Raw genomic sequence first — 72,089 nt, forward strand, 5'->3', positions numbered from 1 at the left:
GGTGAAATGGACAGTAGCCATGTAATTTTGAAACGGATAATTATAACCCATGTTTATTTTCTCTTCCCAAAAGTGCTTCTGTACGACGCATCTCTTCCTTCTCCATTATCATCTCTGCTATATCTTCAATAAACACCATTAACAACATCATATTCTCCACTATCTTTCTCCACAATCACAAACATTAACACCACCATTATCGACACCATCAACTTATCGCTCTCCACCATCACCAGCCACACAAACACTACCACCACCATCGTCAAAACTACTACCATCATCAACAGCATCAAACTCCTCCATTATCTTCCTCATCAACCAACAACGACACCATCGTCACCATCACAATAATCGACAATTTTTGTTCTCTTCAAATGCCCTAATAATTAAATTAAGATTTCTTTAATTGATTGAATTCCTATACCTATATGCCTCTGTATACATTCCGGTTTACAAAATTGATTGAATTCCTATACCTAGATGCACTTGTTTGGACTAAAGAGAAGAAAAAATTATATTTTATTAAAAAGGCAGCAAACAAAGAGTTGAAAAATCATTGTACAGTTGCGCCTTTGAAGATGAAGAAAAATTAAGGAAGAAAATGTGCGTGAAAAGGGTAAACATCTATGTGAGAATGTGCAGGATGAAACCAGATACATCTCAATGGAAAACATATTTTTTTCCTAATATACAGGATGAAACTGGTTTCGTTCAGTTTTAGGCTGTGATGTACCTAGATTTTCTTTTAAATTTGCAGGATGAAACTAGTTTCATCCGGTTTTAACTGTAATGTGCCTGGATTATCGCCAGAATATGCATAATGAAACTGGTTTCATTCAGTTTTAGATAGTGATGTATCTAGATTTTCCTTAAAATTTGCAGTTTTAATGTGACGTGTCTGGATTTTTGTCAGAATATGTAGAATGAAATTAGTTTTATTCAGTTTTAGACTGTGATGTACCTAAATTTTTCTTAAAAGTGTGCATGATGAAACCAGATTCATCTAATTTGAATTGTGATATATCTGAATTTTCCTCAAAATATGCAGGATGAAAATTGTTTCATCCAGTTTTAGACTGTGATGTACCTGAATTTATCCAATATGTATGATGGAAACAGATACATCCTGAGAAAAACATATTTAGTTGTCAAAATATGCAAGATGAAACCAGATACATCTTGACGAAAATATTTGTTATGAAGAGTGTCTTCTACTGTGTTCTTCTTCTTTATATAGCTTTTAAATTTCTGCAAACTCACGTTTGACAACAATCCTTACTTCTTGAAACCAATCAAATGTACCCTAAAATCAACCATCAATCACACAATTCATTACCCACAACATAGCTCCTCGGCAAGCAACTTCACCCAAAACTCATTAAAATCGAATCCATCCAAAACCCAAATTCCAAACGCATTGAAACTATTAATTACGTCATTACTCTCAACCAACCATCATCAATTTCCACCGGCAACAACTTCTTTCAATTGTTATATTCATCATCATCAGTTATTGCACATTTGCACTTAAATCTTGTCAATCCAATTCGTTTTTTACAAGTTGAGCATCCATTGGCTGAGCTCCTGGTGGTGGCGATGAAGGTGATTGTTCTTCCGATGGTGATCCAAAATTGTATCGGCGACGGTACCAATAGTAGTTGTTGTATCAGCTGATGGGGGGAGAAAATCCATTGATGATGATGAAGTAACATCCGATGATTTGTCGACGACTATTCTGACAAATGGTTGAAATTTATCTTTCAATCAAAGGTCTCTGTAGCATTTTAAATTCTTAATAAAACAATTAAAGAAGATGAGGGCATATAGGTCAGTCTTGTTAAAATATGAGGCAAAATTCTGGGTGGAATAACCAAACATGATATTTGAACAATGTCTTTTTGATTCCTGTCCATATAAATAGTATCAAAACTTACGAATCTGTTTCACCCAGGAATTATGGATTTTGGTATTTTTAACCAATTTTATGAAATGAAATTTGGTTCTTTTAGAGGATATTAGAAATTTTGATATAAGGCGAATTGATGTTGAAGCATTAATTTTTGTAGTTATATCATATGTTTTCCAAATATAGTTATGACCGTATCATATCATCGACAAATAAAATTTTGTCACGTGAAAGTCCGTCCAGTGATGAACCATATGTCCACGAAGTACGAACAAGAATTTAAAGGAGGATCGAATAACTACAAAAGAACTTAAGTAGGTGCCGACGATGAAGCGTGTGTTGAACAGTATAAAAATTAAATGTGGTCCAAAACAATTATGTTACGGGAAAACAGTACAATTAGGATCTAGATAAGGGCAATATGGGAAGCAAATGGTTACAAAAGATGGATGCTCTTGTCAATGAATTTTTCAAACGTGTGGTCCTAACTATTTAAAGGATGGACCCTTTGTGTTCATGTTTTATATAGGCTCGTAGAATTTTGTATGGAAGAAATAGCATCGTTAAAGATAAAAGATTTGGATTTATATGTTCAGTATCATGAGTTGTTCCGTTCGTTCTTGGGTAGGACGAACGGGCGGCACCAAGAATCATGGTGCCAAAATCTATTTGGGAGTGAAAAAAACAAAAATAGCTTGTATATAGAAAAAAAAAACTGTAGTTAGGTTTTGGAGCCTGCTGGTCTGGGTGTGCATTTGCATTGGGCTGGCTCTGCCCATGGTAGGACATCAAGAGCCCAATCAGAATCCTGGATTTGTTAAAAATGATGAAAATGGGTGTTGGATACAACTCAGTTACTCAGGTTGTGAAATTACCGACTCGTTTTTTGTCCCATCCATGTGCACCTTCCTTAACCCGGGGTGCACATTCCTCCCCTTGTTATTGGATATTCTTTTAACTCTAATTAATAAACTTTGAATTTAATTGTACATTGGAAATGGGTGAAAGAGACTTTGCATAAGATCAGAGAAATACCCGTCTGATTTTTTAATCTCACCAACTAAAAATTACCAGACCTCTGTGTTTAAGATTATCAAGATTCAAGACCTTTGGTAGCGATCAAATCAAGTCTTTCCATATTTCTCTGACAACATTCAATTTCTGATTAAGACCTATGATTAAGTTTCAATCATATCATTTGTTCTTTTCCACCTCCACATAGGATATGGAGATACTAACTGCTCCGAACATCAGAAATCTAACAGGGGTTTTCAATCCATACCATCTTTTATATTTACCCTTTCTGATTATTAACCAATCAATTCAAACATTAGAATACCGATCTAACCAGTCTCAAGGATACTAAAAAAAGTTGAATCAATTTCAGATGAATTTAAGAATTCCATCAGATCAAAAACCTTATAAATTCAGTTGTTTAATCAATTTTAGAGAGAAAAGGGTGAGAACTTGGACTGTATGGGAGGAAAATCAGTGATAAGAATTAAGAAGAAGAAGTTTGGGAAAATTAATCAGTTGTTTATTTTATTACACACTTGACAAAACTTAAAAACACCCATGGAATCATCAGAAAAAGTGAAAAAACACCATCCCAAAATTCTTTTTGCCTCTAACAAAATCGTTTATGATTTATTTCGTTAAAGCTCTTGAGTTTTTGTACAGATGAGGAAGAGGGGAATCGATATAAAAGTTTTTTTTTTTTTTTGATTTAGTCCCTAACTTTTGGTTACGAGTTCCAATGTTTTTGTTTCAAGAAAGGAATCAGGGTTAACTATACAACCACTAACAAGGGGAGGAATGTGCATCCCGGGTTAAGAGGGAGTGCACATAGATGGACTCGCGAATCATAGATTCATGATCATCTTTTACAAAAATATTTATTAAAATAAATGTCTATATATATAAGTGACATCCTGTTCATACAATATCCATTATATCCCACCTAAATCAAGTACAAATCGTAATAAGTTCATTAATGTTTTCATGAATCGCCGTGGGACAATGGCAGTGGTTAAGAGTCTGGCATACGACGTGCAAGGTACAAGTTCGAAGCGTAATCTTGTTAATCGTCGCATTTTTGTTTGTATTTGATTTCCATAAATCGCGGGTCAAACTCGGTCCAAAATTTTGGTTGAACTTAGAATTGAATCGAGACTTAGCCAATAATAACCTTAGGCACAAAGCACAACATAGTCAATCTCGACTGAGATCTCGTCGGTAATGCCGGTTTCGACACTCAAGTGAGACCATATATAAGATATTGCCGAAACAGAAGTTTGCCGAAAATTTTGTTTGTCTCGGCTAAGATCAGCTGGAACAAGAAGGCCGAGATGAGGGTAGTTAGTAAACTTAAGTGAAGGGTTAAATCCCTGATTTTTGGTGCCACCATGACAACCAGCAGCAACACCACTATCACGCATTTCTTCTTTTACCACTACTTTTTCTTGTTTTTTAATTTGATCATTAACTCATCACCACCATAGACTCACGACAAAATTTAATTACAAGACTAACAATCGATATCACCACGACAGAATTTATTTCTCTTCCATGTTTATTAAGAGTTGCGTGATGTTAATCAAAGTAAGATCAATTAAGTATGTAAATGTAGATAATGCTTATATTATATTCCCTCCGTCCCAGTTTAGATGAAGATTTGTAGGTTTTCTACAAGTCCCATATTACTTGAAGGTTTTCCTATTTTTTCCAATGATTTTCTGATTTGTTCCTGCATTGGAATCATATATAAAACTTAAAATATAATGTAAACTTAACTTCCTAAATAAAGTTTTTAAATAATGCATTTGTTGATGGTGGGTTTTTGACAAAGGCGTTTGTAGTAAATTTTCCTTGACCTAATTGTAGAAATATAACGAAAATTCCTGACCCGACATCAGGATTATTTAATCTGTAACAATACAATTTGTATTCCGCAAGTGAATCAATAAAACGTATTCAATTAACGGACTCAGTAGTCCTAAAGCTATTCTAAATGTGTATCTGCATGTTAAATTTCAAGGCTTTCCACAGCAGAAACCTCGTTATTTCATGTGCGTCAATACACATACCTTTTATGCCATATACATGGCGTCATTCATATTCAGAATAGGATTGGACGTCATTCTTGAATTAACACGCTTCTGAGAATATTATATTTAGTATATTCCCGTATCAGTATCGTCTCAAGTCGCAAACTCCTACGGCCGAGTTCCTTGAACATGCTATAGTGGCACTAATGTATTCAAATTCATATTATAATAGCATTAAAACCTCAAATCTAGCCCTGGCATATAGCCCGAAATTCAAACCCTAAATTATAGCTATATGATGATCACATCATAAGTGTTGCGGCATATTGGCTAGGCACAACAAAGCCTATGGCATATACTGCATATCCCATAAAATCCCAGACAGCTATGGCTAAGGCCACAATATGGCTATTATAGTTCACGGTGATTTGACTAAGATAAGAATGGACTAATGCATCGGATGAAATCATCTCAAAATAATTTGCTAAGTCCATGGCATGACGAAACACAATATGGCGAAGTATGGCGTGTGACATACCCACTACCACGCTATAGCATAAGTTGCGCATTATTTCCTGCCTTGGCAGATTTGTCCAAGGCCATGGCGAGGTCCCGCACATCATTCTCGTCCTGGGCAGCCATTGACAAGGCCCCGGAAATCCCCACACACCATTTTCGGCCTTGGCCCTATGACCAAGGCCACAACATGATCTCGCGTATGGTTCACGACCTTGGAAGCTATGGCCAAGGCCATTGAAATATCCCGTGCGCCATGCTCGGTGTCAACTATAGTCAAGGCCATGGAAAACCCTGTGCGCTATCCCCAGTCTTGGCACTATGGCTAAGGACATGGAATAGTCCGCGCGCCATTCATGGCCTTTGGCAGTCCCGGCCAAGGCTATCTATGCCATAACATGCCACACACCTCCTCTAGTGTAAAGTGCGCCACTATAGCTCCCATGGAATGTATGTTAACTTAGTTGTCTCATGGATAAGCAGTGGACCGACAATCTCTCTCTTATTGGCCGTGGCTATGGAAAATATGCCAAGCTGCTATAAAACCGCAGCTTACCGAGCCAGGCGCCAATGCGCGCTATTTGAGGCCACACTACGTAAACCCTAATATGGCATTAAACTTTCATTCCATCTCACACTAATAGCTCGAATACTGGTTGTGGCATTGAGGCCAAAAATTATTTGAGTCATCTTTTGGATCTTAGCTCATTAGGCCAAACATAACACCACCGTGGGCCATGACAGCGAAATTTTAGGCCACTATGCCACTTATTATTTTATCCCTATAAAATAGGCCATTCAAAGGCCACGTTGTAATTTAGCACTCCAGTATTTCGCATGTAATTTATGGCCTGGAATATTTCTCTCCATTCTGACCGTGGTATAAAACACGCGCGCTTTATGCCATTTTTATGCCACGATAAATTATAGTGCATTAACTAGCCGCTAACACGCTAAGTTATCCTGGTATACCTCAATATGGCATATGCATGCCCTAATCTGACGGATGGCTTTGGTTAAGTTGTGTTCACAACAACTCTAATTTAGCACGCCTAACAAAGGCATATGACATATCAACGTCAATGATTTGGCATAAATAAGATGAGGTCCATAACTCATCCAAAACACCTAAGAAACATCAAAATACGTCACATAGGGGATTCTTCATGGGGTATTGGTCTGGTGGTCTACGACAACATGCGGGAAACACCCCATGTAAAAATTTAGAGTAGTGGCATGGTTACAGCAGTTAGGAGAGATAATGGGAGAATTACAAAAGGGGTTTCCATAAACTTCCGTAAATTATCTCGCACTATCCCATCATCTCCATCTCTCCATTACCCACGACCTCCACAACTTATGAGATTGGTATTGCGTATTCAAAACTATTATAAATAGGTTACTTAGCCTATCCAGAAAACAGAACAAGCTCCATCACCCAAAAGCTATGTTATTCTTCATAGTATTCAATACCCAACTCACACAATTCAATACCATTGTCATTTTCTCAAAAACGTTTCGGCTTCCCTCCCCTAAGATAAACCCATCTTCCTCTCCTCGTGGCCGAAGCAGGACGGAACGGCTACTATCGTTGTTTAAACTTGTCATGTTCGATTTTGGTTTTCGAACCTAAAAAAAAAGTACCACAACGGTGTATTTGTTTTTCCTACAATTGATGACCACAGACGGAGATCAGCCTCTCGGTCACAAAATCAGATTCTTCATCCAGTTGAAAATCAGTTTTTCAGTCTTTTGAAAACATGGTAGAGCTTAGATCCGGTGCAAGGGTTGATCCCAGTTCCATTAACGTCAATGGTATAAATTCTGAGAACCCTTCTCAATATCACCCTGGAAAACAACACTAGTCCTCTCACCAACGGCGCAAAAGATATGTCAATACTGAAGGTGTCAGAGACGTAGAGGCACCTCCGAGCATAGTGGACCTAATGCAGAGACAAAATGACTTAGCCAAGACACGGGCAGAAATGGAGACTACCCAGACGGAAGTACTCACCTGCCTCAAAACCTTGGCGCCGCAGCTGAGTCCAGAACAATGCCAAGTGTGACTACTCGTTTTCCCGTAATCTACGTAATGTATACAGCTCTGAGGATCTAATATTAAGCAGTATTGATACCTCTGTTGAACTGATAATCCTAAGTGATAAATGATATCTAAGATCGCAATAATAACGAAGAACACAAATATAATGTAAAAGCTTCTAAGTTATCATGAGACACAAGAGATTACGTGGTTCGACATTTGTCTACGTCCATGGGATAATGAGTGATTGTTTATATTAAGTTTGAGGTGGTTACAAAGATCTTAAATGCTTCCCAAAGTAATATAGAGAGAACTTAAGTAGAAGTAAATACTTAAGTTCTAAACATTAAAGAGGTATAAGCTTAAGACTAGATCTTCTCTCCTAGATATTGAATGCCTCTAGTTTGTTGGTGAGGCTTGGTATTTATATCCCCTCTTGATCCAGGTATATCTTTGCTGCCTCTGGGTCCATCGTATGCTGATATACCTTTCGTACCAATGGTACCTTCGTCCACCGCGTATCTTCTCCAGTTGTGTTTCGCCACCTCAGCTGGCCCACGTTCCTTCAGGAACTACCCAACCTTAGTACAGGTTGTACCTTCGTTCACCGCCAGCTTCCGCCAATCGGGTTCTGCCACTCCTTCTCTCTCCACGTGCCTTGATTCATGTGTGTAAATAAGAGATTTGAGCATTTAATGCTGATTAGATGCGTCATCTACCTCTGTCCCCTCGCCAGCTGCCTCTTTGTAGACTAGGCTTTTACCATTCTTATCTTGATCGTTTAGGCCTTGTTTCTTGGGATGAGATAAAGTAGATCTACGGAGGTATCCTTTGCTACTTAGGTTTCTCTGTTCAGCGAAGGCTACACAGTTGAATATATGTGCGGCCACTAAGATCGTGACACGTGCTTCAAAAAATATTGGTATTCACAGTTTGCCCCTTTTCTTTCATATTCTACCATTTGGTAGAAGTGGAAGAAAATTTCCGTTACGCCGCCATTTTTGCACGTACCGATTGGGTGGTCTCACATGTCCTTTCATGCAATAACTTCCCCTTGAATTTCGGGACACCCAAATTTTTGGATTCTCCAGCCGCCTATAAGAAGAGAACAAAGAGAAGGAATTTTTATTTATTCCCTTTCTCTTTCTTCTTCGGACTGTCGCTCTATATCTCTTTTATTGAGATTCTTCTCTGCTGCTAACTGCTCCTTCTTTCCTTCGATTCTCCGCGTGCTTTGGCTCCACAGTCGATCGTACAAGTAACTGATACTCGTTTTTGGTTTTGATCTTCCCCATGTTTGCTCCTATTGTCTTCTTTTTTGAGTAAGGAATTACTGATATTAATGTTATACTTGCACGTGAGATCTTTTGTTTTTTTTTACTTGTTTGCACCGTATGGGAACTTGGGTTTTGTTCCAATTTGTCCGTTGATGGTGATTTCACTATGACATTTCTTCGCCTGCAAACTTTGTTTTTCGTGATTAATGGTTCTTGATTTTTCCCCACGATATGTTTAGACTATCCCCTTTGGTTGGTTAAGTGAAACCCATTCCCAAAGTTCGTCAGTTTTTCGCCCCCAATTCACTTTTGAATGAATTGCAATCTTCTTCTGCCATTGTTGACGGAGATGTTCTTCCTGCCGGTGTTAGGCATTATGAGGCTTCCAAAGAAACGTACGCGTAAGGGTCCAAAGATGTCTTCGTCGACTGATCCTCCTCCGCGAATGGATCATCCTGATGCTACGCCATCTCCTCCTCCTGAGGACTCTGAGGTGCCTGCTGGTACTGAGGTGGCTACGGTCGCTGAGGAGGAATTTTTTATCGAGGATCTTCCACCTCCTCCTCCTCGCTATGAGCTTCAGAGGCTCCAACTGCGTGACAAGGACAATTTTGCTCATTTGTCTATCGATGAGATTACCAAGTCTTTTCGCTTTCATAAATTCGAGATTTCCTTCGTCAATGGCCCTGATGTTCTCACTGAGCCTCTCATTCGGGATTTCCCTTATGATGAGAATAATCTTTTGATTAGCGTTGGACAATTGGCCGCAGGTATGCTTCTTCCTTAGTATAGTAGAAAGGATCATTTCTATTATGACGTCGTGTCCACTAGGGATGACCTGGAAAACAATACTCAGGTCCGAGGAATTTACCAGTTTACTGGTAATTACTGGCGTCCCCTTCGCGAAAGCTGGTATCGTAGCAAGGGAAAGACTACTTTGAAGTCTTATGACCCCTTTGCAGAAGGGAGATCTAAGCAGGAGGACTATACCCCTGTCAACTTCAATGCTACGTATGCTGATGCTATTCAGAAAAGCAACCTTCTTCCTTAGAGTGTTAGTCCTCGTCGTATTCATGTTACTTCTAGGCAGATTAGGGAGGGTAATAGCCTTCGCTTGCTGGAAGAGATTGATAAGACTGGTTTGACTACCATCCCTTATTCTTCTAGGCTGCCTTTGCCAAAGTCTGACCGCATTCGTCTTAATCATGATGATCGCTGGGCTCGTACTCCTCTTCTTGTGGTTGGTCCTTGGGCTTATGCTTTCACCACTGCGGACCCCTCAGTCCCTAGTTCAGCTCGTTCTTTGCTTGAGAAGTATGATGGATATCAGCCTTGGATTTTTAATCCTGATGCTTCTCACGAGGTACCTTTGCTGTTAATATCTTCGTCTGCTTAGATATCTTTATCTGCTTTGATGTCTTTGTCAACTTTGATATCTTTGTCTACTTTGATATCTTCGTTCTGATGGTTTTCTTTTGCAGTCCGCCCCTGCTTCTTCTGCTGGGACTGCTCCAGGCTCTGCTGATAATTCTGTGGCCACAAGTACTAGGAAGAGAAAGGCTTTGGTTGAAACGCCTGCGAAGGTAAAGATCATTATCATACCTTTGTGCTTGTAAGTTCCTTAGTACCTTTCCCCTGATTCTTCTTCATAGTCTTCCCAGATGAAGGGTAAGTTGAAGACCGTGATTGATCTTGATGCTCTGGATGATGATCCTAAGGCTGCTGGTGAGGGACCCGGTGACGAAGACATGGAGGATATCGAGGATACTGGCCTTAGTCCTCATTTGGATGATATTGAGGAGGATTTTGCCAAAGATAATCCTAGTCTCGTCCGAGCTTCTTCAATTGAGGGTGAGAACCTTCTTGTTGGTACTGGTGCTCAACTGGTAGAGCCTGTTAGCGTTCAAGCCCCTGCACCTACGCTGTCATTGAAGATGCCTTCGTTTTCTGCTCCTAGCAAAGCTTTGCCCGCTATTCCTGCTGCTGCTGGAGATGTTGTTGTGGCTTCTAAGAGTCTCCCTTCGTCTCCTGCTACCTCCCTTCAATCAAGTGGTTCGTTTGCTAAGGTTGTTACCCCCACGATGAGGGATGGTAGCTCAAATTCTCAGCAGAAGAAGAAGGTTGTGATTTCACTAGCCAGCTTCTCCTTCAATGCTGATCCTGCTTCACTAGGGAGTGTTCAGTCTGTCTCTACTTCCCCCGTTAGCAAAGTTGTTGGACCCCCACCTTCGTCACCAGATTGGACCGGACTGGGTAGTCTTCCTTCTGCCGGTGACATGGATTTGGGAGGCTCTCAAGCTCCTCTTTCTGTTCCTAGCTCTTCCACCATGCCATCTCTTCGTCGTGGTGAGGGTTCCGCAGTCATGCCCCTTGTTTGTGTTCAAACAAACGAGGGAGTTGCCGCTGAATCTAACCAAGGTAGGTTGCCGGAGAGCTTGACCTTGGGTAGTTCTGATGACGCTATTCTTGAGGCCATCCTGCTGGATTCCAAGGGTCCCTTTTCTGTTGGATTTGATCATCATCATATCGGTAGTTCTTTCGAGATAGCTTCACAGCTGGACGTGTTATCTGCCCAGTGTCGTGCTGCCAAAGACTTGTTCTTTGACCCTGATTGTCTTCGCTCCATTCAGAGCTTTGGTGAGATCCGTAGGGGTAGCATCCAAGATATGGAGGCTTTCATGGATACCGACGATAACTTCCTCCATCGTCTTTCAGCGTTCTCAGTAAGTGATTCTTACCTTATCGTTTTTCTTCTTAATTTGATCATTCGTCCGTCCTTATACTCCTTTGTTTGCAGCTTTGCAAGCAGATCGATGTTGGTTATACCTTATTCAAGGTTTATAGGGATAAGTGCACCCATTTGAGTGCCCTGTTGGAACGTGCTAGCCAAGAGTATGCTCTTGCTGTTGCTCAGCAGCCTTCGTCGAGTGATGCTACTTTTGCTGCTAAGATATCTTCGTTGGAGGATGATCTGAGGAAAACCCAGAGGTCTCTGGAAGCTTTTTTATTGGCTCTTGAGAGAGCTAATAATGCTTCTAAGGTTGCCGAGGAGGGTCGCAAAGCCGCTGATACTGCCTTGGCTGCTGAGTCCTCTAAAGCCATAGGTTTGTTTCTTCTTCTCTTTAGCTTTTTTCTTTGCTTTCTGGTTGCTTAGTCCTAACACAACCTTCGTCTGACAGCCGGTAGCTCTAGTGAACTTAGATGTATCCAAGATCAAGTGGCCAAGCTAACCTCCAATGGTTGGTATTATCAAAAGAAGTCTGATAGGCTGATGAACGTAATTGTTCATAATGAGGCCCAACTTTCCCTTGAGTTTGCCCATAATGCAGACTTAGTGAAGCAGATGGCTTTGCTTCGTAAGGAGTGTGACGAAGCCCTTATATGGAAGGAGAGTCTCATTTTAAAGCAAAAGGAGGATATTTCCTTAGTCGAGAAACGTCTCTTAGCCCAAGAAATAATTCGTAAGAAATATCATTCCGATTTTGAAGATGTTTGTGCTTCCTTAGCTAAGGTTACTGCGGAGCGTAATGTATTAACTTCTGAGGTATGTTCTCTTAAAGAACAAACTTGTTGATGCCAGCTCCGTGCCTTCTTCCATGGCTCATGCATCCTTAGTAAAACGGTTTGAAGAGTTATAGAATGTGTACCAAGCTTTATCCTCTGAGAATGCTTCGCTCCGAATAGATGTTGATAATCTTCGGATGGAAAGGGATACCCTTGTGGAAGACCTTGATTCGGCTGAGGTGGATCTTGCTGAGGCTCAACATAGTTTAGAAGAGTCCCTTAGCCATGCCGGAGGTAGCTTAGGATTATTTTTTCCGTAACATCCTTTGTATCTTTAGCTGTTTTTTCTCGTTGATGATACCCTTCGTATCCGCAAGTCTCCAAGAGCAGTTGGTGGGTGCAAACTCCAAGATTAGCCGTCTTGAGGGTCAGATATCTGAGTTGGAAATATCTCGTCAGTTTGATGCTGCTGCCAAGTGGTAGGTTTCTAAAAGACCTACAAATTATAACCGCAAGTGCACGGTGTCGATTGTAGTATGTGTGTGCAAATACGGGTCATTCCACAGGGACTAGGGTGTGTGTTGAAATCTTCCTAAGCTAAAGTTATCTAAACAAGTAACTAAGTGGCAGTGAGATAGTGAACCAAGGAATAACTGTGAAACAATGGCATGGAGCCAAAGGCAGTGAAGTAAAGAGCCAAAGAAACAAAGTAAAACAGTTGTGGTAACACTACTAGAGTCTTGAATCCACCTTCTTAATCCTATGCTAAGGCAATATTTATTCAAATTATGTTCTTGTTCCTTTCCAAAGAAAACTCCAAAGAATGATTTATCAGTTAATCTTCCTAACTCACCCCTAGCATAGGCTGTCTTCTTACAGCACAACCTATCACAGGCTAATTTGGTTCAATTAGCTAACTCTCATTCTTTTCTCAATTAAGCACAGTTCTTATTCTATGGTGGGATCTCAAATGGATAACTTATCAACCAACTTCACTAATTCCCCCCTAGCATAAACTGTCTTCTTACAGTACAACTTATCACAGGTTCATTTGATCAATGTAGCTAACTAGCATCTCTAAATCCATGAAGCATTATAAGAACAATAATATGAACTTGAATTATCTTAACATGTGATTAAGGGTTTCATCCAAACCCTAGCAGATTAATTTAGAACATGAACTAAAATTAAATTCTACAACTTGGTGCACCGGCTACTCCGGGCATAGTTAAAATTACACCCCAAGCACTCAATTTATACATGCAAGCATAATCCCCAAAATTCCCAAAAATTAGGGTTTCACCAAAAGTGAAATTAAAACTCACCAACTCTCTGAAAATTGATTTTGACTTCGACCCATTCTTCCCCTTGGTCCTTTGCTCCATTCCCATGTGTCAATTGCTACTCTAGACTCGCCTAATCGATTGATTTTTCTTCTAGGGTTTCAGAGAAAGGTGAGAAGAAATATCAATCAAATAGGGGGCTAGAAAGAGGGGGTGATGATGTTCGAGCAGGTGGAGTTGGTGGTTTGGTTGATTTGAGAGGAGATGGTGGTGGTTGAGGTGGTGGTTATGGTGATGGCGGACATGGGTTTTCTCTGCAGCGGAGTGGAGGAGAAGATGGATTCGATGGAGAATAGGAGAAGGGGTTGTTTGGTGCGGGGTATAGGGTTAGGTTGTTCAAGTGTGAGGCGGTCTCATCAGATTTCGATGTTAGGCGAGTGATAGGCGTTTGATCGATACATCTGAAATGCATCCAACGATAAGATGGAACATAGCCTTCAGCGACCGTCGGATGAAGAGATACAACGAAACTAACGGCGTGAGATGGAGTTAGGTGCTGTAGTGTTGGTCAGGAATTTCAGACTTTGATGCACGAAGAGGAGGCGACCGTTGGATGATGATATGGATCCAATCTGACGGCTACATGAGAAGTGGGTTATGGATTTGGGTTTTGGTTTGGGAGACAAGTTGGGCTTGGGATAATTCTGAGCCCATTTCTTCTTTAAGAACAATTTCTTCCTCTTCAAGCCCACTTCTAGCCTTTTGGTCTTGTGCACAACATTCTTCGCGGCTTCCTTGTGTAATTCCTCCTGGCTTTTCACCACTTTTCTGCTCCGCAACTCATCTAGTCTTTATTTACAACCTAGAAATACAAAATTAATTAATAAAAATATTTATTCTTGAAAACAATGAAAATACAGAATATGGGATAAAATGTAGAATTAATGCACAAAAGATGAGTTAAATGCCAAGAAAAATATATAGAAATATGCACTTTTTAGCATTCATCACCAAGCTTAAAGCTGAGGCACTTCAGCAAGCTAATGACCAGCTTAGTGCTCAAATCAGGGAGCTCTATCAGAAATTGGCTTCGGACCTAGAGGCACAAGCTTCTCAAATGAAGGTGCAGTTCGAGCGTTTTGCCATTGATTACATCAATGATGCTTTCGCGGAGGCTGAGCTCCAAGCTGAGGGTGTTGTTTTCCCTCGTCTTCCTTACCCATGATCATGTTATGCTTTCAACTGAACTCATTTATTGTATTATGCCCCCAGCTGAGGGGCCTTTGTTGTCTCCTTTCCTTGAAACAATGTCTCGTTACTTTCTGAACCTTCATCATCTGCAACTTTTGAGATGTGTTAGTTTTATTTTGGTAGTACTATTATGGTACCTTGTTTTTATATATAGACGTCTTGTGTCTAATTATTTGCACATTCGAGTCATCACAAGGTGCTAAGGTGTTTTTAACCTTTGGTGGAACATTCATCATCCTACCCAAGTATCCTTTGGCCAGAAGGTACCGTGGTGGCGAGGGTTCCTACGTGGGTAATAATTTTCCTGTAACCCTACGCGTTCAACGCGATGGCTGCTTTACTTCGACAAGGTATCTCTCTTTGTGGGATATATTGCTTATTATTTGCCTTTTAGTGGGATTCATTTTCCCTTAAGATCTGAGATTGACATATGCGCAGTTATGTCGTGCCTTACCTCATCGTCAATTCTGACGGAGGGTGTCTATTCTAACCCAATTTGTATTTAATCAACATGTACGCTTTCTTAGCAAAAAGTTTCTTTCATTGATTAGTTAGGTTTATAATACCTTTGATCAGGGATAGAACATGGTGGTCCACTGCCCTTCCCTTCTTCTCCTGTAATAACCATTCTCTTACGGGTAGTACTTCTTTAGGTACATTGCATTCCAAGGGTGTTGCAATACTTGTCCTTTGAGATTCATTAGGTAGTATGAACCCTTTCCAGCAATATCGTGTATGATGTAGGGTCCGTCCCATGTAGGAGCTAGCTTCCCCATTCTTTTTTCCTTTGATATGATGGTATTTGACGTAGTACGTATTCTTCAACCACAAAGTTTCTAGGAATTACCCGTTTGTTGTATTCACGAGCCAGCCTTTGTTGTTAATTCACCATTCTTTGTAAAGATACTTCCCGCCTTTCTTCAAGGTCGTCAAGCTTTTCCAGCATAAAATCTGTTTTCAGGTTCTTTTCCCATGCCTCTGTCTTTGTCGTTGGCAGTATTATCTCCCACTACACCATTTTAAGGATATAGCAACCCAGAGTAGCAACAACGCTAGTGCCGTTGCGAAATTTCCGTTGCTAATTTCGGTTGCTATATTTTCGCAATGACATATGACTGTTGCTAATTTAGCGACAACAGAATTTCGGTTGCGAATAGCAACGGCGAGGTGTTCATGCATGCGAAGCACGCGTGTGGTTGGAAACACGTTGACATTTTTTTTCGCCCAAGTCAAAGTTTGGTCAGTCTTCTGCTTTATTTTTCCACCCCTTCAGCCTTATCTACCTATACTTGGAATTTTCATAGCCATTTTTATTTTTCCTCACTTTCTTTTTTTCTTTTCTGCTCCCGCATGATATTTTCTCCCCTTGAAGATTCAGTTGCAGCTCGATCTTAAGTGTTAATCTTAGAGATTTGGTTGCTCGTGTTCGATCTGGTAAGTGTTTATCATTATTAGTTTTTCGATTTCAGTTTATGGATTCTAGGGTTTCACGATTTTAGGGCATTTGATTTCAGGTTCCATCTGTGAATCTGCTTTTTTTTTTTTTTTCTCATTTTAGTTTACTGATTTTAGGGTTCATCTCTGAATATTTTTTCGATTTTAAAGATTTTGATTTTAGTTTTTCAATTTCAGTTTCTCGATTTTAGGGTTTCATCCGTGAATCTGTTGTTTCCGAGTTTTTTGATTTCTTCTTTCTCTTTCGATTTAAAGGGTTTTATTTGTGAATCTAACACGATTTTATTTTTTCTATTTTAGGGTTTGTCAAGGTTGAAGAGCTGGACTACTTTGAAGAAAGAACTCTGAAGAACTGAAGAACATGGAAGGTATAAGTTTAATTTATTGTTTTATGTTAAGCTGTTTTAGGGGTTTTGATCAATTTTCAGTTTTGGGTTTAATTTCTATTTTAGGGTTTCAAAATATGAACTGATTTAATGATTTGTTATTGTTATATGATTACAGTTTTCTCATCAGAGTTTGGACATAGAAGAACTGGTCAGAGTTGAATTTGGAAGAACTAAGAAGGTATATGTTTCTATGAACTAGTAGTGAAGTTGTTTTGATTGTACTTTAATATTTTTTTTGTAAAGTTGTTTTGATTTTGGATGATAATAGCATGTCTGAGATTTGTATGTTTACTGAACATGATAAATAGTCCTAGTGGTGATTCTGAAAAGCTACTTGTTGCTCATTCTCTCTTCACTGAGAGGATGTTTCTGTCGTTAACCTAAGGGCTTCGGAAACCCTACCACTAGAACTAGTTTGTTTAAATTATGAACTTAGGAAGTTTTGAAAGTTTGTGTGAACTGAACTTAGGAAGTTTTGAAAGTTTGTATGAACTGAGTTCCTTAGGAAGTTTTTTAAGTAATTTGTATGATCTTGTAAAGTACTTTGTTTGATCTTGTAAAGTTTATTTTGAGAGTAATATATCATCTGATGAGAACAAGAAATGGATGAAGTGGATATGTCAAAATAGAATTGGTTAGCAGTTTATCGTGATTCAGTTCATAGATACAGGTTAGACTTCAAGTGGGATGGAAACTGTTGGAGTTTATACACTTGAATTCTAACATGTAGCTTTAAAGTTCTGAGTGAAAAGAAATCACGATAACTTCATGACTTAGCTCTATTATTTTGTTGTATTCATTTCACTGATCAAAAATACTGCTGGTTTTGATTTGATGTTGAGTACATATACGATCTGGATTAACAAAATCTAGGCTCTCTGTTTGGATTTGCTTAGGATTTTTTAAATTAGTAGAATCATTGTTGGTAAATCTGTCAACCAAAACCCATTACTTTAATAGGCTTAGTTTTTGTGTTTAGCTTGTGAAATTAGTGTAGACTTACAAATTGGGATAGGTTTGATTTTCCTATTTGGCGTCAGAGGTTTGCAATTAGTGTGGAATTGGGTTTTAGTTACTGATTGCTTTGGTGTGATTAAATGTAGTTGGAGATTTGCATGGTGATATGGCACAAACTGCATGGACCAGTGGAGAGACGATAACGAATGGTCCTTGCTTGTATTATGTCTGTTTGTTGATTGGTTAATTTACTGAGAGACAAGAAATATGATTCTTGTTTATTGAATAATTACAAGTAGGATATGTGTTCTGCGTAATGCGTGTAGGTATTGGTTCAACTAGGAGATATACTTGACTGGAACCGATTGTACTCCGGACAGACCAGTGACATAGATGATTATCAAGCATGCCAGGCAAGTAACTTTGGTTTTTGCTGTTACATATATCCTTTATCTTCCTAAACTTAATGTATTATCTTAAATCAGATATACGCGATTATGCAAGAGACGTTGCAAGCATTAGGTGGTAAAGAAATGGTGGTGGGACATACTCCTCAAACTGAAGGCATAAACTGGTATTTCCTTATTCTTGCTTATGGAACTTTTGGTCGGACAAGCTCAAATATAATATTCTATATGCTAATTTCCGAAAGTATGTTTTGTCTCTTGAACTGCAGTAAATACGGTTGTTGTATATGGCGTGTGGATGTTGCAATGTCCAGCGGAGTCCTTAATTCAATACCGGAGGTAAAGTATTTGTTTCTGCACCCTTTCATATGTAATATAAACGCCCTTATTAAGCTTGGTGCATACATGGCCCGCTTTACTTCGATTCTGACATATATATGCCTAAACTTTGAACTTTCTGTTGATTAGGTTCTAGAAATAATAGACAATGAATCAAGGGAAATAAGGAGCGGAACAAATATGTTTAGCGAATTTCAGGTTGTTGACTACAGATGGATATTCCTACATCCGATAAGGCGATTATTAGAATTGCTAGATATATTTCAACTCTATTCAATTAATTCTTCATTTGGAAACCTGGAAGTTGGCTTACTGGGTATACCAATTGATGCGGTGGTGGAGATTTGCAGCTAAAATTTGTGTTGAAGTTCATCCCGTTGCGATACTGCTGGTCAAGGGAAATTTGGGGGCCTTAGAGATGGATATTAGTAAGATTTTTCTTTCATCTTTCCCTTTTTTTTCTTTGACTTAGGGTTACACATGGTACAATATTTGGCATGTTCATGGTGATACTATCTTGGATTTTTCAAGCCTTTTTTTCCCCTCTTCGTATTACAAACTATCTTAATTACACTTGGGCTAGTATTTAAGAAACTACCTCTGCAAGATATTGTGATTGTGATTCTTAGAGTTTGGAAATTATGGAGTAAAGTTATTGCTGGACCTTACTGTTGGCAGGAGACTTTTATTGAGGATTGGGGTTGCTTGCAATCGCAGGAAAAAATTAATCGTGTGGTTGAAATGCTCATTACAAGAAGCTGAGGTTCTGTAAGCAAGCCAAGCATTATTGGACTTTCAAGTGAGAGTACTTTGACCTACATTGCTTATCATTAAGTGCCATACTACTTCGGTATTGCAGAGACCTTAATTTGTATCATAATTGAGTTTGAGTGGTAGTAACTGGTTTAGTCAATTGAATTTCGTATGTTGATTTAATTTCTTTTTGTCTTGTTTGCTCGAAATATGGCATTCTTTGCTTTCCAACCCATTTAAGCTTGGACCTGTAACATACCAACTGATTTCTACCCCTTCATTTTTGCAAGAGAAAGGACTTAGGGATGAAGTTCAGGAGCTTAACTCTCGATTGCTAAATCAAGATGCGTACATTGAAGAACGCTGAATGGTGAATAAAAAGCTGGAATCCTGCACTCCAAAGTATCACACTGGCTCCCTCCGTTCAAAGAAACAAAGGTATAAATGTCAAGACAATTTTTTTTATCACTTCCTTCTTCATTTAATGTGTAGGAAGAGTAAACTTGATATGGATTAATCAAGAGTAATCTAGAGTAATATGGGTTCAAACGAGATATGTCGGTAGTATAAGAAGCATCTAGAGTGCTTAGCTAGTAAGTAAGAGGGTGGTCGATTTGTCTAGAGTGTTAGTGAATTTTGTTGTAAAAGATTGTTGGAAAGCCGGTCACTAGATTATTCTAGAGTAGTCGTATACTAGATAGTAAAAGAAAGTTCTTGAACTTCAAGAGGTCGGTTAACTAAAGCTATAAATAGGCTTGAGTGGGTTAAGTTATAACTTGTAAAATTGTAATTGAGTGGAAACTCGAAGTTGGTAGTAAGGTTTGTACTCGAGTGAAATCATGAGTGGTAAGGTGTTAGGAAAAAAAATAAAGAGAACATTCTGTAAAGAAAATTAAGGTCTGTAAGACCAAGTTTTAAAAAAGAAATAAAAGTTTTTTTTTCTTAAGTGACCCGTGAGTTCTTTGAGTGAGTCTAAACACATTTTCAATACCTATTATCCTTTAACCTTAAATTCTAGGCTCTCTGTTTTGATTTTAGGACTGTATTATTGTTCTCTCATTCTCACACTTGTCTCTCTGTTTGGATTTGCTTTTACATTCTCCATTTAGTTCACTTATAGCAGAGTTAATTTCTTGATATTTGCTTTTCATGGTTTTGACTTGTCTCTGCATATTATACAAAATCTAGGCTTTAGTCTTTAGTTTGTAACCTTAGTACTGAAACATCAAGTTGGTTATTATGCAGGTATTTGGGCTTAAGTCAAAAAGCAGTACTTGGTGATATTTTAGCAGCAGCTGCATCTACGTATGATTTGCTGAGGAAGTTTGTTAAGCAAGCGGAGTCTCGTGATACATTCTGGTGATATTTTAGTCCTCCTTTCCCTGTTTTTCAATGCCTCTGTCAGTTGACACAAATTAACTAGGTTACCCATTCATTTATAAACATCAACACAGAACGAAAGTTGTATGTCAGTCACAAAATTTTGGGTTATGTAACTTGTGTACATTTCTATCAATTGAAGAATCCTTTCTTCTATAATATTATCTAGTGGTGATTCTCAGTAAGATTCTCCACAATACAGTTTTGTATCACCATTGTAGTTTGTACATCTGTGTGGATGTTGAATATGGGGAACTGGGTAATTGCAGGGGAGGAAATGTGGGGGTAATGAATTTTGACTAGGTCAATAAACATAGACCTGACCTTTTTTTTGTGGTTGCAAAAAATTAGCAACCTCAAGCCTCTGTTGCAAAATTAGACCCAGAACCAATAAATTAGAACTGGAACCAACAATATCTAGTTCCGAGTAAGGGTATTCCTGTAATTATAAACAGATTAGCAACAACAGGCTGTTGTTGCGAATAAAAAATGTAGCAACGGCAACCGCCGTTGCGAATTGCCGTTGCTGACCGAGATTCGCAACAAAGCATATGCCATTGCTAAAAATTGCGACACCGTGTTTAGCAACAGCGAAAGCCTGTTGCGACCCTGTTTATGGTGTAGTGTCCGTTGGGATGACTGCTTCGGCTCCGTAGGTTAGTAAGAACGGAGTTTCTCCCGTGGCTGCCCTTCTTGTAGTGCGGTAGGCCCATAAGACATTGTGTAGCTGCTCGCACCATCTTTCCTTGTATGCCCCCATCTTCTTTTTTAAGTTCATTGCTATCGTCTTGTTAGTGGCCTCCTCTTGTCCATTGCTCTTAGGATATATTGGAGTAGACTTGTTTTTCTGAATGTTGAAGGCTTTATAGAGCATGTTTATGTTCTTTCCTTCCAATTGTTTGCCATTGTCAGAGACTATGGCAGCTGGTATCCCGAACCTGCAGATGATTTGCTCGAACAAAAATTTAAATACATCCGTGTCCCTAATTCTTTCCAAAGCCCTTGCTTCCACCCATTTGGTGAAATAATCCGTAGCTACGATAAGGTATCTTCTTTTTGATGTCCCCTCTATCAAGGGTCCAACAATTTCAACTCCCCATTTGGCGAATGGCCATGGGCTGATGACCGAGTTAAGCTCCGTTGCTGGTGCTTTAATCTTTCTGGCATAACGTTGGCATCTTTCACAACGCCTTGCTACGTTCTTTGCATCTTCATCCATGCTTAGCCAATAATATCCTTGCATTTTGGCTTTGATTGCCAATGACCTTCTTCCGCTATGATTTCCATCTTCTCCGCTATGTATATCATGCAGTATTCTTCTACCTTCGGTTTGTGAGAGGCACCGCATCAAAGGTCCAAGAAATGACCTTCTATACAGTATTATGTCTCGTAGGTTGTACATTGCTGCCTTTGACTCGAGTTTTCGAGCTTTTTTGACATCTACGGGTAAGGTACCTTTGTCAAGGTACTGGTGAATTGGAATTCTCCAATCGTCCTCAGCTTCTTCCTCGTTGCTTCCTGTGAGTGGGGAAAAACGATTTGCTGGTTTTTACGGAATTGAAGAGTCGACCGTGTGGAGACTCTTTGAACCGAGCGAAATGTTGAACCTCACACAGATGCACTGAAAGAAGGGAGTGCTTTAAGTTCGAGAGATCAATCTGTAAGACCCCGGCCTAAACCAAGAACAATGGTCGTTTCAGAGTCAATTCGGTCACAAGAGAGGATGGGTTGATCTGTAGGAGGGAAGCTGAGAAATGCGTGAGATCAATGGTGATCTGAGATTGTAGGTGTGTTGTGATTTCAGCGTGAAAATGCTCTGAATGATTGAATTTTGCTCAATTGAGAGTAATTTCTGTGAGTTCGTGTAGACGAAAGATTGTTTGTATGAACTTTGATGAGAAATTGCTCGTTTTGGCGAATGTTGTTCGATTGTTCGAAAAACCTCTGTCTTTTCAATCAGGATTCAGAGACATTTTATAATGCCGTAGTTGAAAACACCATGATCCCATGAAGTGTGACAGTTGCTGGAATCAGAGAGTGGGAAATGGGGAAATCGTGTTAAAACCAATTACTCATCGTGCAGAGACTTGGTTAACTTTCCACCCACTACTTTGTTGACTCTTCCAACTGATTGCACGACTTGCTCACATTCTCATCGTGGGTGAACACACGTGCCGTAGACCGCCAGACCAAAACCCTAGTTAGTATCCCCCCATGTGACACGATTGAAATCTCGTGATTGTGGAGTCAGTTGCTGACTTTATGGGACGATGATTCCATGTATTGCTGAGTTGAACATGATTAGCAAATGTTTCGAAACTCATGAATTTAATGTGTCTGCTGAGACGAGGTATCATCATAACCTAAGACGAGCAAAACTGTGTTGCTAAATTGTTGAATATTGATAGTTGAACCAATATTCTATGATTTGAGCAAATATTGCTAGTCTGAGCGAATATTGCTAATTGAGTAAATATTGCCGGTTCGAGCGAATATTGCTAGTTTGAACAAAAATTGTTCTTTTGATGAATTGTTGGTAGCTAGACCAAATAAAATATTAATTTAAGTTACTGACTGCTGACTCGAGCAAAATAAATACGAATGTTAATCATGGAATTAACATAAAATTATCAGAGTGTTCGAATCTGCTCAGAATTACGTTTCTGCAGAGCTCTGGATTCAAAACCTTAATTTTACCGAGATAATGATTTATTGAAAATCACATAAGACCGGATATATGGGATGACAGGTTCACCATATAACGCCCAGATGCTCGAATGAGCAAAAATACCAAAGTTTCTTGAGGACCAGTTGGTGAAAGAATGATTAAATGTTGGTTTAATCATTTACTGAAATAATGCTCGTGTGAGCGACAAATCATAAAACCTGGTTTTATGGAAAATATGAGGGACCGTCCAAGAGGTCATGGGACCGGCTCTTGATGGTCGTGGGACCAATAGATGGTCATTTGAGCAAACTTCCAATTGTTTGGAAAGAGTTTGAACCTAATATGAGCAACTGGGCAAATTAGGTTAAAATCATCAAAGCACGCGGGACCAGCTGTTTGCAAGCCTCGGGGTAACCCTTGGTCGGTCAAGGAGATGTGCCCGTGTCACCATGATGTCCGTGCTTCAGTCCTGAGAATTTTGATATTTTCTGGTGCACGTTTGAGCAACATTTGGAGAAAATATGAAAAATCCATGGTTTTGCTGAAACTGGGAAAAATACATGAGATGATGAAAATAATAAATAAACAAGGAATCACAAGGTGTGGGACCGGCCACGGCTAGGGTATGGTCGGCCGGCTGACACGCGGTCGCACATGCTTTTTCCAGTTTTATGTGATTTTATGTATTTTTCTCTAATTTAAGGGAAATTCCATGAAATTGGAGAGTTTGGCGAAATTAGGGAACTTCCATGAGATGAGAGACATAAATTAAAATATAAAATAGGGAATGGGAGTGTGGGACCGGCAATGGCCGTGGCATGCCGGCCGACCAATGGGCGCGGGGCCCAAGGCACTTTCCCCAATTTTATGTAATTTTGATGATTTTAGATAATTTTTCATAAAATCAAAGGGATTTGTTGAAAACCAAGATATTTTGTTGAAATCAGGGAGTTTTCATGAAATCAGGAAACCAAACACCAAATAATAATAAAATAATAGGCTGGGACCGGCTAGGGCATGGCCGCCCTGCTAGAGCCCGATCCCACAAGTTTTCCTAATTTTTTAATATTTTCCATGATTTTAGAGAAAATACATGAAATTAGGTAATTTTAGGGAAAATTCATAAAATCAAGGAATTTTCATAATTTGAGAAGGAATAATAAAATAATGGGACGTGAGATGCGGGACCGGCCACAGCCAAGGCATGACCGGCCGTCCGGCGGTCCCGCGACACCTTTTCCTAATTTTATTATTTTTGATAAAATCATGTGATTTAGATAAAAATACATGAAATTAGGTAATTTTCATGATTTTAGGGAAAATTCATAAAATCAAGGAATTTTCATAATTTGAGAGAAATAATAAAATAATGGAGGCGTGAGGTGGGGGACCGGCCACGGCCAAGACATGGTCGGCTGGTGCTCGGTCCCGCGACACCTTTCCCTAATTTTATTATTTTTTGATAAAATCATGTGATTTAGATAATTTCTTTGAAATAAAGGAAATTTGCTCGAACGAGAGGATTTTCATGAGATCGTGAAAATAGTAAAAATATGGTAAAATATAAAATTGGGCGCGGGACTAGTCACGGTATGACTGGTCGGCTGGTGAGCCTAGTCCCTTGGGGCTTTTGTTTAATATTTTATTATTATTATTTTCCCTTCCTATTTTGCATAGGTTCCTCGTTTGTTCGTATTTTTAAAATGGTCGTTCGTGCATTCAAAATGCTGGTCTGTGCATTATCTGCTAATTACACTTGCACCATTTTTGTCAAGGCTTATTCGATGCTCAGATGCCTGTTTCGTTGAATATTTATTACTAACTGTGGAATTCTGCTGGGAAGAATCACAGATTGAAGTAACGAAATATAACAGGGAATCATAGAGTATTGCTGGATATTCGGGCGATTAATTGACGACTCGTAGAATATTGCTGGATATTCAGACGATGGCTCGTAGAATATTGCTGGATATTCATACGATTTAAGATAATTAATTGCTGGCTCTATACTAGAAGGGCTTCCTGTCTAGGAGCATTAATTATCTCAGGGTTGAGCAATATGAACTTGCTGGAGTGTCATATTCCTCTTGCATAGTCGGGGAAAACCTGGTTACATCCCGAAGACGTTGTCGCTCTATACTAGCAGACATGCTGTCTAGGAGCCGCCCAATCTTTCGATTCTATACAGTATGAGATGTGTCGTGGCCTCAGTTGAGAGACTACACATCTACATCTTCTCTGAGAGACTTTCTCCATCAGAATTGGCATGAGCTTTCATGCATAGAGACACGAGTCTCGATACTCATCCGATTGCCGGATCTGAAGTATTTACTGAAATTGCTCAGTTTTCGTGAGATATGTCGTGGTCTCAGCTGAGAGACTACACATCTACGCGTACTCTGAGAGACAACCTTCTTAGTCAGAGATTTATGGCATGAGCTTTCATGCTTTAATGAGAGACATGAGCCTCAATACTCATCCGGTTGCCGAATCCGGAGTAATTACTGAAATTTCTCAGTATTCATGAGATGTGCTGTGGCCTCAGACAGGAGAATACACATCTACACCTTCCCTGAGAGACTTTCTCGATCAAAGGTTTTATGGCATGAGATTTCATGCTTTATTGAGAAACATGAGCCTCAATACTCATCCGATTGCCGGATCCGGAGTAATTACTGAAATTGCTCAGTATTCATGAGATGTGCCGTGATCTCAGCTGAGAGACTACACATCCACATGTACTCTGAGAGACAACCTTCTCAGTCAGAGATTTTATGAGCTTTCACGCTTTAATGAGAGACGTGGGTCTCAATACTCATCCGATTGCCGGATCCGGAGTATACTTTTATAAATTTACCCTTTGTCGAAAATCCACCATCTACATTAAGTCCCCTACTTTTGAATGGTGATTTTCCAAGTACAGACAAAAATAAGTAATTGAACTTATTCATAAGATAAGATATTACCTGATTTCGACTGAATGAGCAAACCATGGTTTGAGCGGAACCCCAGTGGAATAATAGAGCATCATCCAGTGAGCATAAATTGGTGTAGAATCGCTGATTCGATGATGGAACCTTGGTCGATTTAGGATTCACGGGTCCGGGACCAAGAAAGGGAATCCGCGGACGTTCGTTCGTTAGTTTAAGAAACAAACAAGATAGACCTGAGTCTAATGATAAAATTTTGTCTATGAGCTTTCACGAAAAACAAAATTTTATTCTTTTTTAAATATGTGAGATTTTACAAAGTGGAATAAACTCTCGTTTCAAAAAAGATAAACTCTGTTAGTAATAAAATTTTGTTTATGAGCTTTCATGAAAATTTTATCTTCGTGCTTTCAGAAATCTTTGAAAATATACTTTCGCTTCAAAGACAGATGCTCGTGCGAGGGAGCAAAATATATAGACATCTTTTTTCAAATTTACGTGAGTTTCACGTTAAATATTTATATATTTTGTAAAATCATGTTTTGATTTTGAACAACTGTTGAAAGTAGACAATTATATATGATGAAATAATGTCTGTATGTGAGTTTTCACAATTGTAAAATGGACGTCTGTTAATTTTTGAAAAACCAGTGAATGTTAAAATTCACGTGGGTTGTTCACGAATTGATGAAAATCAAGCCATGATTTTGAATAATGAATTTTGCTCGACTTTGCAGGTTTGAAGGAACGAGCAAATTTTCGAAATTTTGACGTTATAATCACTACAGCTAGTGAAATTGTAAATAGGTAAGAGTTGGATTGTTACCGTTTCAGCGCGTGCTTGTTGTTGGTATATCCATGACTCCATGTATTTCGCCTCAGATAATGGTGACTTCTGGTTACAACCACCATTCTGGATCTTCCGGCGAACACTCCAGAAATATCAAGTCAAACATGAAGACGTTTGCAGAGATGTTCATCCTGGGATGAATCAACCTTTCAGAGACGCTGGAAAGCTGGTACTTTGAATGTCTCTAGATCATCTGTGAGTCGTCCCTTATCAGCATATGCAACGCCGACTTCAGCAAATGAGACTATCGGCTGAAGATGAAGTTCGGATTTGTGTTGATGGTGTAGCTCCTGATTCAGATGTGGATGAACGAAGAATTTCGCCATAATTCGTCATCAGAAAATTCAGAAATTAAGTCTTCATTGAAATTGTTGTAGAATCTTCGTTCGATGTTGGATTTTCGCGGTCTACCCATGTATCCTCATGCCCAGGAAATTTCCAAACTTTCACGAAGAAGCTTTTTGGGTTCCGAGCATGTTTAGGATCCGAAATCGACGAAACAGTAAACTTCCAGGAGACCTTCAGAAAATTTTCAGCTGGCATGTGGTCCAATGTTTTGGCCACAACTCTTCGCTCGTTTCTTCAATTGTTGTCAATTTTGGATATGTTGAAGAGGACATCCATACGAAAGTATTGTGTACGACCCATCCACAAATTCTTCACCAATTGCTCCCAGCTCGTCGGTTTGTACAAGGCAGTGTAAAATCATCTCAGACGAGCTTGTTGTAAAACATTCATGTTGTGTCTTTAGACCATTCGCTTGTGTCTTGAACGTTGGTGAAGGCTTTTAATGTCATTGATTCCTTTGAGATCAGGACCCTTTGATTGATACACGAGCATGGTGCTTGCAGCGCCATCTTGCTTCTGTCAGTCGTAGAACATCACTTCTGAAATCCTGGTCACGAGACCGTAGTTGAGGTTTCTCTCGAGACGGGATGATGTAATGACCATGGTTTCATGTCCCGTGGTAGCATTGCTTTTATGATGAATTATTAGCACATGAGAGTCTGGTGTCACGAGTCTTGGACTGTAAAACTGATCGTCATAATCAGTGGATCGTCAGTCCCCAGTATTTTGTTAAATCTCTCCTTTTCGTTTCCTCTTCTTCTGGCAAGACTTGGATAGAGGACCCAGGTAGAAAAATTGATGTAAAGACCCAGGTGTTCGAAGTTGTAGGTACCTTGATGAAGGACTTAGCGAAAAGACCTGGTGGACACCGATCGACTGTGGAAGTTATGAATCCCGTCTAAGAATTGCTGCATGCATGTTGTACGCTCTGGAAGCTGTAGGAACCTCATACGACGTCGGAATTTGATGCTTGAACCAAACTTTTGAATCTAAGAGACTGAGTTGTCTAATGACACAAGAATCACTCAATTTGGATTTGTAGAGGTCATCCAACGAAGCGTGCACATTTGTAATTTGTAATCCCGTACAAATTTTTCAGATTTCGTAGACCTGGCGGTAAAGGCCATATCTTTCAGCTCGTATGTCCGATTGATGCACCCTTTTGGTATGTTGTAGAAGATACATAGACAAACATCTTTCGTTGAGGAAACATTGTCCCATTCCTCACCCATTGGTACGTTTTTGCAAACCCATGGCCTGAAGTGTGTTGTATCTCATTTGTAGAGGTGATGAGAACATCTTGTAGAAGACTCTGGATTATGCCCACCAGTCGTGCCAGCTTTGGGAAGACTTTCATGTGAGCATGTTATTAGGTCTACACATCTTGATATGAATCATTGGTTCTTATAGAAGTCCGCTTCATATGTAACACTTCAGAGAATGATTAGTTGATGAAGCCCTGAGGATGTTGCTCCTGAGACCGTTGTTGGTGCTGAATCAATGTATCATCGTTGAGATATTTGTGCTGAAGCTGTACTCTTTGATTGTGAGTACAATTTGATGGCTTATTATATGCTTGAGCGTTGAGGCGTATATTCCTTTACTATCGAATGTCTTAGGGGTTTGATAATCTCGGCCCTGGAGTATCTTCTGTTGATTCAGCATCCCTTTCGCTGCAGTAGTGGGATTTGACACTTGTGCAGACATCAGAGCTTTCTGATTTTGTGGAACACATGGACTTGCAGGAGGAACTCCCAAAGTGTTCTTTGCCATTCTTGGACATCAGCAATGAATTTTTCAGTGTTTGATTCGGAGAAACGTCAGATTCAACCACTTGGTAAAATACTAATGCGGTGAAGCTACCATTCATAACGTCTTGTAGAGTTGCTAGCATAATTAAATCCCTATTCTAGGATAGCATGTGGGGAAATAAATGACATAGACATGGAATGAGACTTTCCTGAGTGCGGAACCTCTTGATGAATGTCTATGCATCTTTTGCAGGTTTTTGGTTCAACCTCGTCAAAGTTTGAAATTCCTCAAAGTACTCTGATGATGGAATGTCCGTCAAATCTTCTGGATCAGAACTTTCTTCGCTGGAGAGATGTGTAACCAAAGGTGCTTTGCAAGTACCCATCTTTTCATCGTGGATCCACGCTCGTCTGAAGGACATGTCATATCCTGGATCTTCCTGATTATGTGAAAGTTGGTTGAACTTATGTTCACTTTGAGAATGATGTATCCATAAGTATCTCCGAGCACTCCTTCAAGATCTATGATTGAGATGGATCATGAGTATCTTCTTGTCGAGTGATGCATGTGAATCCGATGGTTTTCAGTGGAATGTTGTTGATGGCGGTGTCAGCATCGATCAACGTTCTTCCAAATTCGTTTCTTCTGAGATTGACTGTGATCAGCAATCCCCAGTCGTATATCTCTTGATCGGAATGGACTTCTTGACACGATGTGGTTCAGTACTGTGAACATGTCTCTCCTTTGTGCCTTTGACAGATAAAACAATTCACGTTCGACCAAGGATTTGACTGCCTTTTTGATAGGTTGTTCAGAGAGTGTAAAGGTTCTGACTGAGAGAGGATTCTTGTGTACTCCTTCAGTCCCCAATTGAAGCTATTGTGGATCAACCTTCTGTTTGAAAATGTGCTTCAAAACTCCACAGTCGCATGTGGGATGATTGATGAACCTGTGGAAGTCACCTCTTCAATGGAATCAGGTGCTTCTAGATCAGAAACTCTTGTGCGTTGGTCAGAGGCTTGTGCATCTTGCTTATCCTTCCTTTGTGCCTTTGAAGGAGATGAGGCATGCTTGCGCGGCGGTTTGGATTTCTGTTTGCTCCCTTCTGCAACAGTGTTTGTGGAAGGCTGGAGGTTTTACTGCTTCTTGATCAAACGTCTTCTACCTCGAGTGTCTCGCGGTTCTTCAACCTTTGTAGATTTTGTTCTTTCCATTAAAGCGGGTGCAGTAGTTTCCGATCTCTTCGCTGCTTCATGAAGCTCTGAGAAGGTCTGGAAACGAAGATTTTCCAATAAAGCTCTATAGACTGGGATCATGTCATTGATACACAAGTCTACCAGTTGCTGCTCCACGACGTTTGGATCATGACAGTCCAGGGTCTGGACTCTGAATCTTTTCACGTAGTCATTGGGATGTTCATTGTTCTTATGAAACATTCTTCCAAGATCAAAGAGAGTGACTTGCTCGGACACAAAGAAGTACTTTTTGTAGAAGGCATTGATCATTCTCCTCAATTGTTGATAGTTCCTGTTGTGATGTTATTGTACCAGGTGTATGCCCTGCCTTTCAAATATTTTGAAAATTCCTTGAGGCGAACAACGTGGTTGTGTTCATGTTCTCCCAAAGATTCCAGGAAACGAGAGACATGTTCTCGAGCATTGTCTGTTCCATCATACAGAGTGAAGGTTGGAGAAATAACCTTTTGGAAGAGGGATCTTTTGCGTAGCAGCAGGGTACGGAGGCTGGTGACGATGGACATGTGATGTCTTATCCTCTCCATGGTTCTCCAAAAGGCGCTCCAAATCTTCCCGGGTGATGAAATTTGATGATTCTTTTGTTGATGAATCGTCTGCAGCTTTGCGGACTTCGTTGTCATCCACTGTATGAATTGGAACCACCTCAGGATCAGCATATGAGGCTGTCTCCTTTTCTTTTCCCTTTCCTTGAGTTTTCTCTGACATCTTGTCAGTGAGAGTTTAAATAGCTCCTTCTGTGCAGCAGCCATGTCAGTCTGATTCTTGGAAAGAGTTTCCTGCACCTTCATGAGATCGCCTATGGTAGGCGGATTTTCTCTGATTTCTTCGGGATGCCAGCTGAAGAGTGAATCATTTCGGCGTGGAGTAACATCACTGCAATTGTTAGAAGAAGGAATAGTTTCTGGAATATCATCGTTAGTGTTGCTAGTGCTAGCATTATTTGGGTTAGGATCCGCAATTGCGCGTGACCTAAGATCAACCATCTTTTGAAAGCTTTAGATTCCAACCGAGACATTAATCTCCCACTGTGGTCGCCAATCTGTGAGTGGGGAAAAACGATTTGCTGGTTTTTACGGAATTGAAGAGTCGACCGTGTGGAGACTCCTTGAACCGAGCGAAATGTTGAACCTCACACAGATGCACTGCAAGAAGGGAGTGCTTTAAGTTCGAGAGATCAATCTGTAAGACCCCGGACTAAACCAAGAACAATGGCCGTTCCAGAGTCAATTCGGTCACAAGAGAGGATGGGTTGATCTGTAGGAGGGAAGCTGAGAAAGGCGTGAGATCAATGGTGATATGAGATTGTAGGTGTGTTGTGAATTCAGCATGTAAATGCTCTGAATGATTGAATTTTGCTCAATTGAGAGTAATTTTTGTGAGTTCGTGTAGACGAAAGATTGTTTGTATGAACTTTGATGAGAAATTGCTCATTTTGGCGAATGTTGTTCAATTGTTCGAAAAACCTCTGTCTTTTCAATCAGGATTCAGAGACATTTTATAATGCCGTAGTTGAAAACACCATGATCCCATGAAGTGTGACAGTTTCTAGAATCAGAGAGTGGGAAATGGGGAAATCGTGTTAAAACCAATTACTCATCGTGCGGAGACTTGGTTAACTTTGCACCCACTACTTTGTTGACTCTTCCAACTGATTGCACGACTTGCTCACATTCTCATCGTGGATGAACACACGTGCCGTAGACCGCCAGACCAAAACCCTAGTTAGTATCCCCCCATATGACACGATTGAAATCTCGTGATTGTAGAGTCAGTTGCTGACTTTATGGGAAGATGAGTCCATGTATTGCTGAGTTGAACATGATTAGCAAATGTTTCGAAACTCATGAATTTAATGTGTCTGCTGAGACGAGGTATCATCATAACCTAAGAAGAGCAAAACTGTGTTGCTAAATTGTTGAATATTGATAGTTGAACCAATATTCTTTGATTTGAGAAAATATTGCTAGTCTAAGCGAATATTGCTAATTGAGTAAATATTGTCGGTTCGAGCGAATATTGCTAGTTCGAGCAAATATTGCTAGTTTGAACAAATATTGTTCTTTTGATGAATTGTTGGTTGTAGATGGTGGATTTTCGACAAAGGGTAGAATTGTAAAACTATACTCCAGATTCGGCAACCGGATGAGTATTGAGGCTCATGTCTCTCATTAAAGCGTGAAATCTCATGCCATAAATCTCTGACTGAGAAGGCTGTCTCTCAGAGTACGTGTAAATGTGTAGTCTCTCAGCTGAGACCGCGGCATATCTTACGAAAACTGAGCAATTTCAGTAATTACTCCAGATTCGGCAATCGAATGAGTATCGAGACTCATGTCTCTATGCATGAAAGCTCATGCCACCTCTGATGGAGAAAGCCTCTCAGAGAAGATTAAGATGTGTAGTCTCTCAGCTGAGGCCACGACACATCCCATACTGTATAAAATTGAAAGATTGGGCGGCTCCTAGAAAACATGTCTGCTAGTATAGAGCGACAACGTCTTCGGGATGTAACCAGATTTTCCCCGACTATGCAAGAGGAATATGACACTCCAGCAAGTTCATATTGCTCAACCCTCAGATAATTAATGCTCCTAGACAGGAAGCCCTTCTAGTATAGAGACATCAATTAATTATCTTAAATCGTATGAATATCCAGCAATATTCTACGAGTCGTCGTCTGAATATCCAGCAATATTCTACGAGTCGTCAATTAATCGCCCGAATATCCAGCAATACTCTACGATTCCTTGTTATATTTCGTTACTTCAATCTGTGATTCTTCCCAGCAGAATTCCACAGTTAGTAATAAATATTCAACGAAACAGGCATCTGAGCATCAAATAAGTCCATGTCTTGGCCGTGGACGGTCCCACACCTCACGTCTCCATTATTTTATTATTTCTCTCAAATTATGAAAATTCCTTGATTTTATGAATTTTCCCTAAAATCATGAAAATTACCTAATTTCATGTATTTTATCTAAATCACATGATTTTATCAAAAAATAATAAACTTAGAGAAAGGTGTCGCAGGATCGAGCACCAGCCGGCCATGTCTTGACCGTGACCGGTCCCACACCTCATGTCTCCATTATTTTATTATTTCTCTCAAATGATAAAAATTCCTTGATTTTATGAATTTTCCCTAAAATCATGAATATTACCTAATTTCATGTATTTTATCTAAATCACATGATTTTATCAAAAAATAATAAAATTAAAGAAAGGTGTCGCGGGACTGAGCACCAGCCGGCCATGTCTTGGCCGTGACCGGTCCCACACCTCACGTCTCCATTATTTTATTATTTCTCTCAAATTATGAAAATTCCTTGATTTTATGAATTTCCCTAAAATCATGAAAATTACCTAATTTCATGTATTTTATCTAAATCACATGATTTTATCATAAATAATAAAATTAGTGAAACGTGTCACGGGACCGCCGGCCGGCCGCATGCCTTGGCCGTGGCCGGTCCCACACCTCACGTCCCATTATTTTATTATTCTTTCTCAAATTATGAAAATTCCTTGATTTTATGAATTTTTCCTAAAATTACCTAATTTCATGTATTTTCTCTAAAATCATGAAAAATATTAAAAAATTAGGAAAACTTGTGGGACCGGGCTCTAGCCGGCCGGCCATGCCCTAGCCGGTCCCACACGCCCACTATTTTATTATTATTTGGTGTTTGGTTTCCTGATTTCATGAAAACTCCCTGATTTCAACAAAATATCTTGGTTTTCAACAAATCCCTTTGATTTTATGAAAAGTTATCTAAAATCATCAAAATTATATAAAATTGGGAAGTGTGTCTTGGGGCCCGCGCCCATTGTCCGGCCGGCCATGCTATGGCCATTTCCGGTCCCACACTCTCATTCCCTATTTTATATTTTAATTTATGTCTCTCATCTCATGGAAGTTCCCTAATTTCGCCAAACTCTCCAGTTTCATAGAATTTCCCTTAAAATCAAAGAAAAATACATGAAATCACATAAAACTGGGGAAAGCATGTGGGACCGCGTGTCAACCGGCCGGCCATGCCCTATCCGTGGCCGGTCCCACACCTTGTGATTTCATGTTTATTTATTATTTCCATCATCTCATGTATTTTTGCCGGTTTCAGCAAAACCATGGATTTTGCATATTTTCTTCAAATGTTGCTCAAACGTGCATCAGAAAATATCAAAATTCTCAGGACTGAAGCACGGACATCATGGTGACACGGGAAATCCCCTTGACCGACCAAAGGTGACCCTGAGGCTTGCAAACAGCTGGTCCCGCGTGCTTTAATGATTTTAACCTAATTTGGTCAGCTGCTCATATTAGGTTCGAACTCTTTCCAAACAATTGGAAGTTCGCTCAAATGACCATCTACTGGTCCCAGGGCCACCAATAGCTGGTCTCATGACCTCATGGCCGGTCCCTCATATTTTCCATAAAACAGGTTTTATGATTTGTCGCTCACACGAGCATTATTTCAGTAAATGATTGAACCAGCATTTAATCATTCTTTCACCAACTGGTCCTCAAGAGACTTTGGTGTTTTTGCTCATTCGAGTATCTGGGCGTTATATGGTGAACCCGTCATCCCATGTAGCCGGTTTCATGTGATTTGCAATAAATCATTATCTCGGTAAAATTAGGGTTTTGAATCCAGAGCTTTGCAGAAACGTGATTCTGAGCAGATTCAAACACTCTGATAATTTTATGTTGATTCCATGATTAACATTCATATTTATTTTGCTCGACTCAGTAGTCATTAACTTAAATTAATATTTTATTTGGTTCAGCTACCAACAATTCATCAAAAGAACAATATTTGTTCAAACTAGCAATATTTTCTCGAACTAGCAATATCCGCTCGAACCGGCAATATTTACTCAATTAGCAATTTTCGCTCAGACTAGCAATATTTGCTTGGTTCAACTATCAAAATTTTAACAATCTAGCAACACACTTTTGCTCGTCTTAGGTTATAATGATACCTTGTCCCAGCAGACACGTTAAACTCATGAGTTTCAGAACATTTGCTAATCATGTTCGACTCAGCGCTACATGGACTCATCGTCCCATAAAGTCAGCAACTGACTCCACAATCACGAGATTTCAATCGTGTCACATGGGGGGATATTAACTAGGTTTTGGTCTGGCGGTCTACGGCACGTGTGTTCACCCACGATGAGAATGTGAGCAAGTCGTGCAATCAGTTGGAAGAATCAGCAAAGTAGTGGGTGGAAAGTTAACCAAGTCTCCGCATGATGAGTAATTGGTTTTAACATGATTTCCCCATTTCCCATTCTCTGATTCCAGCAACTGTCACACTTCATGGGATCATGGTGTTTTCAACTCCGGCATTATAAAATGTCTCTCAATCCTGATTGAAAGAACAACAGTTTTCGAACATTCGAACAACATTTCTCCAAAACGAGCAATTTCTCATCAAAGTTCATATAGACAATCTGTCGTCTACACGAACTCACAGAAATTACTCTCAATTGAGAAAAATTCAATCATTCAGAGCATTTTCACGCTGAATTCACAACACACCTACAATCTCAGATCACCATTGATCTCACGCATTTCTCAGCTTCCCTCCTACAAATCAACCCATCCTCTCTTGTGACCAAATTGACTCTGGAACGGCCATTGTTCTTGGTTTAGGCCGGGGCTTATAGATTGATCTCTCGAACTTAAAGCACTCCCTTCTAGCAATGCATCTATGTGAGGTTCAACATTTCGCTCGGTTCAAGGAGTCTCCACACGGTCGACTCTTCAATTCCGTAAAAACCAGCAAATCGTTTTTCCCCACTCACAGATTGGCGAGCACAGTGGGAGATTAATCTCTCGGTTGTAATCTCACGATTTCACAAGATGGCTGGTCTTAGGTCTGGGTTAGTTACAGGTTCCAACACAAACGACGCTAGTACTAGCAACAACAACAATGATAATCAGAATATCCTGGAAACGATTCCGGCCTCCAACACTGATGGTGGTGACATTACTCCTCCTCACACTGAAGGTCAGTTCTGTCGACACCCTGAAGAAGTCAGAGGAAATCCACCACCTACCATTGCTTTTCTTATCAAAGTGTAGGAGACTCTCGCAAAGAATGAGACTGACATGGTTGCTACACAGAAGGAGTTGTGTAATTATCTCAAAACTCTTACTGATAAGATGACAAAGAAGACTCAAGAAAAGGGAAAAGAGAAGGAGAAATCCTCAGATGTTGCTGATCCTGAAGTAATCCCAATCCATAGTGGATGATGATGAAACTGGCAAAACTACAGATTCATTAGCAAAAGAACCATCAAATTTCATTACTCGGGAAGACGTGGAGCGCCTTCTGGAGAACCGTGGAAAATAAAAGACATCACATGTCTATCGTCACCAACCTCCTTATCCTGTCACTACGCAGAGGATTCCCCTTACAAAAGGTTACATTTCTCCAACTTTCACTCTGTATGACGGAACTGGCAATGCTCGAGAACTTGTCTCTCGCTTCCTCGAAGCCTTGGGAGAGCATGAACATAATCATCCAACAAGCAGCTGCAAAATTTTGAAACGAATATTCAGATAAAAGGTTGAGTCGAGAGAACTTAATCTTGGAGCCGAGGGAGTACATAGAGACCCTCTACCTGTCAATACTTTCTCCATTTCCGAAGCACCAGTCAAGGAGGCAGTTCAGTCATTAATAGAGCATGTCTGCGAATTGCTCTACCTGTCGAAAGCACAAAAGGGAGACATGTTCACATCCTTGAACCACATAGTTTCTGGAAAACGCCTGCTGATTCCAGATGTACCTCCTGAACCTTCAGCCACCGACAAAGAAATGTATGACTGGGGTCTGCTCACCACAGTGCACATTAAAGGAAATGAATTCAAAAGGGCATTTTTTGATGTTGGTACTACTGTCAACATCATCCCTTTGAAAACTCTCAGAGCTGCCGGCATTACTCGAGAAGAAGCTACTCACTCTCCGATAACAATCAGAGACCATGAAGGGGTTTCCCGGGATGCATACGGCTTCATTACTCTCAAAGTTACAGAAAGTTTGGTCTGCACTGAGACCAAATTTTACATAATCCGGGAAGACACTGGATATGACATGATCCTTGGAAGGGCCTGGATTCATGTTGGAAGGATCACTCCAAAGCCTTTAGCACGCTGCACCGCCGACGAAGACTTTGAGTCAGAGGACGCAGAGGATGCCCCACCATTTGAGCATCTGCAGGAGGATAAAACCTTGATGGGACTTACACAAGAACCTGGAGAAAGTCCACATACCTTTGTCAACAGGTTTCAAGATCAGGCAAGTCTTATTCCTCTCCATGCTCCAATATTACCAATGTTCAAATATGCTACTTTGACCCAGGGACTTCTCTCCATGAACAATTTAGCAATTACCAAGAGTTACGAATGGATAACTTCACCTCGGCAATATTATACCCAATGGTTGGATCCAGCACATCTCAATATTGATCATTCTATCAAAAGGTTTATTGCTGAAGACCTGGATAAACACGACAGACAGTATTCTGGATACTCTCCTCTACACGAGTGTCCGTTTGTGCCAAAACCATGGAATCAGCGCAAGATATTCAAGGCGCGAATTACAAAGCCGAACAAATTCAAGGAGGAAAATTTCGTTCTCAAGGCAACTAAACGAGATCTCCATTCTGCAAGGAGCTCCAATTGGGAAGGACCGTTTATGGTTGCTAAGTCCATAACTGGAGGATACTACAAATTGATCAACACAGATGGCAGAACCCTGCCAGTAATTCACGAGAATTGGCTTAAGGCATTTGTCTGAAATTATTAGATATTTAAGGTACTGGGCGTTTGAGCACTCATCACGTCTGGATTTGGCATTTAGGATTTTTTTTCGTTGTATTTCAGTTCCTCCAAAACGTTTGCAATACTTGCAATCAGTATTTGAATTCAGCAATTTATCAAAAATTCAGTTCACTTTACTTAAAAAAAAATCTCTATCAAAGTCAAAAGGAAATCCTCAGTCATAGACTCAACACCTATCAAAAATCAAAATCCAAATAGATCTCATATCTCTCACAAAAGTTCAGAAATTCATGGGATTATGGAAAGGAAACTAAAGAAAACCATCGAAGAAAGATTTCTGCTCCTCTGCCTCCTCCAAGACTATCAGAGCCTCCTTTTCCACCTCCAACTTCTTGGTTAGATCAGCAACTTCATTCACCTTCTTCAACACGGCATCACTGGTAGGGAAGGGAGCATCGCCCTTTACTGCTGTCCTGATAACTTCAAGTCTTTGACGGAGCCACTTCAGATTGAAGCCAAGATCTTCAACATTCTTCAAGTTGTATTCCCAATCAAAGAGTACATCTTGAGTAACAACATTTCTGGCAGTAATCCGGATATCATCTATGACACGCAAGATAGCTTCCACTTGTTTCGTCAGAAAATAAATGCGTTCTGGATCCCGAGTGACAACAATGTGTCCATACATTTCCCACAGTTCCTTATACATAGCAGCATATCCGATAGGAACGCTAAATCTTCCAACAAGCTGGTGATACGAGAGTAACTCACCAAATTGAGGATCAAAGGAAATCCCTGCAGTCGGATACTCATGCACTATCATCTGGTTCTCAACTGCTGGAGCAGCATCGGTGATCATAGAGACAATTTCAGAAGAAGTAGCTTCCGCTATTTCGGGTTCGGGTTCCACCGTCTGAGGCACAATTAGAGTTTCTTCTACCTCCACGACATCAATGACCAGCGCTTCATCATCTTGAGGCACAGATATGGAAGTCTTGTAACCGACAACTCCTGGATTGCCCAAACCATCATTACTGGATTCATAATTCCCAACTTCGTTATTCGGCACCTAATGCGAAGATTACACGGGATTAGAATGATTCAAGGATGGAAATCCAATACGATTATAAAATTAAGAAAGTAAGTGAACTAACATCATCTAAGTTCCTTATCATGCATCTAAGACGTGTACAAGTAGCATCAAAGTCATGATACACGTTTTCAAAGAAACTCAGCTGAAGAAATTTTACACTGCCCTAACTGGGAGAAATTGGTATGGATTCTAGAGTTGGGTCATATACCATTCTCTTTGTATGGAAGTCCTCTACAACATGTCAAAATTTCATGGCAATTGGGCGAACGATCTAGTATCTGTGGTCAAAACATCGGGCAACATGCAATCTGAAAAAGTTCTGAAAGTCTCCTGGAAGTTTACTATTTCGACTTTTTCAGGCCCTAAACGTGCTCAAAACTTAAAAAGCTTCTTTGAAAAATCTTGGAAATTTCCTGGGATTGAGGATACATATGCAGATATTAAAAATCTGACTCCAGATGAAGATTTTACGGCGTTTTTGGTAAACAACGAGGTTCTGAATTTTCTGACGACGAAGTTTGACCAAGTTTTTTCATATATACACATAGATTCTCATTCATTCATTCACAAATCAGCACTTTCATACTTTTATGAAGAGGGTACAGGTTATATACTTACTTTGGAGGTCTCCGAAGTACTCGAGGAATTATGATCGTCCGTATTAACGACAAGGGGTTCATTACTTCTATTTGGCTCCGAATCTTTGGAAGCGCCTTCATCTATATTCTCAGAGGAAGGTCGAACATCAGCACTTTCCGTATCCATGATGACATCCTCCTAGACATATTATCAAGTAATTATCATCTTCACATGAAATTTTTATGTCCGATGGTAAAGGAAATTACTCACAGCGACTTCTTCTTCAACGCTCAAATCAGAAGTCGTCTGCCCAGCAGCAGAGAATCGAAGACCGTCAATACTAGACGGAGCAAAGTCCTGTAACCAAATAACAAATATTTATTTTGATATCATGATAATGCGGATGGAAGAAGTCACAGCGAAAAATATCAACAACTCACTAAAAAGGCGACTGGGGACTTTATGGTGTTGGGCAACAACTTGCAATTCTTGCTCCTGCCTTCTCCACCGTGGGAAATTGCCTCCACTTCTGAGAAATTCACTTCAATTCGAGGTCTCACAGCACGACCCTCCTGCAAAAGAAATTGATGTAGTAATTAAAGACGATTATACGAGTTGTATGAGGAATATGCAAAAGAATACATACTGGTGAACCTCCTGGAGATGTCTTCCGTTTGTCACCACCAGAAATATTCCTGAGTCGGGGACGAGAGGCACTCATCTCAGAAGAAGAGAGATCATTCACTAAAGGTTGGGAGGCCGTCACATAATCATTAAGACGCTCAAGCTGCTGATCCCAGAATTCCATATAACCTGGAGTCACGTACGTGGTTCGATCAATACAAGGGAACCAATAGGAGCTCCCTTCATCACGTGTGTGATCTAAACAAGTCTTAAGTTGTTCCACTGATGGTATTCTCCTTCTGAAAGTTGGAACACATTGGTCCATACCCATCTGACGGGCAGTTCTGTCAATATTATACTCCTCCACCGAAAAATCTTCATACGCTGCTGATATTATGTGACTGGGAGTACAACTCAGCATGAAAGATCTTTCGCCATCACTCAAATCAGCACCGTATTTCAAATACTTACTTTCTCCAGCATTGAAAGTCTTCAATTGAGAAACGTGAGTAGGAACCACCACCCAAGGACGGAAGTTGAACTCATACTCCTCATCTAATACGTCGATGAAGCGTGTCTTGGACTGAATTTGCTTCGTAGACCAGCGCATAATCCTAGCGTTGTCTTTCTCATGGAAGATACGTCGAGCATCATTAGATTTCAGACTTTGTAAGACACTACGGGGAACGGGTGCATAGTTTCCGAAACGCTCCCACATCAGAGCTTGGAGAAACATCGTGTTGGTGTAGCATTCAATCTTCATGAAGCCGTTCGAAACACTGGAGTCTACGACTAAAGAGTCCAGGTTAGAATATAAAGATCCTAAGAATAAGCTACCTAGAGGAAGTTGTTCACCTTGAGCCAGCTTAATAGCGAAAGGAATTACAAACGGCTTCAACAAGGTACCAGCATCTTCAAACACATCCCTAGACATCCATAAGCACAAGAAAGCAGCAATAGACAACATACCGTCGGGTTCATCAAGAGGGACGTCTCGTGGCCACCAATGTGTCAACCAATGAGCGTAACAACCTTTACCAAAAACCTTGTTGATCTCTCCATCTCAGCTGTTAAAGTTTTGGAAACTGCTTTCTCTTCCGCTGTCCAAAGTTCTTCAGGAAAGTTACCTGTAATTGGAAGATGCAATAAAGCAACTACATCTTCCAAGGTAATAGTGAACTCTCCCCAGCTGCATATAAACGTGTGAGTTGGGATGCACCAGCGAGCAAGAAGAGCTACAATACCTCGTGCGTCATGAAAGATATACAAATCTCCAGATGTTTGAACGGCCCTGGTAATTTGTGCTCTATCCAGCATAGCTCTAACACGAGGAAATCCTAGCATGTGTCTAGACCATCCCGAGAACTTCTCTAAGGGCGTCGAGAAAGCTTGAATTCAATCATTGAAGCCTGGAATAGTCCTCGTTCAAGACAGAACCGAATAGCAGCACGAGGAGTCACCAATTTCTTTTGAGTGACCGTCCTGGGATTGATCAGAAGGCGATATACCGGGGACTTGAGACGATTTTCGGGCTCCTGAACCTCAAAGAAAGCGTCATCTATGTTTGGGACATTCTTGACTCCAGGTGTTTCGTCTTCCTCACCAACGGAAGTCTCATCCGTGCATGTTTCCTCTATGGAGATATCATCATCTGCACACCTTTCATCTCTGGAAGCGTCATTGGCTGGAGAATCAGACATCCTCGCAAAGCTGCTGTGAAATCCACACAATGTTTCAGTCATCCGCGAATTCAATAAGATGATGGAATCATGCAAATTAAAACGCCTGTCTACAAACGGTAAATCTTGAACTCTTACCTCTTTCAATTTCACTAACAATAGTGGTTGCAATACAAGAGTTAACACACGAAATCAATTCGTTCCTTGAAACCTGCAATAACGAACAACACTTCATTAGTTCATGAAAATGATTTTCTCATAAAATCATAGACATAATTTTCATAATGTGAACATTCACACAACTGACCTCATGAAATTTAACAAGACACTATTTCATCGTAAATAAATTGTCTAGTTTGAAGGTTACTCAAAACCCACGTCTTGATTTTACAAAGCAACAATTAATGCAATTTGTTCACGTAAATTTTCAGAATTTATCTAATTAGAACAAGTCCATGTGAATAAGATATGTCATCATGTTCACAGTAAAATATGTCACGGCTACATATATAAAAAATCTATTTTCCTTCGTATTAGTGTTTTATTAAAAACGAAGGTTTATGCTAGTTTTGTGAAAGCTCACACCTATTGTGTATACTAATCATGAAAGCTCATAAATAAAGTTTTATCACTGGACATAAGTTTACATACATAAAAGTATATATATTTTCCTCGAATAAGCATCGTCTTCTAAAACGGGTTTATTTCGGTTTTGTGAAAGCTCACATCTATTAAGGTAAAATCTTGGTTCACATGAAAGCTCATACACTAAGTTTTATCACTGGACCTAAGTCCACATATAAAAAAAATCCTCATAAATCAGGGTTTTTTTAGTTTTCAAAACTAACGATCGAACGAACATACGTTTGATAAAACAAGGGTTTTCCTACAAAACTCACGCTAATTTATACACATGTATAGAATTTCAACATGATCAAAACATGAACAACTCATGAATCAGCAAACAAAAAAAAAAAAATTACCGCGTACCTGGTCGGCCGGCCGGAAGTTGGCCGGACGGTGCTAGCTCCGGTCGGCTGTGGTGGTGCGCCGGCGAAACCTCCTGTTCTCTGCTGGACGTGAGGAGAGGGAGGAAGAGATGATGGTGTGTCGGCAGTGGAAAAAAAAAAAAAGAGAATTAATCCCTTTTATACCTAATTTTATTTCCAAAACCTAATTCCATAAGGATTTCCCTTTTGGGCCCGACCCGTGAATCCTAAACCAACCAAGGTTCCACCATCGAACCAGCGGTTCTACACGGTTTTATGTTCACTGGATGACGCTCTATTATGCCACAGAGGTTTCCGCTCAAACCATGGTTTGCTCATTCAGTCGAAATCCGGTAATATCTTATCTTATGACCAAGTTCAATTACTTATTTTTATTTACCTGGAAAATCACCATTCAATGCTGACTGAGGAACATGACTGTTCCTCACTAAGCAGGGGACTTAATGTAGATGGTGGATTTTCGACAAAGGGTAGAATTGTAAAACTATACTCCAATTCGGCAACCGGATGAGTATTGAGGCTCATGTCTCTCATTAAAGCGTGAAAGCTCATGCCATAAATCTCTGACTGAGAAGGCTGTCTCTCAGAGTACGTGTAGATGTGTAGTCTCTCAGCTGAGACCGGCATATCTTACGAAACTGAGCAATTTCAGTAATTACTCCAGATCCGGCAATCGGATGAGTATCGAGACTCATGTCTCTATGCATGAAAGCTCATGCCACCTCTGATGGAGAAAGTCTCTCAGAGAAGATGAAGATGTGTAGTCTCTCAGCTGAGGCCACGACACATCCATACTGTATAGAATCGAAAGATTGGGCGGCTCCTAGACAGCATGTCTGCTAGTATAGAGCGACAACGTCTTCGGGATGTAACCAGGTTTTCCCCGACTATGCAAGAGGAATATGACACTCCAGCAAGTTCATATTGCTCAACCCGCAGATAATTAGACAGGAAGCCCTTCTAGTGTAGAGCCAACATTAATTATCTCAAATCGTCTGAATATCCAGCAATATTCTACGAGCCATCGTCTGAATATCCAGCAATATTCTACGAGTCGTCAATTAATCGCCTGAATATCCAGCAATATTCTACGATTCTCGTTATATTTCGTTATTTTTGTTACTTCAATCTGTGGTTCTTCCCAGCAGAATTCCACAGGTTAGTAATAAATATTCGAAAAAGGCATCTGAGCATCGAATAAGCCCTGACAAAAATGGTGCAAGTGTAATTAGCAGATAATGCACAGACCAGCATTTTGAATGCACGAACGAGCATTTCAAAAATACGAACGAACGAGGAACCTATGCAAAATAGGAGGGAAAATAATAATAATAAAATATTAAGCAAAAGCGCCAGGGGACTAGGCTCACCAGCCGGCCAGTCATGCCGTGACCAGTCCCGCGCCCAATTTTATATTTTTCATATTTTTATTATTTTCACGATCTCATGAAAATCCTCTCGTTCGCGAGCAAATTTCCTTTATTTCAAAGAAATTATCTAAATCACATGATTTTATCAAAAAATAATAAAATTAGAGAAAGGTGTCGCGGGACCGAGCACCAGCCGGCCATGTCTTGGCGTGGCCGGTCCCACACCTCACGTCTCATTATTTTATTATTTCTCTCAAATTATGAAAATTCCTTGATTTTATGAATTTTCCCTAAAATCATGAAAATTACCTAATTTCATGTATTTTATCTAAATCACATGATTTTATCAAAAAATATAAAATTAGAGAAAGGTGTCGCGGGACCGAGCACCAGCCGGCCATGTCTTGGCCGTGGCCGTCCCACACCTCACGTCTCCATTATTTTATTATTTCTCTCAAATTATGAAAATTCCTTGATTTTATGATTTTCCCTAAATCATGAAAATTACTAATTTCATGTATTTTATCTAAATCACATGATTTTATCAAAAATAATAAAATTAGAGAAAGGTGTCGGACCGAGCACCACCCGGCCATGTCTTGGCCGTGACCGGTCCCACACCTCACGTCTCCATTATTTTATTATTTCTCTCAAATTATGAAAATTCCTTGATTTTATGAATTTTCCCTAAAATCATGAAAATTACCTAATTTCATGTATTTTATCTAAATCACATGATTTTATTAAAAATAATAAAATTAGGGAAAGGTGTAACGGGACCGCCGGCCGGCCGCATGCCTTGGCCGTGGCCGGTCCCACACCTCACGTCCCATTATTTTATTATTCTTTCTCAAATTATGAAAATTCCTTGATTTTATGAATTTTTCCTAAAATTACCTAATTTCATGTATTTTCTCTAAAATCATGAAAAATATTAAAAAATTAGGAAAACTTGTGGGACCGGGCTCTAGCCGGCCGGCCATGCCCTAGCCGGTCCCACACGCCCACTATTTTATTATTATTATTGGTGTTTGGTTTCCTGATTTCATGAAAACCCCTGATTTCAACAAAATATCTTGGTTTTCAACAATCCCTTTGATTTTATGAAAAGTTATCTAAAATCATCAAAATTATATAAAATTGGGAAGTGTGTCTTGGGGCCGCGCCCATTGTCCGGCCGGCCATGCTATGGCCATTTCCGGTCCCACACTCTCATTCCCTATTTTATATTTAAATTTATGTCTCTCATCTCATGGAAGTTCCCTAATTTCGCCAAACTCTCCAGTTTCATAGAATTTCCCTTAAAATCAAAGAAAAAATACATGAAATCACATAAAACTGGGGAAGCATGTGGGACCGCGTGTCAACCGGCCGGCCATGCCCTATCCGTGGCCGGTCCCACACTTGTGATTTCATGTTTATTTATTATTTCCATCATCTCATGTATTTTTGCCGGTTTCAGCAAAACCATGGATTTTGCATATTTTCTTCAAATGTTGCTCAAACGTGCATCAGAAATATCAAAATTCTCAGGACTGAAGCACGAACATCATGGTGACACGGGAAATCCCCTTGACCGACCAAGGTGACCCTGAGGCTTGCAAACAGCTGGTCCCGCGTGCTTTAATGATTTTAACCTAATTTGGTCAGCTGCTCTATTAGGTTCGAACTCTTTCCAAACAATTGGAAGTTCGCTCAAATGACCATCTACTGGTCCCAGGGCCACCAATAGCTGTCTCATGACCTCATGGCCGGTCCCTCATATTTTCCATAAACAGGTTTTATGATTTGTCGCTCACACGAGCATTATTCATTTCAGTAAATGATTGAACCAGCATTTAATCATTCTTTCACCAACTGGTCCTCAAGAGACTTTGGTGTTTTTGCTCATTCGAGTATCTGGGCGTTATATGGTGAACCCGTCATCCCATGTAGCCGGTTTCATGTGATTTGCAATAAATCATTATCTCGGTAAAATTAGGGTTTTGAATCCAGAGCTTTGCAGAAACGTGATTCTGAGCAGATTCAAACACTCTGATAATTTTATGTTGATTCCATGATTAACATTCATATTTATTTTGCTCGACTCAGCAGTCAGTAACTTAAATTGATATTTTATTTGGTTCAGCTACCAACAATTCATCAAAAGAACAATATTTGTTCAAACTAGCAATATTTGCTCGAACTAGCAATATCCGCTCGAACCGGCAATATTTACTCAATTAGCAATTTTCGCTCATACTAGCAATATTTGCTTAAATCAAAGAATATTGGTTCAAATATCAAAATTTTAACAATCTAGAAACACACTTTTGCTCGTCTTAGGTTATAATGATACCTTGTCCCAGCAGACACGTTAAACTCGTGAGTTTCAGAACATTTGCTAATCATGTTCGACTCAGCGCTACATGGACTCATCGTCCCATAAAGTCAGCAACTGACTTCACAATCACGAGATTTCAATCGTGTCACATGGGGGAATATTAACTAGGTTTTGGTCTGGCGGTCTACGGCACGTGTGTTCACCCACGATGAGAATGTGAGCAAGTCGTGCAATCAGTTGGAAGAATCAACACAGTAGTGGGTGGAAAGTTAACCAAGTCTCCGCATGATGAGTAATTGGTTTTAACATGATTTCCCCATTTCCCATTCTCTGATTCCAGCAACTGTCACACTTCATGGGATCATGGTGTTTTCAACTCCGACATTATAAAATGTCTCTCAATCCTGATTGAAAGAACAACAGTTTTCGAACATTCGAACAACATTTCGCCAAAACGAGCAATTTCTCATCAAATTTCATACAGACAATCTGTCGTCTACACAAACTCACAGAAATTACTCTCAATTGAGCAAAATTCAATCATTCAGAGCATTTTCACGCTGAATTCACAACACACCTACAATCTCAGATCACCATTGATCTCACGCATTTCTCAGCTTCCCTCCTACAGATCAACCCATCCTCTCTTGTGACCGAATTGACTCTGGAACGGCCATTGTTCTTGGTTTAGGCCGGAGTCTTACAGATTGATCTCTCGAACTTAAATCACTCCCTTCTTGCAGTGCATCTGTTTGAGGTTCAACATTTCGCTCGGTTCAAGGAGTCTCCACACGGTCGACTCTTCAATTCCGTAAAAACCAGCAAATCGTTTTTCCCCACTCACATTGGTAGCTGGACTAAAAAATATTAATTTAAGTTATTGACTGCTGATTCGAGCAAAATAAATACGAATGTTAATCATGGAATCAACATAAAATTATCTGAGTGTTCGAATCTGCTCAGAATTACGTTTCTGCAGAGCTCTGGATTCAAAACCCTAATTTTACCGAGATAATGATTTATTGCAAATCACATAAGACCGGCTACATGGGATGACGGGTTTACCATATAATGCCCAGATGCTCGAATGAGCAAAAATACCAAAGTCTCTTGAGGACCAGTTGGTGAAAGAATGATTAAATGTTGGTTTAATCATTTACTGAAATAATGCTCGTGTGAGCGACAAATCATAAAACCTGGTTTTATGGAAAATATGAGGGACCGGCCAAGAGGTCATGGGACCGGATCTTAATGGTTGTGGGACCAGTAAATGGTCATTTGAGCAAACTTCCAATTGTTTGGAAAGAGTTTGAACCTAATATGAGCAGCTGAGCAAATTAGGTTAAAATCATTAAAGAACGCGGGACCAGCTATTTGCAAGCCTCAAGGTCACCCTTGGTCGGTCAAGGGGATGTGCCCATGTCACCATGATGTCCGTGCTTCAGTCCTGAGAATTTTGATATTTTCTGGTGCACGTTTGAGCAACATTTGGAGAAAATATGAAAAATCCATGGTTTTGCTGAAACTGGGAAAAATACATGAGATGATGAAAATAATAAATAAACAAGGAATCACAAGGTGTGGGACCGGCCACGGCTATGGCATGGCCGGCCAGCTGACACGCGGTCCCACATGCTTTTCCCAGTTTTATGTGATTTTATGTATTTTTCTCTGATTTAAGGGAAATTCCATGAAACTGGAGAGTTTGGCGAAATTAGGGAACTTCCATGAGATGAGAGACATAAATTAAAATATAAAATAGGGAATGGGAGTGTGAGACCGCCAATGGCCGTGGCATGGACGGCCGGCCAATGGGCGCGGGACCCAAGGCAGTCTTCCCAATTTTATGTAATTTTGATGATTTTAGATAGTTTTTCATAAAATCAAAGGGATTTGTTGAAAACCAAGATATTTTGTTGAAATCAGGAAACCAAACACCAAATAATAATAAAATAATGGGCGTGTGGGACCGGCTAGGGCATGGCCGGCCGGCTAGAGCCCGGTCCCACAAGTTTTCCTAATTTTTTAATATTTTCCATGATTTTAGAGAAATTACATGAAATTAGGTAATTTTAGGGAAAATTCATAAAATCAAGGAATTTTCATAATTTGAGAAGGAATAATAAAATAATGGGATGTGAGGTGTGGGACTGGCCACGGCCAAGGCATGGCCGGCCGGCCGGCGGCCCCGCGCACCTTTCCCTAATTTTATTATTTTTTGATAAAATCATGTGATTTAGATAAAAATACATGAAATTAGGTAATTTTCATGATTTTAGGGAAAATTCATAATATCAAGGAATTTTCATAATTTGAGAGAAATAATAAAATAATGGATACGTGAGGTGGGGGACCGGCCACGACCAAGACATGGCCGGTTGGTGCTCGGTCCCGCGACACCTTTCCCTAATTTTATTATTTTTTGATAAAATCATGTGATTTAGATAATTTCTTTGAAATAAAGGAAATTTGCTCGAACGAGAGGATTTTCATGAGATCGTGAAAATAGTAAAAATATGGTAAAATATAAAATTCGGCGCGGGACTAGTCACGGCATGACTGGTCGGCTGGTAAGCCTAGTCCCTTGGGGCTTTTGTTTGATATCTTATTATTATTATTTTCCCTCCCTATTTTGCATAGGTTCCTCGTTTGTTCGTATTTTTAAAATGGTCGTTCGTGCATTCAAAATGCTGGTCTGTGCATTATCTGCTAATTACACTTGCACCATTTTTGTCAAGGCTTATTCGATGCTCAGATGCCTGTTTCGTTGAATATTTATTACTAACTGTGGAATTCTGCTGGGAAGAATCACAGATTGAAGTAACGAAATATAACAGGGAATCGTAGAGTATTGCTGGATATTCGGGCGATTAATTGACGACTCATAGAATATTGCTGGATATTCAGACGATGACTCGTAGAATATTGTTGGATATTCAGACGATTTGAGATAATTAATTGTTGGCTCTACACTAGAAGGGATTCCTGTCTAATTATCTGCGGGTTGAGCAATATGAACTTGCTGGAGTGTCATATTCCTCTTGCATAGTCGGGGAAAACCTGGTTACATCCCGAAGACGTTGTCGCTCTATACTAGCAGACATGCTGTCTAGGAGCCGCCCAATCTTTCGATTCTATACAGTATGAGATGTGTCGTGGCCTCAGTTGAGAGACTACACATCTACATTTTATCTAAGAGACTTTCTCCATCAGAGGTGGCATGAGCTTTCATGCATAGAGACATGAGTCTCGATACTCATCTGATTGCCGGATCTGAAGTATTTACTGAAATTGCTCAGTTTTCGTGAGATATGTCGTGGTCTCAGCTGAGAGACTACACATCTACACGTACTCTGAGAGACAGCCTTCTCAGTCAGAGATTTATGGCATGAGCTTTCATGCTTTAATGAGAGACATGAGCCTCAATACTCATCCGGTTGCCGAATTCGGAGTAATTACTGAAATTGCTCAGTATTCATGAGATGTGCCGTGGACTCAGCCGGGAGACTACACATCTACACGTTCCCTGAGAGACTTTCTCGATCAGAGGTTTTATGGCATGAGCTTTCATGCTTTATTGAGAGACATGAGCCTCAATACTCATCTGATTGCCGGATCCGGAGTAATTACCAAAATTGTTCAGTATTCATGAGATGTGCCGTGGTCTCAGCTGAGAGACTACACATCCACACGTACTCTGAGAGACAGCCTTCTAAGTCAGAGATTTTATGAGCTTTCACGCTTTAATGAGAGACGTGGGTCTCAATACTCATCCGATTTCCGTATCCGGAGTATACTTTTACAAATTTACTCTTTGTCGAAAATCCACCATCTACACTTCCATCTGACATGGGTTGATCTTTTTCAGACTCATCGGTTTCGTTATCTGGTTTTTCCATTGCTTCATCTTCTTTTTCTTTTTCTGCTTCCCTCATGGCCCTGGTCTGGATGACTAAGGTTTCCTCAGCGGCGGAGGTTAGTCCTTCTATCGAAGGTTCATAAATTCTCCCAATTTGGACCGAGGTAGTGTTTCTGTCCCTCAGCATTGATGATATAAATGCTAAGGCATTTGCGTGTCTGTTGTCTTTTCGGCAGACATGTCTGAATGTGACCTTGTTGATTTTTGATGCATGCTCATGTGATATCTTTAGTTACGAAGATAGTATCGGATCCAGAGTTTGGTACTTAACCTCTATTTGTCTAATGACCAATTGTAAGTCACTAGTCAAACGAACGTATGTTAAGCCCAGCTCCTGTGCTAGGCGTAAGCCGTGTATGACTGCCTCATATTCCGTGATGTTGTTATTGTATTGTTCGAATTATAACCTGAATGCATAGATGAGTCGGTCTCCGGTAGGGGTTGTTATTACGATCCCTATACCTGCACCTTCTCCGTTGGAGGAGCCATCTACGAATATTTCCCACCTTCGTGAGTTTTGTGGTTCCAAGAGGTCTTCTGGTTCCGGCTTTTCTTCCTCCATTCCTGGGATGTCGTCTATCTCCGCTTCGTCGTTCATAGGTAGGTCCACCAAGAAGTCTGCTATGATTTGTGATTTCTCCGCTTTCCTGGATTCGAAGATTACGTGAAACTGTTTGATCATGGCATTCCATTTTCCCACTCTTCCAATCTTCTCCGTGTTGTCGAGGATTTGACTTATTTGAGCCTTTGTGAAAACTCGGATGGTATGTGCATCGAAATATATCCTTAGCTTTTGCGTTGCCACTACTAAGGCATATATGAGTTGTTCCACCTTGGTATAGTTACGCTCCGCTGAACTGAGTGTCTTGCTGATGTAGTATACATGCTTTTCTCCTTGTCCTTGGTCTCGTACTAATACTGCGCTCACAACGTAGCTTGTTGCTGCTAGGTATATGGTGAGTATTTCACCTGGCTCCGGTTTCTACAGGATGGGTACTGATACTAAGTACTCTTTGATCTTATGAAAAGCTTGTTCGCACTCTTCGGTCCATGTAAACCTACTTCCTTTCCTTAGTGTGTCAAAAAATGCTTTGCATTTATCTGACGACCTTGATATGAATCTTCCCATGGAAGCTAAAATTCCATTTAGCTTTTGTACTCCTTTTAGAGTTTGTGGAGATGACATCTCCATTATTGCTCTGACCCTTTCAGGGTCTACTTCGATTCCTCGTTTGGTGACCAAATAACCCAAGAATTTTCCTGAGGTAACTCCGAACGTGCATTTGTCCGGGTTCACCTTCATGTGGAAGTTCCTCATGGCTTCAAATATCTCCCTTAGGTCTGAGAGATGATTTTTTGCTTCTTTGCTCTTGACGAGCATGTCGTCCACGTAGACCTCCAGTATTTTGCCTATCCATGGCTTGAAGATTTTGTCTACTAATTGTTGGTATGTTGCCCCCGCGTTCTTTAGTCCAAAAGGCATCCTTGTATAGCAATACATGCCTCGTGGGGTAAAGAACGCAGTATGCTCCTGATCTTCTTCCGCAAGGGATATTTGGTTATATCCTGAGTATCCGTCCATGAAAGATAACCTTTGGTGGCCGTCAGTTGCATTGACCAGCTGGTCAATATTTGGCAGTGGGTAGCTATCCTTGGGGCATGCTTTGTTGAGATTGCTAAAGTCGATGCAAATGTGCACGCCTCCGTTCTTTTTAGGAACAATGATCATGTTGGATATCCACGTGGGATATTTGACTTCTCGTACGAATACAGCTGCAAGTAACTTTTGCAACTCTTTTTCTACCCCTTCGTGGTAGATGTCTGCCACCTTACGTATGCGTTGCTTAAATGGTGGTATTTCCGGTCTGAGCCGAAGATGGTGTGAGACCAAATTCGGATCAATTCCTGGCATGTCTTCCATTGACCATGCAAAGACGTCTACATACTCTTTTAGTAACCTTTGTAGTTGCACCTCCTCTTCCTCTTCAAGTAAAGTTCCGATATTGAGCATCTTTGGTTCTGCCTCCGTCCCAATGTTGATTTTCTTTGTTGGTTCCACCTGTGAACAGATTTGTTGCTGAGGTCGTTGAGGAGTGTTTTTCTGTAATTGTCATTTGGCGGAGACATTTGCGCCTGGAGTGGCGGAGGTGCTTGTCTCCGGGGCTGAGACGGCTTTGGGTACCAAGGATGCTGCGTCGTGCACTTCCTTGGTATTTGCCTTGCGTCTCTTTCTTTCATGCTGTTGAGCAACAGTTCTTTCTTCGTTGAGTCTGATTTCCGCTAGATTGCATAGCCTTGTGTCTTGCTGGTCGCCTTTGATTTCCATTTCACCCATAAGTATAGGAAAGCGTAGGTATTGGTGATACGTCGAAGATGTTCCTCGAAATCTATGGACCCATAGTCTTCCCATGATTACATTGTAGGGAGAAGGTGCTTCTACCACACAAAAGCGTGTATTGGTTACTAAAGGTCCTGCACGTACCTGCAAGATTATTTTTCTCTTAGGTCTAGAGACTTCTCCGTTAAAACCATATATTGTGCAAGTGGAAGAATCCATTTGCTCTGTTGTCAAACCCATGCGTAGGTAGGGTTCGTAAAATATTACATTTAACGAACTGCCCCCGTCCACGAGGACCTTCGTAACATTCCATCCATGTATTGGAAGAGTGATCACTAGTGGATCGTTGTGCATTTCAATCTCCTGGTTGACGTCCTTTGTTGAAAAGGTTAATGGCGTGACCATCCATTCCTACCAAGTGCTAGTGGGTGGTCCACTTAGTTTGAAAACTTCATGGGATTCGATCTTCTTTCTGTTTCGAGCTAACTCGAGTATGTCCTCGAGAATTTCTTCTTGGATTCCACTGGAGAAGGTGATCATGTTGAGGTATTTTCCATCCTGAGGTAGTTCTACCCTTTTCTTTGGGATCTCCTCAGTCTCCGCTGGCTGTAGTTGTACGTATTCCATGAACTTGCCTTCGTCGATGAATCTTTGGATCACGTTGCGCAGGTGGTAGCATGTATAAGTAGTATGTTCGTAGTATTGGTGGTATGCACAGTACTCCTTGGCATCCTTCGTCTTTTCTGGCTGCTTTCCCTTAGTATTAGGGTAAGGAAAGCCTGGTTTTGCTCCCTCCTTGCTTAGGATGTGAGAGAAAGTTGTATTCAACTTTGTGCAGAATTTATCCATAAACTCTTCTCTTCCTTTGCCTATTTTTCCATATCCGTGTTTGGATCGCTTGTCTCGAGAACTGGTCCTGCCCCCGGCTTCGTTTTGTCGCTTAGGTACCTCCGGAATTGGTTCCAGAGAGTTAGTTCGCTGTGGAGCTGTTGTTGTCTTTGCTTGTGCCCTCAGGTTGTCCTTCTGGATTTCTTCGAGTCTGATGTAACTGTTAGAGCATAGCTCGGTCGACCTCGCATGCGTTGCTATATCAAGCATGTTTTTCAATGTTAGTGATCAAAACTATGAGTCTTGATTTCTAGTCTATTATAGCCAAGTCTCGTACTAGGATAGAAAAGTGTAGTTAAGCTCAAGGACTTCATGGTGATTCATCATACAACGACGAAGATCTACTCAAGGAACCGTGGGACTTCATCAACAAAAAGGTATGTGGAGACTTGAACTTATCTATCACTCAAAAGTCTATCTATTCTATCTCCTACTTCTTATGATACAAAAAGTCGTATGCTATATAGACTGGATCATACACATTTGACATTTCTAGCTGAGTATTCACTACTTATTTTTTTCTCGAAATCGTGTGTTGGTAAATCGTTTCGCTTTGATCAAGTTTATCTTCACCTAGTGACGAAAGTCATGAAAAGTTTCAATTACTTTGAGAATTTCTCTAACGTGAAACGGTCTGTGAAATAACGACTATTTAACGTCCTCTGAGAATGTCTCAATGATTGGAATGAGAGTTTAGATTACATAACCATGTATTCCTTAATCCGAAGTTTTCGAACTTTGTTGATTGAGATAAACCGGAGGAATTGGCTTTGCCAAGTCTGCGAACTGAATCCGCGAACTGACGGAAGTTCTCTTGCCGAGAATTTCTGCTGGGATTTTCCAAAAACTCGTTTGCGAACTCAGTCCGCGAACCTAGTCCGCGAACTGGCGGAAGTCTCTTTGCGAGATTTTCTGCTGAGTTTGGAAAGCTCTGTCGGTTGCCTTAAGTCCGCAAACTTGTTTGTGAGCTTAAGTGGTTATAATCTAAAGATGTGCTCTGAACATGAAACTTAAATTACTAAGGAATGCTTTATGCAAACCGTGGATATAAAGTTCGTGAGCCGATTCATCGAATCGAATCATCTTTGTTTCAATTGTGTCTTGTGTAGTTACATAAGATCTCGTAGAAATTGAACAACTCTCTAACTAGTTCATTTGAGTCAATTGAACTAGTTATGGTGAAGAAGAACTAGGTTAATATGAATTGCTCATATGGTTAACCTTTTGGGTTACTATGTTGAACCAGCATACACGTACACGTTTGGGCATGGTTTTCACAAACCCAGTAAACGTCTACCCAAGTGTGTGTGACAAGCTAATTTTCGATCTAACGGTTGAGAAATATTAGCTTGAATCTAAATCAAGTTTTCATCTAATGGTGAATATGGATTGCTTTGTAACTAAGGCAAAACCCTGATTTGAAGGCTATATAAAGGAGACATCTAGCATTGTGCAAAACTAGTCCCCACACGTCTGTGCGATACTAGTGCGCTCACTAGAGTCGATTCTCCTTTAACCTTTGGTTTTCTTCTCTAAAACCAGGTTGACGACTTACATACTTCATCGGGATTATGAAGCCAGACCGATACTACTTTTATCGTAGTTGTGTATCTGATCTTGCATCTTTTATCGTACGAGTACAATCTATTGATTGGCTTGAGATCGTGAGAGTTCTCCGATAGGCAAGATAAAGAAGTCACAAACATCTTCGTCTCACTGTTTGTGATTCCTCGACAAACCGCTTGTGTAGTCAAGAAGGATTGTTGAGAGGTGATTGATTAATCTAGACTGTTCTTCGGGAATATAAGACCGGATTATCAATTGGTTCCTGTTCACCTTGATTTTATATCTTAAGACGGAACAAAACCTAGGGTTTTTCTGTGGGAGACAGATTTATCCTTTAATAGACTTTTCTGTGTGAGACAGATTTGTTTATTATCAAGTCTGCGATTTTGGGTTGCAGCAACTCTTGGTTGTGGGTGAGATCAGCTAAAGGAATCAAGTGCGCAGTATCCTGCTGGAATCAGAGGCGTAGGAGTACAACTGTACCTTGAATTAGTGGGAGACTGATTGGGGTTTAACTATAGTCCAGTCCGAAGTTAGCTTGGAGTAGGCTAGTGTCTGTAGCGGCTTAATACAGTGTGTATTCAATCTGGACTAGGTTCCGGGGTTTTTCTGCATTTGCGGTTTCCTCGTTAACAAAATTTCTGGTGTCTATGTTATTTCATTTTCTGTATTATATTGTTTATCTTTATAATTGAAATAATACAGGTTGTGCGTTAAAGGTTAATCGATTGGAGATCCGACCTTGTGGTTGTCGATTTCATTGATTAACACTTGGACATTGGTCTTTGGTACCGTCCAAGTTATTCCTTGTATTTGATAAAGACTCGTTATTATTTTTAGCTTGAGTAAAAATCAAATCAAGAGAGAGATATTAACTCCTTGAGATACTTTTATCTAGATTGAGTATGACTGTCTAGTTGATTCTCTAGCAAAGTATTTCGGAGTTAGTCCATACAGATTGCTAAGCGAAATATTGGGTGTTGTTGTTACACCCCCTCGTTTTCAATTGGTATCAGAGCAGGCAAACACGTTAAAGACCTTATAAGTCTGTGTTTGTAGCGATCTGATTATGGACGAGTCTATCTCTAATAACGTACCAGTTCAGAAATTACCAGATGATTCTAAAAGCTTTGATTCACCTGAGAGAACTGTCACATCTAAGTCAATATCTAAACATTCTCTTGATGTAAAAATTGTTGATTGGGAAACTCTCCTAGAAGAACAGTTGGATGAACTTTCTAATGAAGGTGATTCAGATATTGATAGAGATGTTGATGAGGAAGTCTCAGAGTATGTTAAGTTTTTGGATTCATGGAAAATGAAGAAGATTACAACTTCTCATGTCTCACCTCTTCTGATTCCTCTCTGTCGAGAAAACGAGAAATTGAGAAGATGTTACGCAGGTGTTTATTTTTCGAATCGTTCTTGCGAATCGATCCTTAAGGATTCTGAGGAAAACCTACGTATGAAGTCACTTGAATGTGATAATCTTTATCAAAAGTACTTTTTGTTGGAAGAGAAACTTGAAGAATCTGAAGAAAGGTTTAACTATCAACAAATTAGTTTTGATGACAGAGAAAGCGCTTATCTCGCTCGAGAAAAACGCCCTGAGGCTGATTTAGCTGCTGCTCTTGATAAAATCAAAATGTTGGAAGATGACTTGAAAAAGTGCAATACTAGTTCAAGAAAATTAACCACTATGCTAGGATCAAGTAAAAATCATCGTGACACACGAGGATTGGGCTATAAGGGAATAGATGCTCCAAGTACTAGCAAAGAGGTAAAATTTGCCAAGGCTAGTGATTCTTCTCAACAAAAGGTTTCCACTGATGGGAAAAGTGAAATACCTTCTCCGGCAGTTAAGGTTCAAAAGAGAAAAGTTTATCAACCTCCAAAGTTAGCACACATGGATCGAGGTAAGAACATTCCTTATGTTTGCCACTATTGCGGAAATAAAGCTCACCTGGAAAGGAGATGTCGTTTCCGTATAAGGAATGAGAAACTTCATGATGTCCTTGTTTGGGCATCACAAGAAGTTGTGAAACCAAGATCATACGTTAAGATTGATCCTCTTAACGTTACATGTTGTAATTGTCCAACCTTTAGGCAAAGGAATCAGTGCTATGATAGACCTAGATTGGCCTATAAATGTCGTACGAATCCTTTTCATAATCGTAATGGTTACCAAAAGGATAACTTCGTAAAGAAGAAGACAAGATCCGATGCTCCCAACTGGAGAAAGACTAACTTGCAAAAGAATAGTCAATCCAATTATATTCCAAGAATTCTAGAAGAGAGTGATGGGAAGAAGGTTCCGACTGTTCCTAAACGCACTCAAAAATGGATACCGAAGAAAGACGATGATGTTTTGAGTGTGAAAAGGAATGATCTTCCAGAAAACTCCATGACTATGGAAAAGGCAGTATCCATGATGTTGGAACTTAACAATTTTTTTGGAAAAATGGAATTGGATGTGAAAGGTTCTAAAAGTGATCTCTTTCATGATAATCCAAAGGTCACTTGTGGTTAGCAATACTTTGTTCACCCCAACGCAACTTGATTGTGTTGAAAGTGCATCCTCACCAAGGAATGGCCTGCTTTGTATACGGTGAGGGAAGCACAAGAATTGGGGCACACAGATTATGTTTGGTAAGGCGGTAGAATTCGATTGGATTCATCTAAAAAGGTATGTCTATAAACTTGAGCAAGATTTGTACTTTTTTGTTGGCTTAGAATTCTTATAATAATTTTTCTTATCGTTCATTTCTACCTAACTTGATATGTGTTTAAGGTTCTTAAATGTTTAGGTTTCAAAATAATAGTTCGGGATGTTTGGACTACATGGTACACATACCAAGTATGCATAACAACATTCAAAATCAAAATCCAGGGGTTTAAGTTCGCAAACCCGTATGCATACTTGACGTCGATATTCGGTAAACTTGTTTTGGCCGTAACTTCTTCGTCCGAACTCGGATTTACCTCATTCGTTTTGCATTATCTTCCTTATTGAATTCCCTTCAAAATGGAGATGGGAATTGTTGAATTTGGATGAGTTAATATTGGTCTTTGTCCTGTCTCTTATTTTTTAGTGTTTGCTCTGTTTCGTTGCACTTGTTCTATTCTCTTCGACTTGGGCACTGGGATTCTTGGTGAAATCCTATTCTAAGCTATTTTGTGGCTGTTACAAGAGTGATGTTGGTGAATCACAAAGAAGGAAGTTCGAGAATGGGTAGTAGTTCACATTGCTATATATTCTTGAGTGTTCACAATCATCTCATGTGAACTATGGTGCATAGTCGTCAATGACTTTGTATGTTCATTTTTGTTAAGGAAATCTTTTTATACGCTTTTGGTATGTAGTTGCAGGAAATCCTACAATACACCCCTCATATGACTTCATTAACACTCAACTCATTTTTAGATTAACAATCTTAATTTTATTGATGAATCTTTAAACAATATTACAAGAAAAGATAAAGGAATCAAGAATAACCACTGCTCTAGATTTTATCTCTCCTATTTACTTGTTTCTTACTCAAAAAAGATCTCTCTCTTTCCTTTACAACTGAACGACTATTTATAGGGAAGTACCTAGTGGATGACAGCTAATCTGTCCTTTCTTTTCGGATATGTCCTGCGACATTCTTGCAACCTTACAAATGTTAATCTCGCAAACTCTCTTATTTTCGCAGAATCGTTACATTTTTCTCATGATTTTAGCTGACGTCGTTTATTATGTCACTTCTGAAATTATTTTGCGACGCTGTTGTGTTGTGTTGTTGATAATTTCGCTGAGGCATTATTGCTTCGAGATTCTGATACTACATCTTGCCTCCTCTCGTATATTCTCTTCAAAGTAGAGAATGATGTGAGAAATGCCGCAACTGTTCATGTCTTCATATTCTGCATTTATCACACGTATTCTTTCTTCCATCTGTTTCTTGACACGTCTTCTGTAACCGCTGCTTTTCAACCGCTCACGTCTTTTCGTCTTAATGGTGTTTATTTATTCGAGTAAAAAATCTTCTTTATATATTCTTCTTACTCTTCTTTCCACTTTCTTTTTACTTTCTCTTCTCTTTTTATTCTTGCATCTCTGCAACTCTATTGTTCTTCCGTAAGTTCTGCTACTGTAATATTTCCCTCTTCAATCTTCTTACTTTTTATTCATTCCCATACTCTATATTCAAATATGCCTCCAAGTGTCCATAAACATGAGAAAAACTTAAAACACGTCCAAAAAGATCTTGCATAGAAAGGTTTCACACTTTCTACCATTCCTGGTGAAAGTGCCAAGTCAATTCTTTCTATCAAACTTTTCTCTGATCAATATTGTGATGATCAATCAATCATAATTTCGCTAGGTAAAGTTCTCGCAGGTCTCCCCATTCCTATTTATGACCAAGATATTCCTCTGTTCTATGAAATTCTCGCTCACTCGGGATTTTCGCGAGCTATCTTCCAATTGAGTGGGGATTGCATCCGTCTGATGTTAGAGTTCGCTAACCGTGGTGCTGGTAAAGGATCTCTGTACTCCAAAGAACTTAGGGATCCTAAATTCGCAGACTTGGAGATAATTGCTGAGAAATACACAGTAGCGAGTTTCTTTGAAAATTATGAATTGATCTCCATGAAGAAAGAAAATACTCGCTGGGGTATTCGTTTGAAAAGGAAAGATAACATTGATGAAGCTAAAATACTCATGCAAGACATTGATTGGAATTCTGGTAAGAACAAAACTCCTCGCCAATCCAAAGATGATAAATGGAGTGTTTTTTCCTTGATGCTAAAAGGACCTTACATTGCTGGGTCAAATGTTCTTCCTGAGAATCTCGCTACCTATCAACCTTGGGTATTCTCTTGGCCCGAGAAGGAGAAAGAGGTATGTTTCTTCCAGTTTCGCTCACTTTATATTTCTTTATTTGTCTTTATTCTTTTGTTCGCTGACTCTTGCGACATTCTACAGATCCAAAAACTGAAAGATAGTTATAACAGGACTTGGAAGACTAGTACCTTGTTAGCTCTTCGCTCATACACAGATGAGGTAAGAAATATTCTCTTATGATTTTAGACAGTATACTGTTTCTTCCATTTCTTATTTCTATCTGTGTGTGAAGATTATTGCTGAAATAGAAGAACCTGCCAATGTTGCGAAGACTAGTGATAAAGGTAAAGGTGCTCTTCGCAGGGAAAAACCAATTGATCCTCCTTCAAAGAAAAGAAAAGTCCGTTCTTCCTCTCCTTCAAATATTCCTTCTCATGAAAACTCCGAAATGATGAGGATAATGATGACCTTGCTGCAAATGAAGATTCTCCATATGAATCTTCTATGGCTAAGCTCTCTGGCCTCTTTTCTGATTCTTTGCAAGGAATGGGAGATAGTCAATTCGCTAACACCTGTAAAGCTCTCGCTACAATTTGCGATGTTCCTTTGTTGGATGGTGATAATTCTCTTCGCGGAGTTTCTAGATCAGTGACTCCCAATTTCCTGCATTCTCTTAATAGTATGGTATGCTCTCTTCCTTTTACTTCTTCATTGTTGTAACTCAAAATCTCTTTCTATTTTAATACTTTTTATATTTTCTCGCAGGCTGGAAAAGCTTCTTTTGCTGTTGCCTCAAATCTAGAGAGGAGACGCGAAAATCTTGAAAAGAAGAATCTTCAATTTCGCACAAATAATGAGGAACTGGAAGATGAAGTCAAATGTCTTCGCGAGAAAAACAGACAACTAGAAATTGATTCTTCTTCGTATAAGAACAAAATCTCTAGTCTTCAGCAAGCTAATAATCAACTCTATGGTATGTTACTTTTCTCTTTTCCTTTCATTCATTCATCCTATTGTTTTATCTTATTTAATTGATCCTTTTTGTAAACATTTATGGTCTTTCTGATGAAGCTAACATTCTTCGTTCATTTCCTAATGCCTTGGATAATGATACCCTTCTTGAGCGTCTTAATAAATCTTTAAATAGTTTCTCAAATGATAAAATTTCATCTCTTTCTTTGAATGAACTAAGATCCAAATTTCGCCTCTTAGAAATTGACCATAGATCTAGTTTAGGCTTAGCCAACCGATTTAAGCGTCTCCTTCTTAATTCTAAAGAGAAAATCAATGAGTTGAGAACCAAAATTAGCAGTCTCATAGATGATAAGGATCGCATCTCTGATCAAGGTGCTAAGGCTTTGGCGAAATTCCAAGAGACCCTTCTTGAAGTTCAACTTGAACGAGATGAAGCTAACCGCAAGAATACCGAGCTATGTGAAAGAGAAAACCAAATTCGTTCTCGTCTTCTTATAAGTAATGAGGATGAATTTGCTTGGGATGCGAAAATCTTAGACGATGCCAGAAAAGATTTAGGTGTAAATGTTAGTCTCCAAGTTGAGCACACAGCCTTGATTAGAGATATGATTTCTGACAGAGAAGGTTATTAACTGTTCTCCAATACTAATCTTTTGTTTCTTATGAATTTTCATCAAGTTATTAATTGATTTCCTTTTGCTAGCAGATTCTGAAAGTAGATATCGCAAAAGGATTGAGGAACTTGAAGCTGAAAAAGTGGAACTCGCAAAGAATCTTTCTTCTCACAACGACAAGTATTCTAGATTAAAGAATCAAATCAAGATCACTGTTGCGAACTTTAAGAATGATGCTATGCATTTTCGCAATCAAACTATTCAAATGTTTTCTGATGACCATAGTATTCCTCATTTTGATTATTATTGTCTCTTGGAGGAGATCCCAAAGAACATTCCCAGTTTGATTATTTCTGATAGCGAAGCTGATGATGAAGAATCTGATGGTGATGAAGGTTCTGATGGAGATGAAAGTTCTGATGCACACGAAGAAGGGAACAAGTCTGATGAAGATGATGAAGGATCAACTAAGAAGTAGTCTTTGTTTCTTTCTTTAATCTTCTGTAATACTTGTACATTTATTCCTCCTTTCTGTATATTTGTGAATTCTTTTGGTTTTCCATATTCCTTAATATATGAGTTTCTTTCATTTTGACCTGCATTCATTAAAACAATTTTTCCTTGCAATATGGTTAATCAATATAATCATTAATTTTTTTAATTTTTGCGTAAATCTATCATGTGGAGACAAATAACATTTTCTAATTTCATTCATTCCCATACTTGCCTCTGTTATTTGTATCCAAATGAGAGATTTTGCAGATTTTTCTTATTTTGTGCCTCAACTTCGCAGTTGTTTATTTATAATTTCGCAATTTTATGCGAAGTGAATTTTGATTCTTTTCAAAATCTCATTCATGTGTGGTCTTATATTTCCTTCCTAATTAAAGGTCTTATTATGCCACCTCTTGTCATTGCGACAAAATCGCAGGACGTTCTTGCACTTTCATGCAAAAACCCATTGATCTTGCCTTAACTTTTTCTTTTGTATTATGGCCTCTTCAGGAATGTTGCGACAATATGATAGGCCTAAATATTCTTGCGAAAATAAAGCCCCATGACATTGCTTTTATGCGAAAACCCATTGATTTCGTCTTATATTTTTCTTTTGTATTATTGCCTCTTCAGGATTGTTGCAGAAATATGACAAGCCTTAATACCCTTGCGAGTAAAAATCCTCATGAGATTTGCGTCTGAAGACACTTATCAGCTCCCTAATGGAGGGTGCCGCCCTTATCTTCCCCCTGGTTTCCCCTTCAAGGAGGCGTACTTCTACCATACAAGGTTAGCTCCTCCCATCCAGTCTTAAAAACAACCAGTTGTTTTCGCAGCCTCTTATCCCTTTTACCTATAGGGCTTATGGTTATGAGACTGCACCCTAAGTGGGGTTTTCTTCGGGCTGAGTGCAGTATAAGCCAAGACTTGTCAAGAATGGCAAGGTGCGCTTCAAACGCCCCTGGCACTCTTGACTCAACCGTGTACCTCGGCGCCTTGATCAGATTCTGCACTCCTTGGAAGAGTCCTTATTACCTTAGTCGCCCAACCAAAATCATATTCTTAAGCTGAGAATCCAAGGTGCCTCTCCCGGATGGGCTTTATTGACCCCAAATCTCTATGACTCAGGTTCCGGTGGCGGTGTAGCCTTTCCCTGAGCCATGCAACAGGTACCCCCTTATATGACATACTTTAGGTCTTATATTTGTCTCTTGCGAAATTGTATTCGCGAACTAGGGTGTACGCCATAAAGGTTCGCCCCTTTCTCTTTTGTCATTGTTCTCTGATTGTCTTTATTAGAATTCATTATCTCTGCGAGATTCTTGCACATCATCATATTGTATTTGCATTTCACAATCTCAATTTTGTCATTCAATAAAATGTATTTTTGAGAATTTTATTTATTGCGAGAGTGTCGCAACAAATCAGTCATTCATATATTACCTTTGCTATCCTCTGCTTCTTTGTTATTTTCTGTTACTGTTTCCTTGGTAGTGGTATGTTCACCATTTTTTATTCTGATCTAGCATTAGTTTCTCAACATCTCTTCTTCTTTTCTTTCGATTGCATCCACCATCAACCTCTCACTTCTTTCTGTCTCTTTGATTTTGTGTCGCTAATTTTCCTTCTTGTTTGCTCTTCCTTCGCAAGATTCTATCTCAGTTTCGTAACACCTCTTTCCTTCAACCCAATCTCCCTTTATGATTCCTACTGAGGGAATTTGATGCACTGGTGGAAATTTGAAGCTACATCTAGAATCCCATGTAGCCAAGGTCGACCAATTAATGCATTGTAGGGTGATTCTACATCAACGACACATAATAGGATTTCAGAAGATATTCCCTTCAATGAAATTCGCATAATAACCTCCCCTTTAAGCTTGTTGGCAGTACCATTAAAACCATATATCTTATATGTTGATGGTATAAGATCATCATCTCTTCCTCCCATAGTTTTATAAGTATGATAAAATAAGATGTTCACAGAGATTCCAGTATCGATTAGAATCCTATTAATTGCCCATGAATTTTCAGCTTCAGCTTCATCATCCTCATCTTCTTCAGTTTTGGATTAATTTTTAATTTTACTACCAATGGATTATCATGTACCTCTTCACCTTCGGGAATTTCTTATGCGGTAAAAGAAATAATCTGTTTCTGCCATTCCTCTAGTGGCGAGATTTTCGCAATATTCATAATTCCTCTTCCATCGTTATCTCTTGCGAACACTCTACTCAAAACATTGTCATGAAAATATTCAATTGTCTTGTATGAATGTACGATAGAGTGACAAAATAGATTCTTTGCTTTTGCACCAACTTCTATGAAGAATGTTTCCTTCTTTTTCATCGTGTTTACTTTGTGATGTTCTGGTGGTGGTGGCAATGGTTGAGATTGTGGGTGCCCTACCAAAAAGTGGTTTAGTTTTCCTTGATTTATCATTATCAGAATAATTCTTTTTACATTTCTGCAATCATTTGTTGTATGTCCATGAAAATGATGATAAGAACAAAACTCATGACTTCTGTGGTTTAGAGGTGGTTCTGTTCCCATGTTCCATGGTGTTGGTATATTCTCCATCAAAATTATAGCTTCCCATATTTTCTCCACACTTGCATTTAGAGGTGGCATCTTGATTTATTCCCATACTACCTTGTGACCTCCTTGTCCTCTATTATAGTTTTGTCTTTGACCTCCATAAGTTTCTTGTGGTTGATCGAGTCTTTGAATCTTGTTATTTCCATCACGATTGTAGAAATTTCTTTCTCCTTCATACTCCTCTTGATCTCGGCTTCCCATAGCCACCAGTTTCTATTGACTGTTACCCGTCACCTTCTCTTGTTGTACTTGCGAAGTATTCGCTACTGTGTTTATTAGCTTGGGTAATAATCTTGCATCCGCTGTTTGTGAACTGGTGTTCGCAACTGGGTATGATTCCATTTCATTTTGCCTTTCCTATAGAGCAATATATTCTTCTTGAAGTTCTCGCAATTCAGTCATTGTGATCGTATTCTTGACTCTGAAAATTTGGACATACAATAGGTTGGTTGCAAACATAGCATTGATAAATGATAATATAAGATATCTCTCATCTACACGACCAGCCATTTCGCTACACATAGTCCTCCATATTTTAGTTAGGTGCTTCAAACTTTCGCCAATCCTTTGTTTTAATCCAAACATGTCTTCAATACCAGGTCGCAAAGAATTATTACTTATATATGCCCCCAGGAATATGTAGTCTACAAATGATTGAAGGATGTTATTGTATTCTTTGGTAGACCTTCGAACCATTTTAACGCCTCCCCTGTTAAGCTGGATGCGAAATACTTGCATAATACATCATCATGATTTTCCCATTGCAACATGCACCTCACGTAGGATTTAATGTGTTGAATTGTACAAGTTGTTCCATCAAAAATGCTGGTTAATGCGGGCAAATTGCATTTCGGTAGTATTCCTCTTAGTTGTACTTCCCTTGTAAATGGAGTTTTCGTAGCTTCTTCTATAGCTTCATCCAATTGTCTTCTGCCTACTTCTCCTCTATTATTTAGCATTCCTCTCATTTCTCTAACTCTTTCAAGATTTGTTTATTTACACCTGACTTTTGATCCATTGGTCTTTTTAATTTCGCCTCCCTTCTTCTGCGTTCATGTCTTTCTTCTCTCGCGAAATGTTGCATTTCTTCTTCATTATCCTCATCTCGTCTTCTTCTGCGAGTCTTTTCTTCATCTCTATCTTGAATTCGCATATGATTATGTCTCTCATTTTCCCCTTCATGATTTTGTTCATTTCTTATTAATTCCATTCGCTGTCTTTCAGCCATCCTATGTATTCTATCATACTATTCATTGATATTACCGTTATTCCGGTTTTGTGTATGCCTTTTTTCTCGATTGTCGTGATTGTTCTGGCGAATTGTCTCCTGAAGCTCTCGTTCTTCCATTTTCGCTCTCAATCTTTAAAGTTCGCAAATTAAACGTGCTTGTTCAGTGATGTGTTCTCAAAGTTGTTGTAGATAGTGATAAAAGGGTTATTTTAAGACTTGTGAAGGCAATGAATTTTAGACTTAATAAAAATTTAAAAACAAAGAAAACTTATTACAAAATTGACTTCAAGATATTAGAAAACAACCAAGACACTGATTTCACTATTACACATGAATAAATTATGGTAAACAATCCAAAACTCCAATTATCTTTTAAGACTCTTATTTCTTATTCACAAATAATCTGGAAAATTCTCAAAAATTAATTGTATCCCTAAGCATAAATTATCTAAACAAAGCATAACCTATCTAATTGAATCACAACTAATGAAGAAATTTTTTGCAAACAATTAAAAACTCTGCAAAAGCAGTGATTGAGTGTCCTATAAATTATAAATTAGAGAGAATAAATAATTACCAATTATTCATGCGTAAATAGCTTCCTCATTGTCTTGGTTGTGAGAGAATTAGCCGCTCATCATGTTGGAAAACCTCTCAAAGAATTTCATTGATGCTCAAAAATGGTTTACAAATGATGAGAATATGAGAAATACAATAAAACCGGGTTTGTAACAATTATATTTGTTACAAACCAGAGAACTACGACCCTCGGTAAAATAAGACTGCTGCCGCTGTGTCGCAAAAACTGTAGTAAATAAGTTTGTTGCAGATATACGACCCTCAGCTGGGAGTCGTTATCACTGTTGATAAACGACTATCCTGGTCGGTCTGTTCTTCGCGTTCTTCAGAAATGCAGTAGCAGAAAATGGCAGCTCTGCAACTTTGGTGTTTAAGCTCTGTGGTGTTATAAAACCTTCGAAACTCTCCCTCCGTCCTCTCTGAGTCCCCATAACCCTATATATACTCCACATGACCAAAATATCTCGCAGTAATGTCTCTGAATTCTCTCACAGCAAAGCCATTACTCGGGAATATATTATTTCCAAAATTATGGTTTTATATCCTTCTTTACTTCCTTCACGCGTCTATCGCAACTAAGAGTCCTCCATACACGTTCAGTACACAAATTAGAGTCCCAGCAGCAGACGCAATTCATAGCAAATCCCGTGAAAAACTCTCCCACGAACGTGTATCTCTGTTTGCTTCTCGCGGAATATCCAGCCAAATTGGATCGAACCAAAGGCCCATACCAAGCCTTTTAGGATATATCACGTCCACCCATGAAGTTTCAGCGATTTAGTCTACCTCTAACCCATCCAAAATCCGATCGAGAAAACTGCCACGAGTGAACTCTTCTTCCCGCCAAAAAATGAATTTGAAATTAAGAAGAAGGGTTGCCCCCTATCCGGTTCTGGGTGCGGTTAGCAGCTGCCTAGAAATGGGGTGCCCCTTAGTAATTAGGTTACCCCTTATCCAAAGTGAGGGTCCGTATAGCAAATGTCCTCCAAGGGTTCCCCGGGAAACTTTTCGAGCCGAAATTTCCAAAAATATTTATTTCCAAAAAAATACCTACAAACACACAAAACACCATAATAAGGACGAAAACGAGTACTAACAATACGAAACATTGAGGACAAATTAGACACATAAATGCGTCTATCAAATACCCCCAAACTTATTATTTGCTAGTCCTCGAGCAAAACTAAAAAAATAAAACCGAGTTAATCTCGAGAGGGCTTACCAGAGGTGTACCCACAAAACCATTACTTCTAATTGGTCACAAGTATCCAAAGAGTTATGAGGACATACATATTCTCAACCTATCTCCAAGTAACTAGAATTCCAGAGAAATTAAAGGTGTCAGCTCTAAAGCTGACTGAAGAAAAGGGGAGACACATCCGCAACACTGCTAGATAAAGAGATATCCGCTACACAGCTATATAAACATTGTAAGATGCGTTCGCTGCTTTACAGCTGGATAAGATTAGGAGAGAGATAAATATGAGAGGGACATCTGCTACACAGCTGGACTAATTACGTGTGATGAGTTAAACCAGTGCTAGAAAGATCTTGTGCCAGATTGAAAGCGGACTAACAAAGCAACCAAATGTATCTTTCTTCGACTCTCTCATAGTGCTCAGTAGAAACAACGTCTTCTTCGGTCTTCAACTGTTGATGATAAACTATCGAACCTCATAGAACCTTGACAATTAACTCTTCTCTTCGATTTCTTGCTTGACTTATAAATTTCTACTTCCCTTTTGCGTTATTGAACAAAACGTAATGATGATTTTTTATTTTTTTTTCATTTATTTTTTTTAAAAACAAAAAATTTACAAGACAACAATTTACATGGCCATGAGAGAAGGTCTTTCAAAACTTGGATCTTCGCAACTTGTGATGTCTTGGTATCATGGATTCTAACAACTTATATCATTCTCTCTAATAACTTCAACTTTGATTTTTGAATCATTCTTTTCTATTGTTTCTTCTAAACCTAAAACGTCTTCAACTTTCTTCATAGATTTTGATGTCGCTCCGCTTGTTGATGATGGAAAGTTTCTACTGAGAGAGAGTCGCAATCCAGTAACTAAGACTACATTGTGAGGTTGCTTTTGTCTTTCTGGCATTTCCTGACCTACTTGCCTTTCCATCATGTATGGTTAGGTCCATCACGGTTACCCTCTAAAAGGAACAAGTTCTCTCCTGAATTTCAAGGATCTCAATGTCTTTTTCTCAAATGTCTCAAAAGTTTGTTATCCTTAGCATTCCAATTTCTATCTTTTCGGTGAGAAACAGTATGTAAACTTAGCTAACCGGATACCATGTGACGCTAGAAGTTTCAAAAGTGCAACTAAAAAGTTCTTCGCCACCCCCAAACTTAAATCTAACATTGTCCTCAATGTTTCTAATGAAAGAGCAATACCAAAAGTAAAATAACACGAGGAGAAGTTGAAAAGATAGTACCTGGGTGAAGAAAATCAAAAACTAATATACAACATACAACTTCCTCGATGGTCAATCAAGGGTAAACAGGGTCCTCCAGAGGGACCTCCTCAACATCACCTGTAGGAAAGGGCTCTAAAAAGGGTTTCAATCTATGACCGTTAACCTTCGAAGAACTACTACCATCCGGTGTCTCAATTTCAACAGCTCCATGAGGAAAGACAGTGCGAACAATAAAAGGACCCGTCCACCGAGAACGTAACTTCCCAGGGAAGAGATGTAAACGGGTATCATACAGAAGAACTTTTTGACCTGGAGAAAATGACTTCCGTAAAATATTTCTATCATGCACAAGTTTCATTTTGTTCTTATACTCCTTCGCACTATCGTAAGCATCTATACGAATCTCGTCCAACTCATTGAGCTGGAGTTTCTTATGGGCTCCTGCCTTGTCAAGTGAAAATTTTAGCTGCTTAACAGCCCAATAAGCTCTATGTTCTAACTCAACAGGTACATGGCATTCCTTGCCATACACAAGCCGATAAGGGGACATTCCAATGGGGGTCTTAAACGCAGTACGGTAAGCCGATAAGGCATCAGTAAGCCTAGACGACCAGTCTTTCCGATTAGGATTAACTGTTTTCTCTAATATACGTTTTATCTCCCTATTGGAAACCTCTATCTGACCACTAGTCTGCGGATGATACGGGGTAGCTACCTTATGTGTATTACCATATTTCTTCATCAGAAGCCTAAAAGGTCCATTACAAAAGTGCGACCCTCCATCACTAATTATAGCTCGCGGTGTACCAAAACGTGTAAGTATATTATTTTTCAAGAACTCAATCACAACCCTATGGTCATTGGTTTTACACGCAACCGCCTCAATCCACTTAGAGACATAGTCTACGGCGACAAGGATGTATAGGTTACCAAAAGAATTAGGAAACAGACCCATAAAGTCAATACCCCACACATCAAAGACCTCAACAACTAAAATAGGGTTCAAGGGAATCATGTTCCTACGGGAAATGGTTCCTAATTTCTGGCAACGCTCACAAGTAACACAGTAACTATGGGAGTATTTAAACAACGAAGGCCAATAGAATCCACACTGCAATATCTTAGCAGCAGTCTTCTTAGCACTAAAGTGACCCCCACAAGCATGATCATGACAAAAGGAAATAATACTGGACTGGTCACACTCTCAGGTATACATCTCCTCATAATCTGGTCTGGACAATACTTAAACAAATAAGGATCATCCCAAAAGAAGTGCTTAACCTCGGCTAAAAACCTAGAACGATCTTGTTTACCCCAATGTTGGGGCATTCGACCAGTAACAAGATAATTCACTATATTCGCATACCAAGGTGTTTGGGTGACAAAGAACAGTTTTTCATCAGGAAAGCTATCCCTTATAGGAAGGGATTTATTATGGGAATCAACAACTAGCCTAGACAAGTGGTCTGCTACTACATTTTCGGCACCCTTTTTGTCTCTAATTTATGGAGAAAACTCTTGCAACAAAAGTATCCACCTAATCAATCTAGGTTCCGTATCCTTCTTAGACAAAAGATATTTCAAAGCAGCATGATCAGTATATATGACGATCTTAGAACCTAAGAGGTAGGGTCTAAACTTGTCTAAGGCAAACACAATGGCTAACAGTTCCTTCTCAGTAGTGGTATAGTTCAACTGGGCATCATTCAGAGTTTTGCTAGCATAGTAAATCACATGAAGTAATTTGTTTTCTCGCTGGCCTAGCACAACACCAATAGCATAATCTGAAGCATCACACATGATCTCAAAGGGTAAGTTCCAGTTGGGTGCCTGGACTATGGGGGCGGTAGTGAGTAAAGTCTTAAGCTTCTCAAAAGCCTCTAAACAAGCATCATCAAAGACAAACTTAACATCTTTTGCAAGCAAGTTGCAAAGATGTCTAGAAATCAAGCTAAAATCCTTAATGAATCGACGATAAAAACCTGCATGCCCTAAGAATGACCTAATATCTCTTACGGTTTTTGGGACCTGTAAAGTCTTGATAAGGTCAACTTTGGATTTATCTACCTCTATACCCTTAGAAGATACAATATGCCCTAATACAATTCCTGATCGAACGCATGAAATGACATTTCTCCCAATTAAGCACTAGACTCTTTTCCTTACACTAGTCAACACTAATGACAAATGAGGCAAGCACTCATGGAAAGACGAACCAAACACTGAAAAAGTCATCCATAAAGACCTCTAAAAACTTTTCTACCATATCAGAAAATATGCTCATCATGCAACGCTGAAAGTCGCAGGGGCGTTACTAGCCCGAAAGTCCTGCGTCTATACGCAAAGGTACCAAAGGGACAAGTAAAAGTAGTTTTTCTTGGTCTTCTGAGGCAATACGATCTGATTGTAGCCTGAGTAGCCATCTAGAAACAGTAATGAATAAATCCAGCTAATCTCTCTAGCATTTGGTCGATAAAGGGAAGGGGAAAGTGGTCCTTCCTAGTGACCTTGTTCAATTTCCTATAGTCAATACAAACACGCCAACCCGTGGTCACTCGGTCGGGATTAACTCATTGTTATCATTCTGGACTACAGTGATACCGGATTTCTTGGGACAACCTAAACGGGGCTGACCACTTACTGTCTGAAATGGGGTAGTATAAGGCCATCTAAACTCTTAAGAACCTCGGTTCGAACTACTTCTTTCAGATTAGGGTTTAGTCTTTGTTGCATATCCCTAGAAGGTTTGGTATCTTTCCTCAAGATTTGATGCTACAAACAGTAGGACTTATCCCTTAATGTCTGCTATGGTCCACTCTAAAGCTCCTTGTTTTTTTGAAGGAGTCAC

General features: G+C 39.6%; 2 long non-coding RNA genes across 6 annotated transcripts; both read left to right on the forward strand.

The window, feature by feature from the left end:
* The first annotated feature begins 16,156 nt into the window (after positions 1-16,156).
* On the forward strand, positions 16,157-18,039 carry LOC113319130. 2 transcript variants are annotated; one of them, XR_003345150.1, is made up of 5 exons: positions 16,157-16,259; positions 16,581-16,648; positions 16,785-16,847; positions 17,773-17,835; positions 17,953-18,039. It is a non-coding gene; the product is annotated as an uncharacterized LOC113319130 (long non-coding RNA). The 2 variants fall into 2 exon arrangements; XR_003345151.1 differs by lacking the exon at positions 17,773-17,835.
* A 73-nt stretch (positions 18,040-18,112) lies between these two features.
* LOC113319129 lies at positions 18,113-20,784 on the forward strand. 4 transcript variants are annotated; one of them, XR_003345149.1, is made up of 6 exons: positions 18,113-18,200; positions 18,303-18,372; positions 18,502-18,800; positions 19,051-19,171; positions 19,416-19,563; positions 20,371-20,784. It is a non-coding gene; the product is annotated as an uncharacterized LOC113319129 (long non-coding RNA). The 4 variants fall into 4 exon arrangements; XR_003345147.1 differs by having other exon boundaries at positions 18,502-18,570; positions 18,723-18,800; positions 19,051-19,563; XR_003345146.1 differs by having other exon boundaries at positions 19,051-19,563.
* The last annotated feature ends 51,305 nt before the right edge of the window (positions 20,785-72,089 follow it).

Source organism: Papaver somniferum, chromosome 10, assembly GCF_003573695.1.
Source record: "Papaver somniferum cultivar HN1 chromosome 10, ASM357369v1, whole genome shotgun sequence".
NCBI lineage: Eukaryota > Viridiplantae > Streptophyta > Magnoliopsida > Ranunculales > Papaveraceae > Papaver > Papaver somniferum.